This window comes from Plectropomus leopardus, chromosome 20 (assembly GCF_008729295.1).
Source record: "Plectropomus leopardus isolate mb chromosome 20, YSFRI_Pleo_2.0, whole genome shotgun sequence".
Classification (NCBI taxonomy): Eukaryota; Metazoa; Chordata; class Actinopteri; order Perciformes; family Serranidae; genus Plectropomus; species Plectropomus leopardus.
Genome location: NC_056482.1, coordinates 24,273,268 through 24,326,435, shown reverse-complemented (window position 1 = coordinate 24,326,435; position 53,168 = coordinate 24,273,268). Strand labels below are relative to the sequence as shown.

Below are 53,168 nucleotides of genomic sequence, written 5' to 3'. Positions count from 1 at the left end.
TTAGTCATTCCTGTGCCATTTCTCTAGTAAATGTACATTTTTGCTCGGATTTATTACAATGAATGTTTGTTCTAAACTGTTTTGAATCCTGGATGACCTTATGGTACGTCATGTCTATTTTTTGTGCCTTTGTTTAAAAATCTGTGCTTTCATGTGATTTATAGGCCTACAACTGTATTATAGCAATACTTTGAATTTGTATATGTGAAATAAATTAATGTTTTATGTTCTTAAGTATTCATTCTTTTTTGAGTATTATATTTATTTTAATTGGTATTTAAAGTCATGCAAATAAAATAAATCACAGATAAAATTGGAAAAAAATGTTTCTGCACTAACAGAGCCCCATGATTACTGTACTGTTCAGAAAACAAACAATTAAAAAATATGTATTTAAAAAAAATATTTTAAAAATGAGTGTCATAAATCATCTTTAAAAAGTGAAAATAATTAAGAAATTAAAAAATACAAATAAAAAAATTAAACAATACATTATACTGGGTCAGTGTTACAATATCAAAAGTAGCATAACATTTCTGAGCACATTCTCTATTAGAATAGTGAATTTTCTCCAAAGTCAGATGGTATAATATTTTTCCTTTACATTTTTGACATATTTTTGTAAAATATACAATGAATACAATGTATTTAAAATTAATGTAATGCATGCAATTACAAGGATACATTCCCATCCGTCATGTTTTATTTAGACACAAGGGGGCGCAGCAATGATACAATCATAGACTGTAAAAAGAGGATGCAGAAGATGGTAAGAGTAATTTTTGCCTTTCCTTTGCATTTCTGCACGTGAGGCCTGCGTCTGTCCACAACTGCTTACTGCTGAAGGGTGATCACATCGTTTCTTTTTGGTTATTGGGCTGACTGCTTCTTTATGGATAATATCCAAAGATATATAGTGCATCCAATTTAATCCATGAATATATCTGACTGGTTAAATTCAGTTTATTTTCTAATATGCAGTGATGTCCTGTTTCTGTCTTCACCCACTGATGGTTTTACAGAGCAGAGTGACAAACTAAAACTGTAGGTGTGGAGAATTTAGGCCAATCTGACTTGGAGGGAAACATCTACCAGAAGTGGAAATTAACATTCATTTATTCTCTGTATAGTGTGATTTTGAAGCAATTGAAAATTTACATTTTGTGAAACTTGCACTGTGTTGTACTAACGAATTTGTTCGGTAAATTAAGTTATACATTTGTTTCTTATCTCATCTATTGTATTTCATCAGATGCACCTCAATTTATACTTTAATTCTTCAGATGACAAAGGGGTGGTGTGACAATCAGAGGTGTAGCTGGGACGAGTTTCATTCAGACAACAACAAATTACAGTGTCTTACCAGCTTAAACTGGGCTTCTCTGTTTTGTGACATCAGACGTGCCAGAGGGTCGTAACCTGATCAGGTCAAACCAGTCAGACCAGCACCAAAATCACAGCCGGCTGTTGCTTTTTTAGCTTACTGTGTCCGTACATGTGAAGTATCTAACAATAAAACTAATGTGTGCACAGGTGGTACCATTTGGTTACTATCAGTGAGTATTTACATTGGTATGAAAAGTGATTTGTATGAAAAAAAAAGTCAAGTTCAGTAACAAAGAAAGAAAGAAAGAAAGAAAGAAAAAAGTGCATATTTATATCTTATTTTATATATTTTGTAATCAGTTTATTGATTTTTTTTTCATTTGTAAAATTGCTATTTGATCTTTTTTTCCATTTACTGCAATAAAGTGCTTTTTAAATATTTACATGACACCTGTGGTCCTTGATCTGTGAAACACAGTTCACATGTGCAAACATAAAATTAACACATTTTGTTAGAGCATTCATAGTACTTGTTGTGATATGGACACTAACAATTTATTACAAAATTAAACATGTTTTTTTTTAGATAAACACCACCACCACCACCAACAACAACAACAACAATAATAACAATAATAATAATAACATAGGAAAACCACAAGAGCATATTTAGTAGACTATAGACCATATTTATTTTAATTTTACTCATAAAAAACGTTTTATTTAACAAATGGGTTAATGGTCATCTTTTAAAGCAGTTTTTTAAAACATAGTTTAATTAAACAGTTGTTATTATTATCATCATCATCATCATCATCATTATTATTATTAGTTTTAGGCCACACCAAAAATAGCAATTCGTTCATTACTGGGGGATAATAATAGATGTCCCAACAACCTCAGATGAAAAACAGTTGACCTTTGTGGTTAATTTGGTGATAGAGAAGACCTACATACCTTTATTTACCTTTACTGCTCAGCTATAGATTTTTTATTTATTTTTTTTTTTTTGTTGTCTCTTATATGCTGATAGTAAACTGAGTCACTGTGTCACTTTCAGGTTACAGGATGAGTGACTCAGGATGATGTCACATCCTGCCGCACCCACTGGGAGTCACGTCACGTGTTGAAACTACAGTTGAGCTGCAGCCCTGCAGACAGCACACACCTGCAGCCTCTAAGACACGCCCACATACCTGCGAGAACCAGGAAATGACATGATCCAGGCCAGTCGAAACCGGAACACACACACACTTTTGTGTCCAGTTGAAACCCTCATCGTCTTCTGCATCTGTTATTTCCATCTTTTCTGTTGGGATTAATCTGCTTTGACCTCATAAAAACCGGAAGCAGACGGAGGTTCACCTGGTGAGTAGATGGCGGACTCTTCGCCCTGAAAGTCGACATGTTTTCACCGCGTCTGGTCGCGCGCACTGCCATATTAGGGCATTGTACTGGTGCATACTGGTGTCATATGGGTTTATTACGACGAGTTTAAGTAATAAACAGTTTTTTAAACTTGCACTTAAAGAAAGCAGGTTGTTATTTCAGTGTTATTTGATGCGGCAGATGTGTGTTTAGGCCTCTGTGTTGCTGTTTTGCGCGCGCGCGTGTGTGTGTGTGTGTCCTCTGTATTCATGCATGCATTGTGTAAATACACAAGAGGCACAAAGTGGGGCTGGGTTAGCTTTGTGCTGCTGTTTGAACGCTTTGTGTATTCAGTGTGTGTTGTTAACGGTTGGCAGGCAGCATATTTGGCGGAAAAAATACTTTACAGAGGTACTTTTAGTACCCCAAAAGAACTACAGGCGCGTTTTTACCCGCCAAAATTTCCAGTTTTTAAGATTTTATTTTTAGTCTTTTAGTCTTTCTCTGACAGCAGGAGTTACTGGTAGTTGTCAGTGGTGGATTATAGGACACTGGGCCCCTGGGCACGATATGCAAAAGACCCCACCACCTCTTAAAGGACACACAGACATGGTGGTTTTGCCTCTTTTTTGACGTTTTGCATCTTATTGAGGTCATTTTGTGTCTTCTTTTAGTTGTTTTGTGTCCTTTTGTAGTTCTTTTGCATCTCCTTACACTTCATTTGCATCTCATCAAGATCATTTTGTGTCTTTTAGTTGTTTTGTGTCTTTTTGTAGTTATTTTGCATCTCCTTGCAGTTTATTTGATCTCATTGAGGTCATTTGTGTCTTCTTTTAGTTGTTTTGTGTCTTTTTGTAGTTATTTTGTGTCTCCTTGCGGTTCCTTTCCATCTCTTGGTGTTCATTTTGAGTCTTTTGTGTTTTTTGTTACACTAATTTGAATGACATTTTGCAGAAGGGGCCTCTGACACTCATTACACCCTTATGCCTGTTTTGTAATCCATCTATGGTGGTAGTTATACTAAGCTAAAAATGCACACACACATTTGTTTTTATAAATTATTAACAATATTTGGGGAAGCAATTGGTAAAGAAGGATCCTTACTTAATTTAATGAAGTAGTGAAATAGGCCAGTGTCATGATAAAAGCATTTGTTTAGTTTAAAGGCTAATTTTGGCTCCTGAGTAAAAGTTAAAGAAATCATACAGTTAATTGTAGTTTAAGCTATTATTTATTGTCATTACATGACAAACATTTGCCAAACAGTGGAACATTTGAGGCAGATCCAAAACATTTAGAATCAATGAAGTTAAGTCTTTTCCTGGTTTTAAAAGCTGCATTACAGTAAAGCGATGCAAATTTCGGAGCTTCCCAGACTATTCTAGATGTTCTATTATTTGCCTTTACCCACTTAGTCATTAAATCCACATGACTGAAGATTGCTTATCAAAAATCTCATTGTGTAAATATTTTGTAAAACCATCTTAGGCAACCCTGCGATAATATTGCAGCATCGATTTGGGGGTATTCGGTCAAAAATATTGTGATATTTGATTTTCTCTTAATGGCCGAGGCCTAAACAGAATAAAATCTGGTGTAAACTGTAATTTAATAAATTTAGTGGGTTGTTGATTCGGTGGTTTGGCTCCTACGTTGGAATGGAAGTTTTACTGTCATTGGCAGTGAATGGGTTAGGGATGTATAGTGCTTTGTCCTGCCGTTTTCCTTGCTGACACTGACTCTGAATCAGCTTTGAATAAGTCCTTATGCATGATTGCAGAATGTAAACTGAAAACATGTCTTCAGTGGTAGTTAGAGCTCTGTAGTGGCTTTCAAAAGGGAGGAACAGACTTGCAATAAGTGTTCTCTCATTCCTTAATTTACATTGTGCATTTTAAAAAAAGAAAAGGCTTTGGCAAAGAGAACAGGCTTTTGTTTCATGCAAAACTGTAACACATTTTTTTTTTTTTTTTTGCTTCTCCGGGTCACTGCATGCACCCTGATGATCCAGATTATACCTGTGAAGAGCACGTGCACTGACGGACTCTCTTTCCTCTGCCCATCAGTCTCTTTCCCTCCCTCCCTATGCACTCTCATCACAGATTTGTGAGTGGCATGTGTCCCTCCATCTGGCTCGCACATGCATTGCATATGGAAGTTGCATAATGGCCTTGGGCTTTAGTAATGCAGCACTACAGCGCTACTCCAACATGTGGGGAAGTGTCAAGGGCCAGAGAAACAAACTGCTTATGTAAAAGTATTAAGACGGCCGCACAGCTCCAGCTACATTTGCACACTTCGTGGGAAAAGATGAAAAAAAAGAAGGAATTCTCATTAAATAGTGAAAACATGCAGTGACAAAGGAATTAGGCGGAAGGCTGAATACTCTCCCTCTTCTTTCATTATTTAAATCTGAAGCTTTTAAAAGTAGTAAAAGCCCCAACCTGCCGCTGCACATTAGTTATATTTCTTTGAGTAGACTGGACAGAGAAAAATACTGATTTCAACTATAAAGTTTTACAATTGAAAATATACCCCTTATCTAATACTCTAAATGTAATTTCCATATGTAAATATTTCTAGATACTATTTTTTATGCCTCCAAACCTGCAAGATTAGGTATTCTGGTTCGTCTTGTTCTTGTAAACGCAATATCTCAAGAATGCCCTGAAACACCCACTTGGCCTCAACGATGAGCTGATTTGATTTTTATGGTCAGAGCTCAAGGTCTCTGTGACCTAATTTTTCTCATTTTTGTAAACGTGTTATCTCAAGAATTTGGCACAAATGTTCACTTGGACTCAAGTATGAACTGATTAGATTTTGATAGTCAAAGGTCAAGGCCATGGTGACCTTGCATCTGTCTCATTCTCATAAACCCAATATATCACAAACCGTGAGGGCAAATCTTCACAAAACATGTTTTTGGTCGTAGCCTGACTGAACTTTGCTTTTGAAACTAGAAAAAGCCACTTTATTAAAAATCTAGTTGTATATCTGTTATGTATAGGTGTACATGCAAGGGTAAAAATGGAGATCACAGCAAAGTTTCAAAAGAACAAACAGGTTCATTTTGTAGTTATGAAACTGCAGCAGCAGAAGAGCAGAAAAAAAAGCCGACAAGACTTAACATGTTTTTCAAATCTTGGAGATGACTGCGAGTCACCATCGTGCAAATCCACTGAGATGGCACTGCTGCAGAAGTTGTGAATATTTGTGATTGTGCATGAAAGCATTCAGTGGAGGATTAAAAGGAAGATACTGTGAATAAATGTGCGGTGGAATGATGGTTTGATTTTCATTGGGCTTGTTGTTGTCGTGAGTGCAGATTGAAGCAGATGGCTGTGCTTATTTGGTAGCTGAAAACAATTCTGGCTGTGTTCTAATGAAGACTATTATCGCCTTATAAAGTTGTTATGGTGAATGAGTTGGCAAACAGCTGGACTAATTTTTTAGGTTCGGGGAAAGGTATCAAGTGTTTTCCAGTCAAAAGGCTCAAGTCCTAGTAAAGCAACGAGTCATTGGTGTTAAAGTGCAAGCTGAGGTGCAAGTTGTGTTTGATTTTTGTCAGGCCAAATCTGAAGGCATCAAATTTGTGAAGTTGTGTGAATTGAGTCTATTTCATTGCTTATAATTAGAAATTTAGCCTTTCTCAGTAGTACATTATGTGACAAGGTTTATGTGTTTATTATGCCTTTTATAAGTATCTGATATTATTTTTTATGATTTAATAACTTTCTATATTCATGCTTTATTTATGTATTTATTTATTTTAGTGAGATATTCTTGTTTTGGGCTGGAAAACCAAAAAAACAAGTGAGAGAAACAGCAGAGCCAGCTGCTGATTAAACACAATGATGACCCCTGTATATGCCAAACAAGCGTGGTTAATGAAAACAACATTTCTGAAACGTCACAGGTCTTATACAAGTTATGTATTTCTGACAGCTTGTGTCTTTTTGCACCTTTGTGTCCATGTTTATGATTTAGTATCCACCCACATATACATACACATTTTCCTGTGCCTAAAATCTGGGCTGGATGAGTGTTCTCTGCGAGATTACTGTAAGGTGTTGGATTATGATAAAGCCGCCTGTGAATGTCATGCTGCTGCGTGAATACTGCACAGTTTAATGATTTGGTTTCTGTGCTTTCAGCCCAGACGAGGCTCTTAATCTGGGCTCCTCTGACAAAGAAGACAAACACGGTGAACTTAAAAAACCTCTCTCCTCTCCTCCTTTCTCCTCTTCCTTTGTGCTGTTGTTGCCCAACCTTTTTAAAAATAGACGCTTGTTATTTTTGCGCCCCCACCCCCCACCCTGCGGTTCTCCTGGTGTTTTTGGAGTTCGGAGGGATTTCTGCTGCTCAGTGAAATCTGCAGCAGCTCTCATGGCACGACCATCCACAGCCGTAATCCAGACGTCCAAGCTGCTGGAATATAAATCCTGTCCGGAGTTTGCATTGGTTGGCAGCTCATCAAGAGGCCAGAGAGATTATTTATTTATTTCCAACCACTCAGGACATGGCGGCCTGCTGTCAGCTGGTGACTCGGGGATGACAAGATGTAGACATTTAATCTGAGCGGTGGAGTGGCGTGCACGCTGAGGGTTTGGGCTAGAAACCGTTATCAGGCTGCAAACCAAGATGTGACAGTGTGCAAGTGAGGTCAGATTTGATTTGGAGATGTCTTCTTGTCAGACCTCATGTTTTGAAGGCTGTTTCCTGAAAATTGTCATGTGTCCTGTTTCTGGGTAATAAGACCAAACAATGCACCTAAAATACAATGCAGCATTGCAACAGAGCTGAGCCAGGTTTAGCTTTTCCCAGGCCACAACCTCTGCACCCTGCTGCTTCAGTGGCCTCATCAAAGTGAACTTGTTTGCCACAGTTATTTATTTATTTATATGTATTTTTAACTAATTTAAGGTAACTTTCTTGTACTTTTTCACTTTTTTTGGTTAATTTTTGGGTCATTTCTTCTTTTGTTGTCGTCCACCTGACATTTTTCATTTTTTGCAAGTGCGTGTATTATCTCAAGGCTGTTCTACATTTTAAAGATGTAATTTAGGGGGTTTGGTCCACGTCGACTTGCTAAATCAGCAAACTTTCTGTTGCTGCTGTTACACAGGTTTGACCCAGGACTGCCGCTGGCCACCAGCTGTTCCATTGGCGCAGGAATTTGCTCTGGCTGAATCTGATTTGGGGACTAATGGGTGCGCTAGCGTTAATTCTTCTCTCATTTGCAGTCTGATAAACAGTAAAGTATTCAAATTCAGTGCCCCATATCGCTGTTCTCCAATCACTGTAGCTGTCATGTTTTGCAGGATCCACATGAGTGTGCCGGAAACACTGTTTTATATAAAAGATAAAGAATTTGGATAGAAATGGTTCAGTTTTGATAACTATATTAGACAAGCTTGGTCTGAGTAATACACGTGTACACATGAAAAACAAAATCCTCTTCTGTAGTTATAAGGAAGTATGTTTGTGGATATTTTGGTTAGGCATATTAAAATTTTATTGATGCCAATGCCATTATTGATTCTGCTTATTGATCTGATTCTTAATCGTTCCCTTATTGATTGTTTTCAGCAGCGTATACACAAGTTTGACGTTATTGTTTTGCAATGTGCAACTGTCAGTAAGACATGTTGGCATCAATCAAATGAATTTATTAGCTCAGAGGCGTACAATTATGATTCCCATTGGCAACCCATTCTCAGCTGGAACCGGATATAGATTCTCATCCCTACTGAACTTTTTTTTCCTTTAAATATGATTGTGCATTTGAATATTTGTATGTGGATAACGATTCGATCGATTGATAATTATTCTTAAACAGTGTAGACAAAAAATAATATGTATATAACATATGGTATATAAAAAAAGATAAGTCTGGAAATTTTTATATTTTTTTATTTCAACAAATCGCATGAAAAGACATTTTTCAATCTATTTCGACTTAATCCCCCATATTTAAATACTCACTAGAGCACCAAATGTGTATTAAAGCGCAGCTGAAAATAGTTCCTAACAAATGTGATGGCATCACAAAAGGGTTTGAAACACCAAAATTGATATTTAGTCTGACAACAAGAAAGAATAAATAGTGTTGACCTTTGATTTTTGCATTGAAAGACGAAATCCTTCATTCAGAATGCACCAAAACAGCTAGAGAAAGTACTGAGAGCAGACTTCAAAGGGAAGCGTGCATAAAATCAGCGCATTGCACCGAAAACGTGTTTTGTACTCACAAGTCTGTCCCTGTGCACGCTCAAATCTTGAAGTGCAGATTGATTACAGCTTAAATGTGTTTGGTAGTAGCTGTGTCATTAATAAACCTCCGTAAGGGGTGAGCTCTGGTTCAGGGGTGTGTGAGGATGTCAGGGTGAAGTGGATGGGTCTGTTCGGGTGTAAATGGCGAGAAGACTAAGCCTGGATGGGGGATTATAGGGGAAGGGGGCGGGGAGCATGCATGATCTGTCAGGGCTTAGTACCACAATTATCCCGGCGGCTGCAGCGGCTGCAGCAGCAGCAGCAGCAGCAGCAGCGGTGGTGGCAGAGGCTGCGTTTTCATTAGTGTAATGTCCAGAGAAGCTCCAGAATTATGTAAGAGTGACGTGCTGTCATCCTCTCTCGGCCGGCCCACCGCCTGGCAGGAGCGTGGCCGTTTGTTTTCCTTTTATCCTCCCTTGCTCAGAAAAGCCAAAAGGACATCTGTCGGAGTCAGTGGTTGGGGACAGGAGTTGTAGTAGCTCCGGCTCGGGGGACCTCGCCGATTTGGGTGCTGAAGCTGTGGCTGGTTTTCATGAGAGTTTGTAGTCTAGAAGATGCAGATAGAGATGCTGAATCAGCCTCTTGTTAGAGGATGAGCGATGGAAGCGTAGGAGCACTCAGAGCAGTTTGGTGTTTGTGATGCTGTTAGAGAAGAATTAGAAGATGAAGTTTAAGAAGTTTATCACCATCATGCAGGCGGCCATAGGGATCGTACCCCTCAACAAACGGGAGCTTCTGCCACCCGGAAGGAAACTGTGGAGACCCCCGGGGTGAGTTAGATCACTGTGTGCGTGTTTTATTACCTTTCACATGCATGGAGAGCCTGTGCATTACAGCACTGAAGTGCATCTTGTAACATCTGCTGCAGCTGGTTACTTCAAACAGATCTTTAAATCCTGATAATGCTTTAGAGATACGGGTGCCTTTAAGTGCTGAGTTCAGGGAAGCAACAGATGGATTTAGAAAACATGATTCATTCTAGTGGTTTTTGGTCATGCAGGTAGTTTTGGCTTTTGATGTGCAGGCTTTTAGTCGCTGACAGTTTTGTTTATGTTCCTTGCAGCTTTGAAAAATCACATCAGTGTGTCTTTCCAGAAACTCTGTCATTCTAGATACTCCACAGCAGTAGAGGAAGACATCTCAGATAGAGATGCTCTCCATCTTCTGGTTCCTCTGGTCTCTATCTCAGATAGAGACACTTTAATTTAAACTATTGTACCAGTCATAGTTTTAACTGCTTGAATAGGTTGCTGTATGAAAAATGGTCTTTTCTTCTGCACAGTGATTCGGTTGGCGGGTGGAGTTTGGTGGAGATACCAAACTGAACCTACAAGTCTGTGCTTAACGTGCACACGTCTGCAGGTTTTGTCATGCAGAGGCAATTCAATTTCTTCACTCTTAAAATTAATCTAAGTATTCTCTGACTGTATCCAGTCAGACCGTCTGAATGCAGCAGAAACCTCACGTCTGACTCGCTGCCATGACGTTGGGCAACGAAAAGTAGTTTGAGCCACATGTTCGGGCATGTTGGTGATCGGGTCAGAGACGCTGCTCTTGAAGTGAGACTGCAGATTATCGTATTAAAGTCGGTAGTATCAGTGTGAGCTGGGTCTACTCAGAGCTATACACGCGTGGCTTATTTCTGGGAAACGTGGCATTTTATTCTCTATTTATAGCTCTACTTTCTCTCATCTGGTCCTGTGGTCTTTGAAATATTTAGATTATAATTCCTCAGCAATTAAGGATTTAGTTGTCGTTCTGACTGGTGCAAAAAGGAGGTAGTTGTAATCTTAATAACTTCTCTGCATTTTTAGTCACACTAGAGATAAAGCTATGGATGAACATATTTTTCAGTTGGCCGCTTTGTTCTAGAGTGAAATATCTCCACCAGATTAACTCTTTGAAACCTGGATCAGTATCAGATTTCTTGTGCTGCGCTCAGATGCCTTTTACAAGCATTCAGACCTTTGAAATGTGAGCAAATTGGTGTGATTTCTTTCAGAAACATGGGAAAAAAATGCAATCAGCACATTGGCATGAAATGCCCTGCAAATTGCAAAAATATAGTAAAAGGTTACAAGTAAATATATATATTACTATATTTTATATATTTAAAAATTAGGTTATAAGTTGAAATATTTATTATTATTAATTATTATTTTTAGCAGGTCATTCCCTATTTCCTGCTTTAGTTCATTTACCTTTTTATTTTTATTTTATTTTATGTATTTTATTTTTTTTTTTTTTTTTTTAGCTTTTTTAGGTAATTTTCTTGTCACTTTTTGTGAATTTCTTGCAAATTGTGGGGTCATTTCTTGAAAAGTTGCTCATGGCCTTCTTAAAAGATAGAGGTCCGCACACCGGAGAGCTCCCCTTAGAGGATTGTATTCCTCAGACATATGATAAGTCTGGGGAACAGCGTTTTGGCTTGAAACGTCACTTATTTGGCAGAATTAAATAAGGGGAGCTCCCTGGTGTGCGGACCTCTATCATTTCACATTTTGATCCATCTTATATCCAGCACCCACTACAGGATGTGCGTGTCTTATAGATTTTCATGAAAGTTGGCACCCACATTCATGCCCCCCTCAGGACAAATGCTAACTTTGGGGACCCCCTAACTTTTCATCTACCACCATCAGCATGTTAACGTTTATCCAGTACTTGGTTTTATAATACCTGCAAATTGGCAAGTATGCTACCAACTAAGATGTTAAACACGGCAAACACACCTGTTAAACATCAGCATGTTGGCATTGTCATTATGAGCTTGTTGGCATTGTTGGCATTAGGATTTCGCTGAAAGCAGCGCCGTGCCTGAGTACATTCCTACAGAGCATTTAGTGAAACTCTTAGAAAAAAAGAAATATTTAACGTTTCAGTAGGAGTCTACATGTGGATTCATTTGGACTTGAAGATACCAGTTTGTAAATATTTTATCCTTAAGAATAACATAACTCATGTACTCATTACAGTACTGACCTTTTTTAATGCATGAATGTATTAGAATTTTTCATGTATTTTTTTGTCATTTCTTTTCCATGCATTTCTATACAGTATGAAAATCAATTGTCCGACTCATAAAACCTGCTACAAATGTGAAATTTATGGCAGTTTCACACATTAGAATCATCACTTGATAACGAAGTTTCATGGGCAAATAAATTTGAAAAGTCTATATTGCAAGTCATCCTGACTTCTGGTCCCGAGTTTGGCTCAAGCTATCTTGGGAACCAGATGAACCTCAGAGCTCATGTTTTATTTGCTCTGGAAGATGCTTTTAAACAGATATCCACCCAACCGCTTCAGGCAAATCACAACCGTTTATCCAATATAAGGCAGGTTTGATACAGTGAGTAGAGCCCTTGTACTTTAGCAAATTTATTTTTTTTTTTTAGGTATAACACACTTGCAGTAAAGAGTTGACTGTTAAAATTGTGAATTTCTCTGTGTGTGTGTGTATAGGGAACAGCCTGGCTCGGACCAGACCAGCACTGATCTGCTCAAGTCCAGTCGAAAGTTTCGCTGGTCCAGAGAAGCCCAGTATCTGTATCTTCGCCGCCTCTCTTCACGGAGCTACTCGGCTATTATGATGGTACGTTGTTTCTTTGCATGGTCTTCAGTATTGACGCTTTGTTGTCACTTGAGCTGCAAATAAACATTATTTTCACTGTTGATTACCCCTTTAAAAACTTGGTCGACATCGTTTTGTGCTGCTTTCAGATGTGTTTCGCAAGTATTTATACTTTTGAACAAATTGGTTTTCAGTTTCTTTCATAAACATGGAAAAAAAGGCAATGAGCAGCTTGTTTTGAAATGTTACACAAATTATAAGAAATAAGTAGATTTAGATATATTTTTTAAACAAACTAGGATAAAGAGTCTTGGGAAAAAGAAAAAAGCTACAGATTTTTTATGATTATCATGATCACATTTAAAATTATGTTACAGAACTATTATTATTTTTGAAGCATTTTTTAAAGTCATGTCCTTGTTTTTGTTTTTTTTTTTTTTACTTCTTTTTCTGTTTTCTTTGCTAATTTTCATGGAATTTTATTGTACCTTTTTACTTATTTCTGGCTAATTTTCATCAAGTTACCCATTGCCTTTTTGCCATGTTTTTGAAAGAAATCATGCCAATTTGCCCAAGTTTCAATGGGTTAATTGTCAAATGTCTTGCCAAAATCCAAAGATATTAAGTTTATTGTCATGTATGAGTAAAGAAACAAGAAAATATTCATAAATGAAGAATTTTGACTTTTATTTACTTAAAAAATTGAATCCAATTAACCATTTATTAGATTAGTTGGCAATCAATTTAATAACTAACAATTAATCAAATAATAAATCATTGCAGCTCTAATTTGTATGTGATATAAAATCTGGTTTGGTGTCTGATTATATGCTTTACAGCATGTTTCAGTGTTAAATCCAACAACTCTGCATTCGTACTTCAACATGCTAATCTATGAGGAAAATTGAATTTATGATGCTGTTGCCTTTTTACCTTTGAATTTAGTTACATGGATACACGAGGCAGCTTCATTCATGATATTTATTTGCACACATACAGCTTAATATTTAACTTAACTTAATGTTTTCATCATTTATTGATATACTTCTACTTGCATGTCTGTATGTTCTCTGTAGGTTGCATTTGCAACCCTCACATGATCCATCTATCTTAAGTGACTGTCATGCTTTGTGTTTCTCTGTTGATGAAAATTTCATAAATTTTAATCTTATAAAACTCTTTTATAATCCCATCTCTGGATAAGATAAAAAATGCATGCATGCATGCTTTTTTTTAGTTTATCCAAAAATAGTATGTTCGAGGCAAACAGGGCTGCTTCTCTATTGATGTGTTGTTGATGTGGAGATTTCGTGAGTCAGTGTTTCCCAGACCTCTTTCTTTATTTGAATACAACTGCGCTTTAGTGACCCCTCCTGCATCCAGGATGATGATTAACCGGAGAGACATGTCGCGTCCCAGAAGCTTCATTGTTTTAATGACTTGGTCACACAAATGATTCAGGCCAGTGAAGCTGCTTTGCAATGGAATGGCCTATTTTAAGGCCTATTTCACATATTTCAGAGCATGAAATATGTGGTGATTGGACTTGATTGACCTGAATTTTTCTTAAATATTAATGCCTTTATCTCATTTCTAAGGTTTTTCTGCTCTTAAGTTAAACATTGTAGATAAAGTGTTGTTCTTTTTGCCAGCAGAAAAGCTTCTGACATTTGTTACAGTAGTGGATATTGAGGGAAAACTGTTAAAATTGTATGCAGTATTAGGAATTTTGGAGATTTTCAGGGTCAGCTGGTGTCCTTATCTGTGATTTGATGATAAAATACCAGATTTGGGCAGGCTTGAAAGGAGAGACTGGATATTATGACACACACACACACACACACACACACACACACACACACAAAACAACAACAATAGGTTATTGAAGCTGAACATGAAGGTCAAGTTTTTCTAGACCTTTGCTTCAGCCGCTCATGTGTGAGAGCCATTTTTTCACTCTACAACCTCTGCATACATTCTGTACTTTTGGTCTGAGGCTGTGAAAGTAAATCTTAAGTATACAGTGATAATTCGGGTAAAAGTATGCTTCCAGTTTAGTTGCAGCCGTTTGTTTGTTCGTTTGCCGGCTTGCCCCTGTTTCAACATGACAGTGCCTCTGTGCACAAAGCCAGGTCCATAAAAGAAATGCTTTTCTCACTTTTGAACTTCTCAGAACTCAATTCCACATTTTCAGCCCTTAGTATAAAGAGAGACAAAGTAAGGACCCCCTCCAACATACTTTGTTTAAAATATAGCTTTGATATTAGGGTGTTTAGATACCTTTTGACCGTGTAGTTTGTTTTATACACTGCATTGCATTTCCCTTTGAAACCTAAGCAAATTGTTTTGATTTCTATCAGAAACACAAAAGGGCAATAAGCACCTTTAAAAGAAATGACCCCCAAATTAACAAGAAATTGGTAAAAAGAACAAGAAAATTGTAGCAGAAACAGCAAAAAACAAACAAAATAACAAGGAAATGACCTGAAAAGGGGATTTTAAAATCATTATAACTGTAACAATACTTTAATTATGTTATTATTCAATTAATTAATTGAATTAATATTAATCATAAATATATTTTTCGCTTGCTTTTAAAAAAAAATAATTTTCTAAATCTACTATCTTGCAATTTTCTGAACTTACAAAGCTGCCCATTGCCTTTTCCCCAATGTTTTTGATAGAAATGAAACCAAATTGCTCAGAGGCCATAGGTTTAAATGTGAAAGGCATCTAAACACATTCAAAAAAGTGATGTCAATCCAGGTTTTAAAGGGGGAAGCAAAATAAAACTCTTAAAATAATGTCCGCAGAGGTGGGTTATTAAGAGAAAATGATGAATAAGAAAATATATGTATTGCTCTGTTTAAACTATTAGTGGTATGTGTTGCTTAGGGGTAAAAAGTATAGGTTTAGTCTTTTTGGGTTGCTATTCTAAACATTTTTGACTGTTTTATATAAATTAAACTAGTATTGTTTTTGCCTTTTGGAGGGCAGTTGCTTGAAGTTTAGGGTACATTTTTGTAATACACTCAAAAAAAAAAAAATCAAATGAATGTCCCTCATCTGCTCAGATGCATTTTTTTCTAAAATTGCTTGTCTTTCTCTAAATAAAAATCTGCGTTGTGCTGATTTAAATCTGTTTTTGTCTGTCTGGGAGCCTCACAGCAGGCTCCCGAAAATCAATGGGAATTTTGGACGCACCCATGTCAGAGGTATTCCAGGATAATACCGCTTCTTCACACTATCTATTACACGATAACCTGTTCGTAATTACTGATACTTAAATTAACTGTTATTCAAGTTAAGAGAAGTTTTATCTTAAAACATTGTTTTAGTTTGTTGTCATCTATCACAATTTCATTTAAAATTTAAGACCCCCCTCTGCTCTTATGTGGTATAATCTGACCCAAGCTAGGAGACGTCGGCGCTAATTTTTGCCCTGAGTGACTACTTTTAATGTTTTAAGGAAGTTAAATTCGGCATTTAAAGTACATCAGACGAGACTTTTTAGACTTTTAACTCCTTAGTTTCCTCAAAACGTTGGTCTACATCCGATTGGAAACGCCTTAGAAGTTATAGTTTTGTTTTAACCTTAAATTCCAGTCGGGAGTTCAAAGTGCGTGATGCCAGTAAACGGAGGGGGGCTGCTCTCTCTGAGCAGATACGCAACTCAGTATTTCACCGTAAGTACTTCCAAAGATAAACTCAAAGTATTCATAAGGTTATTATACTTATGTTAAAGTCTTTTTAAAGTACGAATTTAGGGATAAGTAGTTATTAAGGAGTTGAATCCATGAATCCCAGTCGCCTGTTGCATCCTGCTGCACCTGCTGTGATGTTAAGCTAGCTGTCAGCTAACGTTAATAGGTTAGTTAGAAACTCGTATAAAGTTAATAAATCGTGTTTTTAACGTTGTTTTGACTATTTAAATGTTATTTATACGTTTACTTTTCCTGTAACTGGTCGCATTGTCCTGTTTACAGTGCGCTTAACGGTATTTTTCTGTCCTTTAGTGCTCAAAACAACTTCATGTTTTTGTTTTGAATTTTGCTCCTTTTTAAGAGGCAGTTTTCATCCGCGCTTTGAGCCGTTGTTTATTATAAATAAAAAATATTTACATTCATTTGCTCTTTGTTTTGTTGCTCTTATGGTTCACGGTGTGCCGGGGCTCTGTTTCCAGCAGAGGGCAGACTTGTTTAACTTTTCTGTTATCAGATTCAGCAGCAAGCAAATATTAAAACTTTGAGACTGCCTATTGAAGGATTGTCAGTCTATGGTTTTGACAAATTTGACTTAACTATAAAACAAAAAAAAAACATATTTTTATTTAACTTTAGTTAGTTTTCTAGTAGACAGTGTTGTTCCATGTTTTTTTCTTTTTATTTAGGTTGTATTTTCATTTCAGATAACTTTTTTTTCATATCCAGTTTTAGTTTATTTTTAGTTAAATATAAAAATTAATTCTGAGGTTGGCAGATTCAAAGATATTCAGGTGTAAAACAGAAATTGAGTCAGATTTTCTTTATTGTGCATACAGTGGTACTTTCAGTGTAAGTTTATAATTTGAACTTAAACCTCATTTTGAATTAAGCTTTTCAGTGTCGTATGCAGGACAGTAAAATACATTTTTAGGTACAATTTCATTAAAAAAAAGGTCAGTTTTTCCTTATGGCTCTTCCAGCTGCCTTGGCATTGGTACAAACCTTGAGCTGAAATGATTTTCAACCGTTTGGCGAATCAACAAGTCTGTTGAATTATTTTTGGATAAACAAAACAAAACAAAAAAACCCAACTCATTCTCTGGTCCCAGCATCTTCTTTTTGAGGTTTTTCTGCTTTCCTGTGTTAAAATATGATTGTAAACGTAACATTTTTAGGGTTTTGACGAAACAAGTCAATTGTAGACAGCACTTTGGGCATTTTTTTTGTACATGTTATAGACTAAATGATAAACCCACACACATAATCATTAGTGTACATTTTAATACAAATACTTCCTTTATTTGCAGTACTGCATTTGCAGTACTGAGTACTAAGACTTAAACATCCTTTAAGGCAAAAATCGTTTTTTTTTTTCAATTTATTTTATTTTATTTGTCATAAAAATTTGTGAGAATAAAAGGGAGTCAGTTATTGACCTCAAAATCCCCCAGTTTTATCTCCACCCATGAGAACCAACAACACCAAGGGGAGAGCGATGTTTAATTAGCATTACGTTTGAATCTGAAAGTCATCCAACATGACTTTATTTCAGCTCATTTTTTTTGAGTGTGGACTAAAACCCACCCATGCGTTCCTTGTTTTAGTATTTGGAAAGAGTCAATTCATTCTCTAAATAACTTGTTTTCAAAGTCACGGTCTGTGAGGATGACCCAGTATTTCAGTCTCCCTTTGTGGAAATGTGTTTGTGTCTTGTTATGTAACGGCAAACACTCAGGAGGCTACGACTTATCCAGCAGGCCTGCCTGCGAGCAGCCGTCACAATCATATCACACGGTACTAGAAGAGTCTGATTAAAACTGGTTTAGCTGAACCCAAAGCAAATATATTCGCTGCTTCTAAGGCATTTATCTGACTTTCATGAGTTAATATGTATCCTCAGTCTACACATAGTGGTGCTTTTTTGGCCTTTCTGGTGCAAATGGAGGTCAAGTGAACAAAAACAGAGGCAGATCTTCTAGATGCTTCTTTTCTTTATTAAACAACATATTTTCCCTTTTCCCTTTTTGAGCATAAAAACAGGGTGGCACAGTGGCATCGTGGTTAGCACTGTTGCCTCACAACAAGAGGGTCCCTGGTTCAAAACCCAGTTGGAACAGGGTTCAGTCTGTCCAACTGGATTTCTTCTATGCAGAGTTTGCATGTTCCCCCCATGTCTGCATGGGTTTTCTCCGGGGTCTCCAGCTTCCTCCTACAGTCCAAAGATTGGTTGGTGTGACTGTGAGCATGTATGGTTGTTTGTCTATATGTGTCAGCCCTGGCAACCTGTCCAGGGTGTACCCCACCTGACAGCTGGGATTGGCTCCAACCCTCCCAGCATAAAAACAAAGACATCTCTCCTGCGATGCAAACAAAGCTATTTATCTTTAAATTTCATCCAATCTTACCTGCACTCTTGAAATCTCCTTTTGAAGTAATTGTAGTTTTAAAAGTATTGACCCTTTAACAATTTCCAAACATGCTGTATGTACATCCCTATTTCAAGGAAAAGTAACTTGGTTCAAAAACAGTCTGGTATTTTTTTTACTGCGTTTAGTCATCTAAGTTTAAAGGGTAACTTGGCTGTTTACCAGCCAGGACCCTATTTTCCCATGTTTTTGTGTCTGAGCAGCTAATAGGAACAACAGTTTTCAAAGTTGGCACAGTGTTGAGTGAGACTGCTGCAGACGGCTGTGGTGAAACAGGCTGCAATGTAACCATTTTCGTCATGTTTGCTCAGTCAATTTACGCCCACTAAAAGCGCTTGTTTTTGCCACTGGCAGGTGCAGATTATTATTCTGAATTTCTGAAAACATAATGGCAAGGATCTTCACAGAGATAGACCTTTTTGTTGAAGAGTAAGATTATTTTTGTTAAACCTGAAACAGCCCCCAAATCGCCATTGCCAAAACCACCAATTTCACTTCAGTCACAAAAACATAGAAAAACAGGGTCCAGGCTGAAAAATACCAAACTTTCCCTGTAAGATGAATTTATAGATGGAAGGTTCAAATGGCAGAACCAAAAAAAGATCCCGTCTCTGTAATTTGCTCTGTAGTATGTTGATGGTGTTTGTTCTGTTTTCATTCACACGCTCCCATCGGCTCGCTGCTGCTGCTGCTGCTGCTGGTCATCTGGTTCTCTCTTGTAGGCCAGAAGATCAAAAAAGTGGGTTATGATGGGTGAGCTGCCAGCCCCAGTCGTGCCCCCGTTTCACTAAGCCTGGGCCTTAGATGTCAGCGCCACACAGATTTCACTTCCACTTTAGTAACCAAAAGTAAAATAACCCAAACATCTTAAATTCCCAACCATTGTACTGTCAGTAACTATGCCCACATTGAGCGCTCTTTTGTTTTTGCTGTTGTGTTTGTCGTCTCCAAACTTTAAGGAGTGTGAGATGTATATCTTGGAGTCTGAGCAGACATCAAACCCAAAAAGTACGGTGTGATTTCCTATTTTGTTTGTGGATGAACACTCGGGCGTTTAAATCACCGTGTGCCTGTGCAGGAGTTGGTGTGTCTGTATGTTTACACTGTCTGCAGACGGTGGGATTTGTGCTGAATGTAGGCCAGCAGAATCCCTCTTACGTCAAAGGCAGGCAGGCGGGCAGATGCAGGAAGAGAGCTGCTGGTGGTTGTGCAGCTGTGACCATGGAGGAGGCTGTGGCGCACATCAGTCTGCCAGAGCACCGCTGGCGGTGAACAAGGAGAGACGCACATAGGGAGAGACGCACAAAGGAAGAGACAGAGAGCGCAGATGATGAAAACCGTCCTCAGCCTGCACAGGAAATGGGCCCATGCGGTCAAGACCATACGTATCCTTCAGGGACTCGTGAGTGTGATTCTGCTACGGATTTGGTCAGATCTGTGGCCAGGGCAACTGGGTCGGCCGGGCAGCGGGACCTGACGGGTTCTGTAATGGATTGTTTTTAATCAGCTCGAGTGTTTGGATTCGTTGGAGTTGAGTTTGGTTCTGAGATGAGCGATCCAGAATTGCGGAAAAAGTGCATCAACTGTTGCAAAATGGTTATTCAGGATCCAAATTATTTGTGGTGTTTTCAGAGTTTAAAGGCTGGTGGAAATATTCAAACTCAAGCTCTGTGACTGTTACATTTTTGTAGAAAAACTGGGTTATGATGTGTGTTTTCAGATTTTGGGAATCAACTTGGTCTTAAATGGTGGAATATTTTTGAGAAAAGTTTGGTTGTACCTCAGGACGGCTGATGGATGGACTGATTGGATTATTGATCTGTCACTTAATAGGAAACCAATGATAATTAGTTTTTGTAAAGTTTAACAAATGTTAAACATGATTGGCTTTAGTTTCACAAATGCAAATATGTGATTCATCTCTGTTTTTTACTATATTTACACAGTTGCCTTCCGTTTTAGTTAGTTTTTTTTTGACTCTGTCAGACAACAAAACCAATTTCAAGACAAACGTTTTGGCTTTTTCTTTTCTTGTTAGTCATGACAACGAATCAAAAAATTACTCTTTTAACTGATAGGTAAAGTAATATTTTTTCGCAGCCCGTAAACCTTGCTGAGTTTCTTGTTTGTTGATCGACTTGAAGTTCAGCAGGTGTCTGCTGATTTAGGCAACGTGTTGGTCCTTTCATGGAACAGTCTGTCTTACATGGTGATTTATTTTTTAGTGCTTTTAGTGTTATAAAAAGCCCTACTGTTGTCAAGGGTTCTCATCAATATTTATTCAACATGAGCCAGAAGTTTCTTAGTCAAACTTGTTGTACACAGTCCAGCAGAGGCCTGTCATTGTTCTCCAGGGAGCTCCTGGTTGTGTAATGGCAGCGTTGGGCTAATGAAGTGGCTTTGTCGTTACATCACGTAATACATTATTAATCTGTTCAGTGAAATGAAACTCCCTGTGGTAATCTTCCCTTTCTCTCCACAGAACCCGGTCATGGAGGAGACCGTGTGGGAGCAGTACACCGTGACCCTACAGAGGGTGAGTCCATCTGCCCCACTACACACCAGAGCTCATCTCATTTACAGTATTTACATTTTAGCCATAAACACAGGCTGTTATCCCCAGTTCTTCACATGGAGTGCATTTACATTATTAGTTTGACACGTTGCACTCAGCTAATAGTGATGAGAGCAAAAACCTTTTTTTTAATTCTCACTTTCTTAGTTATAAAAAAAATTGCTTTCCTCCGAGCTGAGCTCCTTAACTTTCTGTATGGTGAAAAACTGACACAACAAGATCAACAATGTACATTTTTACATATGTGGTAAAACAGTGGTGAACATAGAGGAGCATTGTGATAAGGAGCGTCGCCACAGTGATATCACCCATTGGCTTGTGGATTCCCAATTTTAAGCCTCGAGTTTGGCATTCTTACCATTGCCATCTTGAATTTTTGGACCCAGAAGTGACCATATTTGAAGGAGAGGGTGGAATTAATCCTAACACTAGCTGCTAACTTGGTTAGCACAATGCATTTAGAAGCTCTGGTTAACTGTGATAATGCAGATTTGTTGCCTGTGAAAGCAGGCTTAAAACCATTGAAATAAAAAGTCCTTACTGGAAAAACTGAACATCCCACTTCTTATTAGGGGGTCTTTCAGTGCAACCAATTGCTGATGAAAACTTGTTAGAGATGACTGGAGTTACATAGTTACATAGATTTTGAAAAAATCGCCAACTTTTATGTGGATGTTCAGACACTGTTGATGGTAAATGTAGTCTTAAGAAGAGAAAAATTATAAATTAGATAAAAATGAGAATACATTTCTCACTGCATGCTATATTAACCGAGAAAGAGGACTTCTTTTGCTCATGCAATTGTGCTCACGGTGCCTACATGTACTAGAATGCATTGTGTACAGGAGCTCCTGATCCCAGTCAGTGTTTGCTCTTGGTAATGGCTAATACAGCAAAGCTCCGACCTCTCTCTGCATTTTGTCAGGCGTGTAACAGGTACCATGAGGTGCATCGCTCTTTAACAGTAATTTGCATAGTGGTCAAACATTGAAATTACAACTCCAGAGTCTGTCACACAATAACATTGGCCCCAAAAAGACTTTTTCCCATTGACATACATTGGGAACGAGATGTTTGCAAATCATTGGATAAATGTTTTTAACTGCCATTACCTCTGCGACATGACTTGTTTTCACAGTCAGGATTTCGTTCATTCGGTCCATTAACATTTGGAAATTCTAGAGGAGCTCTAAAATTAAATCATTTTATTAACATTCATGTTAGTGGAGCCCTAAACTGGAAGTAGCCAGTCTCTAGTGTGCATGCTCTATAGGCCAAATGATGCGTAGGCAGCTCTGATCATCTGGGTATTTTATACAGTGGAAATAGAGCTTTTTTGGCTTCATATGCGCATGATGGCCCGCCTCCAACGCTGTATCCGGGTGTCTTATATACATCCATAGCTTATACTCTGGCTTGAATAAATATGGTTTAATGACCAAGACAGTCAGAACACTGTAAATGTATCCTCCTTCATAACATCCTCTGTACTCATATTTTGGGATGTCATATTTGGTTATTGCAAAAGTAGCTACTTTGTGTTTAAAGTGAATAGAACAAGGAAGTATGTTTTTTACCAGCGTCTGGAGCACAGAGACTGGAGGCGGAGACTTGAAATCAAGCTGAAATAGCCTGTAGCTCTTACTTACCTCCAGCTATGTCACTGTCACGTTAAATGCTGGAAGAACACCAGATTTTGCAGGTGTGAACTCAGCTCACTGTGTCAATTCAGCACGCACCAATGAATTAATTGATTCAATCAATTACATTTACCATCAACACTGATTGGATGTCCGCATAAAAGGTGGCAAATTCTACTTTACAAGAGACGAATACAAAAGAAATGCATTTGAGAAATGCAAACATGTTTTTTGCCAAGTTGTCAAATGTTAAATGTTATCTGAACTTCAACAGCTGTAGAGCTTTGTCTAAATAAAACAAAGTCTAAATTGGAAAATCATGATTTCGGTCCGAACTGTGTGGTGAGTTACATTTGTGCCACATTTCGCCACCAGCCAAGTGATCCAGGTTCTCCACTGTTGTTAATGTTAAACAGGTGACTTTGTGAGCAGAGCGAACCAGTTAAGCTTAGGTAATCGTCACGATGAGCTCATTGTCTCCTGCTGCGGTTCACTGGAGCCAGAAAAGCAGATTTAGTGCAAAAAGGTCCTCTGCTGCGGGCATGTGACCCCCGACTCTCAACCCCACCGCAGCCAGCTGTCACACTCTGCTCTGCACTTTTTATTCTCTTCTACTACTTAACAGAAGAGTCTTTTTAAATATGTTGCCTCTGCTGCTGCTGCTGCTGCTGCTGCTGCTGCTGCCTGAGTCTGAGTGTTACTGAGAGGTGAAATGAGGTGCTGAACGAAGCAATGCGCACATAGCTCTACAATAAAACAAGCTTTTACCCAGTTAAAAAAATAAATCATGCTTTTTGAGGGAGAGGCTGCGGCAAGTACTTTTATATGTTGAACGAATGCTGACTTTCAAAGTAGTACTTGAATACTCATTCCTAGGAGTGACTGGGCAAAACACTTATTCGGTAGCTACATGCTGGCATTTACTATTTACAATATGTTTCACATTAAGTCCCATCATGGCCACATTTCAGCAGCAGTTAAAACACCATTTGGTCATTATTTTTTTAAGGGATGCACGGTATTAGATGTTTTTGCTGAGATCGATATGCTGATATATGATAACTTATTTGGCCGATATCTGACAGCGATATCTATGTATTTACTTTTTTCTAACACCTTATTTTTAACAATCATCAAGTCTCTTGTAGTGAAATTAACACCATATTATGCAGAGTCTTATCATGATGGCTCACCAGCAGATGTAAACATAAATTACAATGCTTTTCAGCCTATGTAGTATTTATTCATTTTGAAAATGAATAAATCAGCATGTTGGCTAATTATGATATTCCATTTTAAAACCAATATCGGCCAAAGACGTACTGATATTATTCTGCATCCCTAATTTTTCTGGACATTTTGTTTTTTGGTATAATAACCTTATAGATTAAATTGCGCTCAACTTAATTGTTTTCTTAGAGTGGTTGTCACTTAAAGATTTGTTGACTAGTCTAATTTTAAATTTCTGTTTAAATGTCAGGGAAATTAGTCGTTAGGAACATACCTGGTACATTTTAGTATGAACAGCCTGTTTCACATTAAGCTCCATTATCTCCACTGGTGGAAACCATGATGTAACACAGTGACAAGCTTCCTTGGCTTTGCTTTTATTTAAAAACCCTTTTAGCCCATTGCAGTGATTTTCCTACTTTAACTTTAGTTGAAAAAGTACATGCCTGTTTGTTTATTGGGTAGAAAATACCCTCTGGCCTCTTCAGCTCTTAAAACCTTTTCAAAAATCAGATTATGTCAACATGCTTTGTTGTCAAGCTAAAAACAAAGCTCACATAATAGAAAGTTATTTTGTAGACATCTGGCAGCAACAGTCTATTTTTTAAAAAAATTCCCTGAATATTTGAGTCCTCTCTTAATATGTTGATTATATTACAGCAAAGGAGGCTATTCATGTCTTCTTCTCCTCTTTTCCTTTATTTTCGCCTCTCTGTTGACTTCTCTGCTCGCACTTTCTCCCTCCCTCTGCCTCCGCAGCCATCTGCTAGAGACAGAGGGAAGTGGCGAATTGTATGAGGTTTTTTTTTTAAGTACAGATGGAGGGGAGGGGATAAAGAGACAGGGTCACCAAATCTCTGACCTAATCTCATCTGGGCAAACTGGAGCAGTGGCAGGTAGAAGCATTTAAATCCAAAACACGTTTCCAAAGAAACCTTTAAAAAACATGTTAGTAGATTTAAAAAAAAATCACACCATGGAAACAGTGTGCGGTGGATGTGCACTGGCACACGTGCTCATACTCACTTGACACTTGATAGAATAATGAATCCGAGGATTAGCTTCGTTGTTAATCGCACACGATATGCCAGGCTACAGATGATGGACATGTAGGCGCTGAACTGCTCCGCAGTCATACATGACTCCCGTATGCACAACTGTAATCACAATCAGAGTCAAAATCCCTTTAATCGCCGTGTACAATACGCATTCAGCCATGATAATACACTGTGAGCTGACACACACCACAGGGATTACAGGACTTCTCTCTCTCTCTCTCAAACACACACACACACACACACAGTGACAGAATATCTCAACGTATTACATGTTTCTTTTCTGTCTTCAGGATACGAAGATGGGCTTTGGCATTGCAGTGTCTGGGGGACGAGACAACCCGAACGAGGAAAGTGGAGAGACGTCCATCGTAGTATCTGACGTCCTGCAGGGAGGACCTGCTGATGGCTTGTTGTTGTGCGTATTGTTGTTTTTTATAATATAGATTTAAGTTTAGTGTCAACAGAAAGAGCTTGAAAAGATCTTGAATTTAAAATAACACTGTCCTATATTTTGACCAAAGTTTTGTCATCAAGCCGATATAATTTAACTGCTTGTAATTCAGAAGTAGTTCATCTGTTTCTTTATTTTTACTTCGCTCGTAGGCCTATGTCAGTACGGCTGCATTGAGCATGACTAAATGAGCTGACTTTTCATTGTGATTTGTTTTCCTCTCTCTAGTGGTACGCCAATATAACAGCTTCACTGAAAACTTAAAGTGAAACTCAAGTTACAGCTAGCTTTGCTTCCTCACACTTTTTTCAGATGGTTCTGACATTCAAATATTTTTTACTGAGAATTTTGCACAATTATAGCAAAAAAAGTGTGATAAATAACCTTTCACTGAAAAGACTGGAAATAATCACATAAGTTATGTGTCATGAAAAGTTACATTTCAGATATTTGTATAAACCCTGTAACTTACACTTTTTAAGTTCAGCATGTTAAGCTCATATGAATGTGTGTTTGTGTTTAGTGAAAATGACCGAGTGATACAGGTGAACGCCATCCCCATGGAGGGGGCCCTCCACTCCTTCGCTGTCAACACCCTCAGGAAGTGTGGCAAAGTTGCAAAAATTGTAAGTACAGCTTTGGGTTTGTTATTTAAAACTTTTTCTTGTTTGTTAAATAATAACAAGCGTTCATTTAAGTTGCACACCGTGTCATGTGTTGTGGTTTTGCAGCTGGCTTGTTATTTAATCACATTTACTGATCCCTCACCTCTCTCTCTTTCCTCTCCCTTTCTCTTCTGTTAGCTCCCAAAAAAGGCTCAAACTAATTCAGAATTATAATTTATTTAAAAAATTAGGATTATTTATTTGTTTGTTAATGTGACCTCTGACCTTTTTGTGCTTACTGGGAAATTGTTTGTCTCTGTTTATTAACAGACAGTCAAGAGGCCCAGGAAGGTTCCTGTCAACCCCCTAAACCGTCCCCCATCACCTGATGACAGAGTCTTCAACAATGACTACAACGAAGATTACAACTATGACCAGGACCGCCGCAGTGTGTACAGCGCCCGAAGTGGAGGCGGGCGAGACCCAAGTCTAGAGAGGGAGCGCGGTGGGGGCGGCTACATGGATTCTGGCTACCATACACGTGAGCGTGACTACGACAGGGACTATGATCGTCGGGAGCGTGGCAGGAGCATAGACAGAGACCTGAGCCCGGACCGGCAGTACAGGAGAGACGGCAGCAGAGGTCGCACTTTGGACAGAGAACGCAGCCCGGAGCGCCACCACAGGAGTGACTACGCGCTCGACCGCGACTACAGTCCGGACAGAAGGTACCGCAGCGAGCGTGCGTTAGACAGAGACCACAGTCCAGATCGGCGCTACCGCAGCGAGCGAGCCCTCGACCGGGATTACAGCCCAGACAGACGCTACCGCAGCGAGCGAACGTTGGACCGCACAAACAGCCCAGACCTGCGCTACAGGCGTGACAGCCCGGCACGAGGTCATGGACGGGACCACAGCTTCGAACGAGGACGTGAACGCATCCCCAGTGACCCAAGAAAATACGAGGAGCCATTGAAGAGGAGTGGGAGCAGAGACCGTCTGGAGCGCTCGCCGTCACCTGCAGCCATGCCCATCCCTCTGCCCCGCCCCAACCGGGACCTGGAGCCACTGGAGAAACCCCTGAATGTGCTGCTGCTGAAGAACCGGCCCAACGAAGGTGAGAAACTAACAAACATTCTTACTAGTTTCTATTGTTAAGCTTTTAGGATCCATTCTGACAAACAAAATAAGTACCTGGTACATTTTCTTAAGCATAAAACAAGGCTGGGTGTCTTTTTTTGTAGGCATTACAGCCTGTTTTCGTGTTGATAGCCTAAAAAAATTTTCATTTTTTGTCATCTTTATCAGAGTACGGCCTTCGTCTGGGCAGTCAGCTTTTCATCAAAGAGATGACCAGCACAGGACTCGCCAGCAGAGACGGGAACCTGCAGGAAGGAGACATTATATTAAAGGTACGTTCAGGGTTTATCCTTTAAGTGCAGAATGTGAATAAGCTTTATGTCAGAATATAAATGGAAATAATGATTATTTTTATCATTGATTATTGTCTGACTCTTCCTTTATTAACTCATTTGTGGTTGCAACTGACTTGGGACAGCCTTTTTTTTTGTAATGGTGCAAAATGCCCCATTAAAAACAAACTAAAAATATAGGGATTTTCACAAAGATTTACCGTTGTTAAAGTGTGATTTTGCATGTGATGTAGAAATTTCAAAGTTGTACTTTAAGATACTCGCCCAAAGCTGTCTGCATCAAATTTCATTAATTTCATTTTCATTAATCAATGCTTAAAGTAATCCTTACATTTCCAGTTATAAAAATAAAACATGTTTTGCATGTCATCAACTAAAGTGTGCATCGCACATGCACGGGCTGGTGCCTTAAATTTTACCAAACCTTAAATGTGTAGCTAATCTTGAATCTGCCTAACACAGCTAGCTATGGATTACATATCCAAACGTTTTGGAGGAAAATAGAGAATTAAATGTTGTGTTTACAGATTAGTTTGCTTCACACTGTTTTTTTTTGGTCGAAATTGTCTTGTTTGATTGTAAAGGTTGCTGCTTTAGACCAATAAAAACAAACGCTGTGGCATTTTCCTTTTAATATTAAACACTATCAGCACAAATGAGTTCATATTTAGATTCTAACTTCTATTTTTTTGAGTTTGGTCATTTAGGATGCTGTGTTTGAAAAAAAAATAATCAAAAGACAAAGATTTCTTGTTTGCTTTTTTATATATATATCTATTTATAAGTGTCAAACCTCTTATCACTCTCTAACTCTCCATAACAGTACTTTTTGTATACATAACTGCATCTTTCTAGTAACTGCAGTGATAAGTGTCTGATTGTGTCCTGATCCCTTTTGCTCTGTCAGATTAACGGTACGGTGACAGAAAACCTGTCGCTCAGCGACGCAGGGAAGCTGATCGAGAAGTCCCGCGGGAAGCTGCAGCTGGTGGTGCAGAGAGACAAACGGCAGGTGCTGATCCGAGTCCCCCCGATGGTCGACAGCGACTCGGAGCTTGATGGTGAGAGACTCTCGAAACTGAAAAGCAGCAGGTCCTACCCAGAGTAAAGGCAAACCTGGCCAGTGTCCGCCATCATCATAAATAAATCGCATGAACTTCTTATGAATCAACTGTAGAGACGTTGTTGCTGTTGTTGTATTTGTCCATTAAACATGTCTCATCATAAAATAAAAGTTTTACTAACACATCAGTTTATATTTAATGTGTACAAATAGCACCATGAGCTAACCAGTGATTCACCCAACTATCATCATTATTTCCTCACTATCGCGATTACTCACCCTTTTATACCTGGTTTTAATGTCACATGACCGGGTGGTGTGCTGTGATTGGCTGAAACCAATCTAGATAAGTGGTGTGAGTGGATTGTTCACTGACCAAATGTTTGCAGGGAGGAGGGGGAGGGATAGCCGGAAGAATTGTGACCCACTTTGTCTGGTTTTAGGACTGTGTGTGTAAATATGTGTGTAAGAGAGAGTGTGTGTTTCTGCATGTGTGAAAGTGCTCACTCGCCTCCGGCAGGGTGATCTAATCCGCCATCATAATCCTGCTACTGGATATGACAGAATTTCATTATGTTAAAGTTGGCACAGCAGCAGCCATCCAGCATCCCTCCATGTAGAGACCGCTGAGAACAATAGGTATTGATTGTGTGCGTGTGTGAGGAGTTTCAGCTCTGCCAGGTTCAAATCACCTGAAGTGCATCTCTTTAATTCTGCTTCGTAATGGATTGCTTCATCTATCACGCCATGCTAAAATACACGGGACTGCAATATGGTCTTTTCTCTAAACGTCAAGATCCTTGGAGCTGGTAATGCATACAATGATTGGGCTTACTCCACTTCTTCATGTTGTTACCTTCATTTGTGCAACACCTTTGTGTGTGTTTGTGCCTTCTCCTGCTTCCATTATCCGTGGGCCATATGAATCATGCAAAATTTGTGTTATGTAATTTCTAAAACACAAGTGCATCAAGGAGAAATTAAACTTTTCCTCTTGCAGACCTTGTTCATTGAACATGAAGACCAAATGAAACCCAAAGACCTCGCAGACACATAAGTTGGTTCAGAAAGGTTGTGATAGTTTTAAACTTGTTTGTTGTGTGTTGCAGATATCTCCGAGATCGAGTCGTACCGCTCCTACTCTCCACAGGATGACAGACGCGGGCATCACTCTGACCTCTCCTCCCACTCCTCCAATGAGCGGCTAAGAGAGAAGCCCAGGTAAGGTGTCATTAAGGGAATATTTAAGATTTTTTGAAGTGGGATGGTATGACTTGATTGACAGACAACGATTTCCAGTGGGGAACTAAAGCAGTTTTATCACTCACTCTTTATTCATTCTGAAAAAAAAACCCAGTAATTTAACATCACTGAAGATGGGAGAGTCTGATCCACTGCTGCATCAGTCAGTTAATTTATGATATGATATTGTGTGTCCTATCCTGTGTTCAGCGAGCTAAAATTTCCCCACAGGGAGTTTTAATGTACGTGTTTTGTTAAACACAGCAGAAAAAGAATCAGATCAGGATAATGCAGGATTAACAGATCCATCACATTACATCAAATCACGAAGAATTGCAGAGGCGATAATTATGATTTTTTTCTAGCCCTGGGTTTAAGTATGACGAGGAATTTCTTTGCATTGACTAAATGCAATAATATTTGAATGTACCCAACAGAGTGACATATCAGAGATTGGACACATTATCTTATTTGTGGTATTACCAGAGAGGATCCACCCAACAGGCTGGCCAAAATGGGCGCCATGCCGACGCCATTCAGAATTCCTGACAGGGCTGTAGAGGACACGCCCCCTTTGCCGGCAGAGAGGGAGGAGATGCGGCCAGAAACGCCACCAGGTACAAACATCTGAATATTTTGCACAAAGCTTTGGTTCTAAATCAGTTTAGTAGATGTAAAGGTGAATGCTGCAATTAAAAAAAAAAAAAGAAAAGTTGATTTTTGTGTTTCTGCAGCACCAGCAGCCACAGTAGCCCCGAGGGTTCACGTTCCTCCTAAGGTGCCTATAAAGCCAAGTATAGAGGACCAAGACATATATGGGTCAGTATACCAATACACACATTAATATTCAGGATGACAGTGTACAGATAATTGATGACTTATCTGTTTTATCAGTGCTCAGACCCATAGGAAATGTAATTGCACATTGAATTACTAATTTTCTCCTTTCTGTATGTATGCATATAATGAGATGTCGCTCTTATTGTCCAGGGCAAACACAGTGATGGTGCGTTTCCAGAAAGGTGACAGCGTGGGTTTGAGGCTGGCAGGGGGAAATGATGTTGGCATCTTCATCGCTGGCGTTCAGGAGGACAGCGCAGCTGAGCAGGAGGGTCTCCGCACAGGAGATCAGATAATGAAGGTGACATTGATTAGGATACCCATTAGACTCTAACCAGGTTCTGTGTACTCTACTGTAAACACAGTATAAAGACAATAGACAAAGGCAACATTTAAGTGATTAAAAAATAATAATTACGGCAGTGCACTGCTACGGTTCACAGCACGCAGCTGCTGCAGAATGAATATAGGAGAAACACTGAAATGGTTATTTGGTGTTCACATTCTCTCATGGTTTTTCTTGTCTGTGTCGTCTGTTTCAGGTGAACAACATGGATTTCAGAGGCATGGTGCGTGAGGATGCTGTCCTCTACCTCCTGGAGATTCCCAAAGGAGAAGATGTAACCATTCTTGCACAAAGCAAACCTGAAGGTATTGTCCTATACCATGTAGACATTGGCTGCTAAGGTTACTAATAAGAAATATAACTCCATTAACAACAAAATGGTTAAAAATAAAAATAAAAACAGTAGGAAATATAGGAAACCGTGTGCTGCGTGAAAATATTTCAACCATGTACTTAACTTAAAAAGAATTAAATAAATGTTTTTTGCAGTGGTAGTCCAAATAAAGGAAGGTAGTCAATATATAGATTATTTACTTAACTGGCCAAAACTATAATTTCAAGTGGGGTTTCATCTGTGTAGCAATAAAAATATAGATTTTTGGATACATTTACAGATATATTATGTGTAGACAGAGAGTAGTGGTGGGCCCATAATTAAGCCATGTGGTACACCAAATCCACTTTACAATACTGTGAGGTTAGGTCATTTATTTAATTATATTTTTTTGTTTAGTTTTGTATCCTTTATTGCTATTTATAATATGCCTTGTGACACTCACTGAATATGTAGGCCCAAAATGAATTTTGTTTTACCTTCCTGTTTCAGTGTACAAGGACATTTTAGAATCTGGCAGAGGCGACTCTTTTTTCATCAGGACCCACTTTGAGTACGAGAAGGAGGCTCCACAGAGCCTTCCTTTCATCAGAGGAGAGATCTTCAAAGTGACGGACACACTTTATGATGGCAAACTGGGCAACTGGCTGGCAATCCGCTCTGATAAAGACAACCAGCTCCTGGAGAAAGGAATCATCCCCAACAAGAGCAGGTGTGTGTGGGCAGGGGTCGTGGTTATGCTGGTTATTTATGTAGGGTTAAGTGTTTGTTAAATGAATTTGCATGATATGTGTGCATCTGATATCTTTGTGTTAGCACAAAGTCTTGTTGGCCTGCAAAATCTGTATCTTATAAACAGCTCTACGGTCCAAGTTTATAATCCTCTGCTTCACCAAGAGTCACTATAAACATATACTATAGGGAATTGTTTTTAGACGTTATGCTGACCGAAGTGCCTTTTTATTTTGTCTCACAGAGCAGAGCAAATGTCCAATGTTCAGAATGCTGCTCGGGCAGCATCGGGCAATGACAGAGGAGACTTCTGGAGGCTGAGAGGTCAGAGAGCGGCGAAGAAGAAAGACTTACGCAAGAGCCGAGAGGACCTGAGCGCAGCTCCAGTCACCACAAGATTCCCTGCATATGAGAGAGTGGTCCTACGTGAAGGTACCTTAAAACATTATCCACAATTTTAGTGGTAAAATTTTTTTGGCCATTGTGTGTTTTTCTTTCTGCTTGTGAATTAATTTATATCCTATTTCATGCTTTGTTCAGCTGGTTTCAGGAGACCTGTGGTGATTTTTGGGCCCATTTCTGATGCAGTGAATGAAAAATTGGGCAACGACATGCCAAATGATTTTGTTGTCGCCAGTAAGTGCTCATCAGTCAAAGTTGTTTTAAACTGTACTGTTGTACAACGTATATCATGAACATAGTTAAAATTGAGCATCTTAGGATGGCTACTTGTGAATTTTCAGAGACGGAGCCCAAAGACGCAGGAAGTGAGAAATCCTCTGGAGTAGTGAGACTAAACACCATCAGACAAATCATTGAACAGGTACAGTATATATATTTATATATATATATTTATGGTAAAAACAAATGCAGGTTTATAAACTACAGTTAGATCATCTAACATTCAACCACGTCCTCGTGCCCTCAGGACCGCCATGCCCTGCTGGATGTTACTCCCAAAGCTGTGGACACTCTGAACTACACCCAGTGGTATCCCATAGTCATCTTCCTGAACCCAGACAGCAAGCAAGGTGTCAAGACCATGAGGAACCGCCTTTTACCCGGATCCAACCGCAGTGCTCGCAAACTGTATGAGCAGGCCGTCAAGCTGAGGAAGACCTGCTCACATCTCTTCACTGGTTTGTTATACTGTGACGTACTCAGCAGCAATTATAATAAATGTATAAAAGTTACAATGTGCTGTACACGGCTACCATCTGCTGTCAGTTTAGGATCTCATGAGCCAGCTGGAACATTTACAAGAAGTCCTACAGGCATTGAACACAAAATGACTGTATCTGCAAAAGCTTGTTATTTTTTAACACGTGCGGTGACTCATTTGGATTCACACATGTTGACTTTGTGATTAATGGGCTAACTGTTGTTTTTTTGTTCATTTGCATGCACGTTCAGCGACAATCGACCTGAACTCGGCCAATGACGCGTGGTATGGCAGCGTAAAAGATTCAATCCGGGAGCAGCAGAACAGAGCTGTGTGGGTGTGTGAGGGCAAGGTGAGTCTTATTACCTGTGTGAATGACACACTGCTGCAGGCACTTTTCAAAAGTTTACATGGGGGTATATATATATAACTTTAATGGGCTCCAGAAATACGCAGTTATAATACAAACTTTTTTATGATAACTGTGCGAGTTGTGCGGTATAATTAATCCAGTATTGAGTCTGTGTTGTCATTTCTTCTTCTCAGTTGGACGGTTCAGAGGAGGACCTGGATCTCCATGATGACCGCATGTCCTACCTGTCAGCAATGAGCGCAGACTACCTGAGCATGGACAGCCGCCTCACCAGCGACTATGAAGACACAGCAGATGAGGGCGGGGCTTACACTGACAACGAGCTGGACGAGCAGTTGGATGAGCCCCAGCCAGTGTCGGCCATCAGTCGATCGTCAGAGCCCGTAATGCCAGACGAGGTAGGAATGCTGATTCATGCTGATGCTGCATGAAATACTGTGCAGTGTATGACCTGACAAATTCTCACCATCGATGACGCATTTGTAAAATCTGTGTGTTTCCATAAACTGACCCTCACAGCCCTACTGTGTGTGTGTGTGTGTGTGTGTGTGTGTGTGTGTGTGTGTGTGTGTAGAAATCTCATCCTGAACCTCGGGCTCGTATGAGGAGGTCAGGGAGCAAAGAGGTGCTGAACAGAGAGCCCAGCCCCCCCCCCCCCCCCCTGCTTTTGTCCCTGAACCCCCAAAGGTGAGATTCTCCCTCTTCCTCTCCCTCTCCCAAAAAAGCTCTACATCAAACTATCCGTACTGCCCAGTATTGAGTGAAAATTAAGCCTTCAAGGGTAACTTTGGTATTTGGACAATTTGAACAACAATTTTTAATGATTCTTACTGCAGTGTATCCACTTAGGGCATCAGTGCACTGTCAGTCAACACCCATTAAAAGTGCTTTTTTGTCACTGAAAGGCTGACTTTGACCCAATTTTTCCATGTTTGTGTGCTGAAGTGACTAATAGGAGCAGTGACAGCGTCGCAACTGGCAGTGTTTAAACGGGCGTCAATTTACATCGACTAAAGGTGCTTATTTTGTCACTAACAGGCTCTACATTTTTTCTTAGTTTCCGACCATATTACTGAAAAGAAACAACAGATATAGACCTTTTTGTTAAAGAGTAACATCATTTCATTTAAACCAGAAACGGCCTTGTTTTTTATCATCGTGAAACAAACGTAATTCAAAAGTTGACAAAAACAAAATAAAACTCAAAAACTTTCTTAGTTCATCTTTCCACTGTTGTGACAATAACCTTCTCTGATTTGGACGAAATAAATACTTAATTTAACTAGTTGGCTCTATATACACAAAAATGACTTTATTTGAAAGGATTGTGGTGGGTTTGCCGATTTTGATTTTGTGGCTGTTTCTAGATTAACAAAATGGTTGATTAGATTAATTTACTCTTTAACCAAAAGGTCTCTCTCTGCATTGATCCTTTACATAATGTTGCCAGACACTTAAACATACGATCTGAGCCTGTCAGTGGCAAAAACAAGTGCTTTCATTGGATGTGTGATATAAGGTCCAGGCTAAAAAAAATACCATAGTTACCTTTTAAGTAAGCTTTGCAGGTTCCACCATTGTTTGAAACTTTTTTTTTGATTTTGCCTTTGACAAGTTGCCGAATCAGAGCTGAAAAATCAGTCTTTCCAAGATGGTGCAGTCTGAAAAAGGAAATCACACTGATAAAAACTCAAACAAAATTTAATTTACATCAGTAAGGATAGTTTTACCTTGTGTCACACTTAAGCTTTTCTATCTGAAGGTGTTTTAATTTGAAGGAGCACGATGCTGTTGCAGACCATCCTCACCAAAACATTGTCTGGCAGCTAAAGGTTTCAAATGGTCCAAAATATCACAAACAGACCTTTGCTGTGACAGGTGCGGGCTCAGACTCGGACTGACTCATCGCGGAGCTATGACTCACACTCCAGCAGCACCATCAGCAGCGATGCAGCGGGCGTAAACAAGCCGCCTCCCCCTCCTGTGGCCCTGAAGCCCACCGTCCCCCGTCTGAGCCAGCCGCCAGAGGAGCTGAGCCCAGAGGAGGACCCGGCCAAAAAATCCTTCCTGGGCAAGGTTGGTGTCATCATATCGCACTTTTAAACCAACACAGTACTTGTGCAACAGATTCATATTCTGATCTGTTAAATCTCAAATGTGTCCTTTAAGAAATACTTTTCTTGACTCTTTTATGTTTAAGACGGAGGCTGTGACTCACATTATTATTTATATTTCATTTTCTTCCTCTTTCACTTTCACTGCCTCTAATTTGAAATAGAGAATGGGTGACCAGGTAACTGAATGTGTCTGCATTCGTCGATGTTTATAACCCTCCTTTTAATATCCATGATCACTCATCCATCATAATGAGCCACCTTCACTGCAAATCATCACACTCTGGTGTTCCATTTAACAGTCACTTTTATATAAACCATGCCATGTGGATGTGCAGTTTTTACTATTTACCATCTGAAATGGAACCATTAACACTTATTTTTCTCTCAGATTAAAGCTTTTGAGAAGATGGACCACCTGGCTCGAGCTCAGAGGATCCTGGAGCTACAAGAGGCAGAAAATGCTCGAGTCAGTACTGTTTTTATTCGTATCACTGTCTGAACCTGCATATGATGTGAGACTGAGAATCATCTCAGGGCCCGTGTGTTTGTAGCTGAAAAAAAAGTATTTTAAATAAATATGTAGTTTTTTTCTTATTGTATGTACAAAGGGCATCTTTGTACCTCCACCTCATAAAACAGTTTTTAAGGGATATTTTACTGATTAACAATCAGGTCTGTGTCGCAGTGGCGTGGGGCGTGTATGCAGATGAAAGGCGCCCCCCATGGCGTGAGCTAAAGCCCAGCTATATGATGCGAAAAACGTCATTTTGTGATGCATTTTGCGTCATCCGGCAGATTTTTTTTTTATGTCACCTTGTAGCCAAAGTGGAAAATTACACTGCAAACAGGGTATTAAAACTATCTGAAGCCTGAGGGTTATTGCTCACAGGGATTATTTTTTACGTTTAACCTGTTATTTGAAACTTAGGCCATGTTTCATATAAACATCCATTATTATAATATTGCATATGTGACAGAAAAAAGGAAAAGCATAATAGGTCCCCTTTAAATGCATTTTTACATAGATCAAACGAACTTTGTCCTCTGTCTCTTTCACTGAAATTGCTAAAAGAGATTAGCTCTTTACAGCTACCAATAATTCTTTTATTGTACGGTTGACTTGAAAAAATGTGTATTTTTCCTTTACATATACAGAGTTGAATAAAGCTGCAAAAACACTTCTAGCCTCTTGGGGTCCATGTTAGGATGTCTTGTGGTGTTTGTTTTATTTTGTATCCGTTGTGACATATCTGGGTCTATTCTCTTCTCTCTGCACAGTTGGAAATCGCCCAGAAGCATCCAGACATCTACGCCGTCCCCATAAAACTGCCAAAACCCAACCTCAACCGTCCTCAGCCAATAGGGTGAGAGCATCACTCATCACAGTAAAAATGACATCTAAGTATTAAGATGTTGTAGGTGATTAAGTTTTAGTGTTACGAAAGGAAAAAGCTGAATTTCTGTCTTTGTGTCTGCGATCAGTTCAAGCTCCAATCCTGAGCAGCAGACTCCCTTCAGGCCGCCGTACTCGGAGTCCAGAGGCTACGAGGACGATGAGGCGGAGTACCGCAGACAGCTGGCCGATCAGACCAAGAAAGGATACTACAACCCGCAGAAATACAATGACACTGAGCTGTAAGTTGAAAAACTAGTAAGTAGCATCATCACTGCACACGGTGTGATCACTCTCTCGTCACCACTACAAGCTGACAGCGTTCGTTGCCTTGGTAACAGCTCATGCAGCTTTGCCTCGATGTAAACTCTCAGAACTTTTTGTTTGTATTCAGATTCCTGGAAAAATATCTTTATAATACTGTTGTCTCGCTACTGTACAAATATCCTTCCTATCCTTCCAGGACACACACACACACACATATTCTTATAAAGAGTGTATTTTGACAAGTTTACTGTCTGAAAAATGAAAAATGGCTGATTTTATGACTTTTCAGACATGGTATTTCAGTGTATGTATTTTTATTTTCCACCTTAATGCTAACATCTAGCTCCAGTTTTTGTCTCTCGTGAATTACCATTGCATTTGAGTTTACCTTAGATCTGTATAATAACGGCACTCCCAATGAACGGTCCAGCTCCAAATATAGAACATTTATTTGTGGCGGCTGATGTTTTGATGCTGGAGGGGCCAAACAAATAAATTTATATGTTGGAAACCATGCTTTACTTTTAATGCCAGTCAGTGTTGTTTGGCAACATTTTTGGTTTTTCAAATTTTGCCAGGTATATATTATTCAGAAGAACTTACCTCTGTTACTGGACTGTAATGGAAAAGCAGAGAGCAAAAACTGGAGCTAGCACTAAGCTGCAACCAAACCATAGCTTTGGTACTGTAGACTGTGTACAGTATCTAGATTTTACATCCTATTTTGTGCATTTTTGTGTGTGTGTGTGCCACCAATGCTCTAAACTTTCACACTGTCAACTGGCTTGTTTTCGGGAATGCTCATAGAAGAACAATGTAAGAATCAAACTGTGTCAGTGCAGGTGTCAGCAGCTGAGCTGATGTCAAACAGGTGTTAGTCTTCCTCTTTTCTGCCAAGTCAAGATTTATTGTACCTCTCTACATTCCTGATTGGACATTTATATATATATACACTGTAATACGTGTGCAATCTGGGAAGCGGCACACTTTTAAGTGCCTTGTAACTCTGATGTTAGCTTGGTAAAAATATTATCCACACAGGGTTCTTAAATTGACAAAACAATCTCATGCTTACTAGCTAAGAAAAGACGTCATGTGGATGTCATAATTACATGATAACATGTCCGTCGTGAATGCATTGCACTTTGATAAATTAGGGAGACTGTGTGGGTGCATGTAAAGCATTTCTGAATTTAAGTCAGCAGGAAGAGGCGGACCAGATAAATGATGTCAAAGATTTCACTGTCAGAATTTATCATGATAAGATGATAATGTGAATAATTAAAGGTAAAATGTGAAGGATTTAGTGGCATCTAAGTGTTGAGGTTGCAGAACTGCTGAGCACTCAGAAGAACCATACTGACCAATGCAAAAACGCAAATGACCCTTTCTTGAATCAGTGTTTGATTTGTCCCTTCTGGGCTACTGTAGAACAGCACGGCGGTCTTTCTTACATAGGAAAGAACCCGCTCTGTATGTAGTTATAAATGACTCAATCAGAGGTACATACGTGATTTTTATTTTCAGGTGATTATAAACTCAAAAACATTGTTACGAATATTACATGCCATTTCTGCCAATAGATGCCCTAAATCCGACACACTCGACCTTTAAGGTCCCAGTTGGGTTTATGGGGTGCAGTAAAGCATAAAGCTGATGTATGTTTGTCTTTAACTGCTTAAAAACACAGACAATCACATTGTTCTTGCATATATGTTTTTATATTGAGTATTCACTGAACTTAGTCAAGTCTTTGTACACGGGAGCATCTGGAATGTAGTAATGACAATCAGTTTCTTTTAAATGTCTGTTAGTTTGTGATTTTTCTTATTTTTTAGTTTGTGATCTCCATAGTGTTACAGAACAGACTCTCAGTAAATTTAAATAAATAAATCTCTCTTTTTTTTAAAAAAAAACCAAAACATTTTTGTTTTAACATTGTCTTCTTGGAAGTGTCAAGTTTTTAGTCTTTTGTTCTTGGAACACTTTGGAGAAATGAAGGTGTGGTCCTTGAGGTGCCAAAAAATACATTTGGAAAAACTTAGCACCATTGAGCTAATGTACCAGCTCAGCCACGTAGGATGCAATACATCTTCTGCTGACACAAGCTCAAGCATCTCATCCACGAACAGACACGCTTCAGTCTGTGCAGTGACACGATGGTCTCAGCGTGGTCTGTGAATTATCTTGGGCCATGATATCTGTAAAGAGATGTTGCTGCTGAGTTTTTCAGCTCATGCTTCGACATACTATAATATGTCGTTTTTAGGTGTTTTCTGGGCATTTCAAAATTTGACATTTTTCAACAAACTATACATGGTAATTTTGAGCCATTTTTTTGACATGCTAAATTATGATGTTTTTGGCATTGTGGTAAAGCATCATGTCCACCCTGTTCTGCTAATTAGTACCTGATCAGGAACTGTGCGAGAACCCTCTTTAAATGTAAGAAATTATTTTTCTGCCAAAAAATCGCATTTTTGGAGGTATAGACATGCTCAAAAATTCATTAAACTTGGTATGCACGTACGACCTGGCGAAATGGCCGAAAACCACATAGTATAGTATGGCAAAAAATGTCAAATTTTGACATGACCAAAAAAATGGCTAAAGACAGCTTATTATGTCTTGTAGACACATGTCATACAATAGCGTGTGAAAAAAGGGCCAAAAGAGGCCAAAAACTTCACAATTTAGCAGGTTAAAAAATGGCCAAAACCACATTGTTTAGTATGGTGAAAGACGTTCAAATTTGACATGTCCAAAAAATGGCTGAAAAACGATATATTATAGCTTAAAGAGTTGTGTCATAGCAAACTATTTTGAAAAAAAAAAAGGCAAAAAATGTCATAATTGAGCATGTCCAAAAAATGGCTGAAAAAGACATGTTGTTGGCCTTTTTTATAGCTCGTATAGATGCGCCATAGCATAACATGTTGAAAAAAGGGCGAAAAATTAATTTAAAAAAAATAACATGCCAAAAAATGACCGAAAAGGCAAGGCTATAGTATGGAAAAATGTTAAAATATGACATGTTCCGAAAACAGCTGAAAACACCTCAAAACAGCATAAAATAGCATGCCGATAAATGCCATAGCATAGACTTTTGCAAAAATAGCCAAAAAGTTAACATTTTAGCACGTTGAAAAAATGACCGAAAAGGCAAGGCTATAGTATGGAAAAATGTCAAAATATGACATGTCCCAAAAACAGCTGAAAACACCTCAAAACAGCAGAAAGTAGCGTGCCGATAAATGCCATAGCATAGACTTTTGCAAAAATGGCCAAAAATTTAACATTTTAGCACGTTGAAAAAATGACCGAAAAGGCAAGGCTATAGTATGGAAAAATGTCAAAATATGACATATCCCAAAAACAGCTGGAAACACCTCAAAACAGCATAAAATAGCGTGCCGATGAATGCCATAGCACAGGCTTTTGCAAAAACAGTCAAAAAGTTAACATTTTAGCACGTTGAAAAAATGACCGAAAAGGCAAGGCTATAGTATGGAAAAATGTCAAAATATGACATGTCCCAAAAACAGCTGAAAACACCTCAAAACAGCAGAAAGTAGCGTGCCGATAAATGCCATAGCATAGACTTTTGCAAAAACGGCCAAAAATTTAACATTTTAGCACGTTGAAAAAATGACCGAAAAGGCAAGGCTATAGTATGGAAAAATGTCAAAATATGACATGTCCCAAAAACAGCTGGAAACACCTCAAAACAGCATAAAATAGCGTGCCGATGAATGCCATAGCACAGGCTTTTGCAAAAACAGTCCAAAAGTTAACATTTTAGCACGTTGAAAAAAAATGACCGAAAAGGCAAGGCTATAGTATGGAAAAATGTCAAAATATGACATGTCCCAAAAAACAGCTGAAAACACCTCAAAACAGCATAAAATACCGTGTTAATGAAAGCCATAGCATAGGCTTTTGCAAAAACAGCCAAAAAGTTAACATTTTAGCACGTTGAAAAAATGACCGAAAAGGCAAGGCTATAGTATGGAAAAATGTCAAAATATGACATGTTCCAAAAACAGCTGAAAAACACCTCAAAACAGCATAAAATAGCGTGCAGATGAATGCCATAGCACAGGCTTTTGCAAAAACAGTCAACAAGTTAACATTTTAGCACGTTGAAAAAATGACCGAAAAGGCAAGGCTATAGTATGGAAAAATGTCAAAATATGACATGTCCCAAAAAACAGCTGAAAACACCTCAAAACAGCATAAAATAGCGTGCAGATGAATGCCATAGCATAGGCTTTTGCAAAAACAGTCAAAAAGTTAACATTTTAGCACGTTGAAAAAAATGACCGAAAAGGCAAGGCTATAGTATGGAAAAATGTCAAAATATGACATGTCCCAAAAACAGCTGAAAACACCTCAAAACAGCATAAAAAGCGTGCCGATAAATGCCATAGCATAGACTTTTGCAAAAATGGCCAAAAATTTAACATTTTAGCACGTTGAAAAAATGACCGAAAAGGCAAGGCTATAGTATGGAAAAATGTCAAAATATGACATGTCCCAAAAACAGCTGAAAACACCTCAAAACAGCATAAAATAGCGTGCCGATAAATGCCATAGCATAGACTTTTGCAAAAACAGTCAAAAAGTTAGCATTTTAGCATGTTGAAAAAATGACCGAAAAGGCAAGGCTATAGTATGGAAAAATGTCAAAATATGACATGTCCCAAAAAACAGCTGAAAACACCTCAAAACAGCATAAAAATAGCGTGCCGATGCCATAGCCATAGCATAGAAATTTGCAAAAAAAACGGCCAAAAAGTTAAAATTTTAGCATGTTGAAAAAATGACCGAAAAGGCAAGGCTATAGTATGGAAAAATGTCAAAATATGACATGTCCCAAAAACAGCTGAAAACACCTCAAAACAGCATAAAATAGCGTGCAGATGAACGCCATAGCACAGGCTTTTGCAAAAACAGTCAAAAAGTTAACATTTTAGCACGTTGAAAAAATGACCGAAAAGGCAAGGCTATAGTATGGAAAAATGTCAAAATATGACATGTCCCAAAAACAGCTGAAAACACCTCAAAACAGCATAAAATAGCGTGCCGATAAATGCCATAGCATAGACTTTTGCAAAAACAGCCAAAAAGTTAACATTTTAGCACGTTGAAAAAATGACCGAAAAGGCAAGGCTATAGTATGGAAAAATGTCAAAATATGACATGTCCCAAAAAACAGCAGCTGAAAACACCTCAAAACAGCAGAAAATATGAGCGTGCCGAATGCCATAGCATAGACTTTTGCAAAAACAGTCAAAAAAAAATTTTAGCACGTTGAAAAAATGACCGAAAAGGCAAGGCTATAGTATGGAAAAAATGTCAAAATATGACATGTGCCAAAAAACAGCTGGAAACACCTCAAAACAGCATAAAAGCGTGCCGATGAATGCCATAGCACAGGCTTTTGCAAAAACAGTCAAAAAGTTAGCATTTTAGCACGTTGAAAAAATGACCGAAAAGGCAAGGCTATAGTATGGAAAAATGTCAAAATATGACATGTCCCAAAAACAGCTGAAAACACCTCAAAAAAGCATAAAATAGCGTGCCGATAAATGCCATAGCATAGAAACTTTTGCAAAAACGGCCAAAAACACAAAATTTTAGCATGTTGAAAAAAATGACCGAAAAGGCAAGGCTATAGTATGGAAAAATGTCAAAATATGACATGTCCCAAAAACAGCTGAAAACACCTCAAACAGCATAAAATAGCGTGCCGATAAATGCCATAGCATAGATAGACTTGCAAAAAAACAGCCAAAAAACCAAATTTTAGCACGTTGAAAAAATGACCGAAAAGGCAAGGCTATAGTATGGAAAAATGTCAAAATATGACATGTCCCAAAAACAGCTGAAAACACCTCAAAACAGCATAAAAAATAGCGTGCCGAGACACGCCATAGCAATAGAAACTTTTGCAAAAAAACAAAAAAACAAAAAAATAGCATTTTAGCAAAAAAAATGACCGAAAAGGCAAGGCTATAGTATGGAAAAATGTCAAAATATGACATGTCCCAAAAACAGCTGAAAACACCTCAAAACAGCATAAAATAGCGTGCCGATAAATGCCATAGCATAGAAAGGCTTTTGCAAAAACGGCCAAAAACACCAAATTTTTTTAGCATGTTGAAAAAAATGACCGAAAAGGCAAGGCTATAGTATGGAAAAATGTCAAAATATGACATGTCCCAAAAAACAGCTGAAAACACCTCAAACAGCATAAAATAGCGTGCCAATGAATGCCATAGCATAGAAACTTTGCAAAAACAGTCAAAAACACCATTAGCATTTTAGCATGTTGAAAAAATGACCGAAAAAGGCAAGGCTATAGTATGGAAAAATGTGTCAAAATATGACATGTCCCAAAAAACAGCTGAAAACACCTCAAAACAGCATAAAATAGCGTGCCGATAAATGCCATAGCATAGAAACTTTGCAAAAAAAAACGGCCAAAAAAACAGTTAAAAATTTTAGCATGTTGAAAAAATGACCGAAAAGGCAAGGCTATAGTATGGAAAAATGTCAAAATATGACATGTCCCAAAAAACAGCTGAAAACACCTCAAAACAGCATAAAAATAGCGTGCAGATGAATGCCATAGCATAGAAATTTTTGCAAAAAAACAGTCAAAAAGTTAAATTTTTAGCATGTTGAAAAAAATGACCGAAAAGGCAAGGCTATAGTATGGAAAAATGTCAAAATATGACATGTCCCAAAAACAGCTGAAAAACACCTCAAAACAGCATAAAAAAGCGTGCCGAAGAAATGCCATATAGCATAGACTTTTGCAAAAACAGTCAAAAAACACAACATTTTAGCACGTTGAAAAAATGACCGAAAAGGCAAGGCTATAGTATGGAAAAATGTCAAAATATGACATGTCCAAAAACAGCTGAAAAAACACCTCAAAACAGCATAAAAATAGCGTGCCAAAATGCCATAGCATAGAAAACTTGCAAAAAAACAGTCAAAAACACAAAATTAGCACGTTGAAAAAAAAATGACCGAAAAGGCAAGGCTATAGTATGGAAAAATGTCAAAATATGACATGTCCCAAAAACAGCTGAAAACACCTCAAAACAGCATAAAATAGTGCTAAGAAACACCATAGCATAGAAAGCTTTTGCAAAAACAGTCAAAAAAAATTAACAAAATTAGCACGTGTTGAAAAAATGACCGAAAAGGCAAGGCTATAGTATGGAAAAATGTCAAAATATGACGTCCCAAAAACAGCTGAAAACACCTCAAAACAGCATAAAATAGCGTGCTGCAATAAACGCCATAGCATAGACTTTTGCAAAAAAAAGCCAAAAACACAACAATTTAGCACGTTGAAAAAAAAAATGACCGAAAAGGCAAGGCTATAGTATGGAAAAAATGTCAAAATATGACATGTCCCAAAAACAGCTGAAAACACCTCAAAACAGCATAAAAATAGCGTGCCGAAACATGCCATAGCATAGAAACTTTTGCAAAAAACGGCCAAAAACAACATTTTAGCATGTTGAAAAAATGACCGAAAAGGCAAGGCTATAGTATGGAAAAATGTCAAAATATGACATGTCCCAAAAACAGCTGAAAACACCTCAAAACAGCATAAAATAGCGTGCCGTAAATGACACGCCATAGCATAGAAACTTTTGCAAAAACGGCCAAAAAACACCAAAAAATAGCATGTTGAAAAAAATGACCGAAAAGGCAAGGCTATAGTATGGAAAAATGTCAAAAATGACATGTCCCAAAAAAAAGCTGAAAACACCTCAAAACAGCATAAAATAGCGTGCCGATAAATGCCATAGCATAGAAACTTTTGCAAAAACAGGCCAAAAAACCATTTTAGCATGTTGAAAAAATGACCGAAAAGGCAAGGCTATAGTATGGAAAAATGTCAAAATATGACATGTCCCAAAAACAGCAGCTGAAAACACCTCAAAAACAGCATAAAATAGCGTGCCAATGACACACCATAGCATAGAAAAACTTTGCAAAAACAGTCAAAAAACACCATTTTAATGCATGTTGAAAAAAAAAATGACCGAAAAGGCAAGGCTATAGTATGGAAAAATGTCAAAATATGACATGTCCCAAAAACAGCTGAAAAACACCTCAAAACAGCAAAAAAAGCGTGCCGAAGACACGCCATAGCATAGAAACTTTTGCAAAAAACCAAAAAACCTGCATGTTGAAAAAAATGACCGAAAAGGCAAGGCTATAGTATGGAAAAATGTCAAATATGACATGTCCCAAAAACAGCTGAAAACACCTCAAAACAGCATAAAATAGCGTGCCGAGACATGCCATAGCATAGAAACTTTGCAAAAAACAGTCAAAAACACCATAAAAAGCATGTTGAAAAAATGACCGAAAAGGCAAGGCTATAGTATGGAAAAATGTCAAAATATGACATGTCCCAAAAACAGCTGAAAACACCTCAAAACAGCATAAAATAGCGTGCCGAAACACACCCATAGCATAGAAAAACTTGCAAAAACAAAAAAACAAAACATTTTAGCATGTTGAAAAAATGACCGAAAAGGCAAGGCTATAGTATGGAAAAATGTCAAAATATGACATGTCCCAAAAACAGCTGAAAACACCTCAAAACAGCATAAAATAGCGTGCCGATAAACCATAGCATAGAAAATTGCAAAAAACGGCCAAAAACCATGAAAAGCATGTTGAAAAAATGACCGAAAAGGCAAGGCTATAGTATGGAAAAATGTCAAAATATGACATGTCCCAAAAACAGCTGAAAACACCTCTCAAAACAGCATAAAAATAGCGTGCCGAGACACGCCATAGCATAGAATTTTGCAAAAAAAAACAGCCAAAAACACCATTTTAAATTTGCATGTTGAAAAAAAAATGACCGAAAAGGCAAGGCTATAGTATGGAAAAATGTCAAAATATGACATGTCCCAAAAACAGCTGAAAACACCTCAAAACAGCATAAAATAGCGTGCAATGACACGCCATAGCATAGCATTTTGCAAAAAAAAAGTCCAAAAACACATAAAAGCACGTTGAAAAAAATGACCGACCGAAAAGGCAAGGCTATAGTATGGAAAAAATGTCAAAATATGACATGTCCCAAAAACAGCTGAAAAACACCTCAAAACAGCATAAAATAGCGTGCCGAAAGACACGCCATAGCATAGAAACTTTGCAAAAATGGCAAAAACACCATTTTATTTGCACATGTTGAAAAAATGACCGAAAAGGCAAAAGGCTATAGTATGGAAAAATGTCAAAATATGACATGTCCCAAAAACAGCTGAAAACACCTCAAAACAGCATAAAATAGCGTGCCGAGAAACGCCATAGCATAGACTTTTGCAAAAAAAACGGCCAAAAACACCAAAAATTTTAGCATGTTGAAAAAAATGACCGAAAAGGCAAGGCTATAGTATGGAAAAAATGTCAAAATATGACATGTCCCAAAAACAGCTGAAAACACCAAAAAACAGCATAAAATAGCGTGCCGAAACAATGCCATAGCATAGAAACTTTGCAAAAACAGCCAAAAACACCATAAAAAGCATGTTGAAAAAAAAATGACCGAAAAGGCAAGGCTATAGTATGGAAAAAATGTCAAAATATGACATGTCCCAAAAACAGCTGAAAACACCTCAAAACAGCATAAAATAGCGTGCCAAGACACGCCATAGCATAGAAACTTTGCAAAAACAGCCAAAAACACCATAAATTAGCATGTTGAAAAAAAATGACCGAAAAGGCAAGGCTATAGTATGGAAAAATGTCAAAATATGACATGTCCCAAAAACAGCTGAAAACACCTCAAAACAGCATAAAATAGCGTGCCGAAACACGCCATAGCATAGAAAACTTTGCAAAAAAAAACCAAAAAAAAAATAAATATTGCATGTTGAAAAAATGACCGAAAAGGCAAGGCTATAGTATGGAAAAATGTCAAAATATGACATGTCCCAAAAAAAAGCTGAAAACACCTCAAAAAACAGCATAAAATAGCGTGCCAAGACATGCCATAGCAAAGAAAGAATTTGCAAAAACAACAAAAACACATAATTTAGCATGTTGAAAAAATGACCGAAAAAGGCAAGGCTATAGTATGGAAAAAAATGTCAAAATATGACATGTCCCAAAAACAGCTGAAAAACACCTCTCAAAACAGCATAAAATAGCGTGCCGAGACACGCCATAGCATAGAATTTTTCAAAAAAAACGGCCAAAAACACCAAAAAAAGCATGTTGAAAAAATGACCGAAAAAAGCAAGGCTATAGTATGGAAAAATGTCAAAATATGACATGTCCCAAAAACAGCTGAAAACACCTCAAAACAGCATAAAATAGCGTGCAGACACACCATAGCATAGAATTTTGCAAAAAAGGCAAAAAAACCATAAAATTGCATGTGAAAAAAAAATGACCGAAAAGGCAAGGCTATAGTATGGAAAAAAATGTCAAAATATGACATGTCCCAAAAAACAGCTGAAAACACCTCAAAAACAGCATAAAAAATAGCGTGCCGAAAACACGCCATAGCATAGCATAGAAAAGTTTGCAAAAACAGGCAAAAACACCAAAATTTTTAGCATGTTGAAAAAATGACCGAAAAAAAGGCAAGGCTATAGTATGGAAAAAAAATGTCAAAATATGACATGTCCCAAAAACAGCTGAAAACACCTCAAAACAGCATAAAATAGCGTGCCAGACACACCATAGCATAGAAACTTTTGCAAAACAGCAAAAACACCATTTTAGCATGTTGAAAAAATGACCGAAAAAGGCAAGGCTATAGTATGGAAAAATGTCAAAATATGACATGTCCCAAAAACAGCTGAAAAACACCTCAAAACAGCATAAAATAGCGTGCTAAGACACGCCATAGCATAGAAAACTTGCAAAAAAACAGCCAAAAACACCAAAAAAAATTTAGCATGTTGAAAAAAAATGACCGAAAAGGCAAGGCTATAGTATGGAAAAAAATGTCAAAAATATGACATGTCCCAAAAACAGCTGAAAACACCTCAAAAACAGCATAAAATAGCGTGCCGAGACACGCCATAGCATAGAAAATTTGCAAAAAAAACCAAAAAACCATATTAGCATGTTGAAAAAATGACCGAAAAGGCAAGGCTATAGTATGGAAAAAATGTCAAAATATGACATGTCCCAAAAACAGCTGAAAACACCTCAAAACAGCATAAAATAGCGTGCCGAAGACACGCCATAGCATAGAAAAAAATTTTTGCAAAAAACAGGCCAAAAACACCATAAATAGCATGTTGAAAAAATGACCGAAAAGGCAAGGCTATAGTATGGAAAAATGTCAAAATATGACATGTCCCAAAAACAGCTGAAAACACCTCAAAAAAGCATAAAATAGCGTGCCGAGACAATGCCATAGCATAGAATTTTGCAAAAACGGCCAAAAAAACACCAAAAATTTAGCATGTTGAAAAAAAAAAATGACCGAAAAGGCAAGGCTATAGTATGGAAAAATGTCAAAATATGACATGTCCCAAAAACAGCTGAAAACACCTCAAAACAGCATAAAATAGCGTGCCGAACGACACATGCCATAGCATAGAAAGTTTTGCAAAAAAAACAGCCAAAAAAAACACATAATAATGCATGTTGAAAAAATGACCGAAAAGGCAAGGCTATAGTATGGAAAAATGTCAAAATATGACATGTCCCAAAAACAGCTGAAAACACCTCAAAACAGCATAAAATAGCGTGCCAAGACACGCCATAGCATAGAAAAGTTTTGCAAAAACAGTCAAAAAACACATAAAATAAGCATGTTGAAAAAAAAAATGACCGAAAAGGCAAGGCTATAGTATGGAAAAATGTCAAAATATGACATGTCCCAAAAACAGCTGAAAACACCTCAAAACAGCATAAAATAGCGTGCCCGAAAGACACGCCATAGCATAGAAAAGATTGCAAAAAAACGGCCAAAAACACCAAAATAATGCATGTTGAAAAAAAAATGACCGAAAAAAGCAAGGCTATAGTATGGAAAAAATGTCAAAATGACATGTCCCAAAAACAGCTGAAAAACACCTCAAAACAGCAGCATAAAATAGCGTGCCAAGACACGCCATAGCATAGAATTTTGCAAAAAAAAGTCAAAAAACACACAAAAATGCAGCATGTTGAAAAAATGACCGAAAAGGCAAGGCTATAGTATGGCTAAAAAAAAATGTCAAAATATGACATGTCCCAAAAACAGCTGAAAACACCTCAAAACAGCATAAAAAGCGCGTGCCAAGAACGCCATAGCATAGAATTTTGCAAAAATGCAAAAAACACAAATGATAGCATGTTGAAAAAAAAATGACCGAAAAGGCAAGGCTATAGTATGGAAAAAAATGTCAAAATATGACATGTCCCAAAAACAGCTGAAAACACCTCAAAACAGCATAAAAAATAGCGTGCTGCCAAGACACGCCATAGCAAAGCAAAGTTTTGCAAAAACAGCCAAAAACACCAAAAAAATGCAGCATGTTGAAAAAAAAAAATGACCGAAAAGGCAAGGCTATAGTATGGAAAAATGTCAAAATATGACATGTCCCAAAAACAGCTGAAAACACCTCAAAACAGCATAAAATAGCGTGCCAAGACACGCCATAGCATAGAAAGTTGCAAAAAAATGGCCAAAAAAAACAAAATATGCATGTTGAAAAAATGACCGAAAAAGGCAAGGCTATAGTATGGAAAAAATGTCAAAATATGACATGTCCCAAAAAACAGCTGAAAACACCTCAAAACAGCATAAAATAGCGTGCCAAGACACGCCATAGCATAGAAAATTTGCAAAAAAAAAAAAACCAAAACAAAAAATAGCATGTTGTTGAAAAAAAAAACCGAAAAGGCAAGGCTATAGTATGGAAAAATGTCAAAATATGACATGTCCCAAAAACAGCTGAAAACACCTCAAAACAGCATAAAAAGCGTGCTAAGACACGCCATAGCATAGAAAACTTTGCAAAAAACGGCCAAAAACACCACCAAAAATGCATGTTGAAAAAATGACCGAAAAAGGCAAGGCTATAGTATGGAAAAATGTCAAAATATGACATGTCCCAAAAACAGCTGAAAACACCTCAAAACAGCATAAAATAGCGTGCTGAGACACGCCATAGCATAGCATAAAAACTTTGCAAAAAAAACAGCCAAAAAACAAAAATGAAAATAGCATGTTGAAAAAAAATGACCGAAAAAAAAGGCAAGGCTATAGTATGGAAAAAAAATGTCAAAATATGACATGTCCCAAAAAAACAGCTGAAAACACCTCAAAACAGCATAAAATAGCGTGCCAAGACACACGCCATAGCAAAGAAACTTTGCAAAAAAAACAGCCAAAAACACCATATTAAATGTTGTTGAAAAAAAATGACCGAAAAGGCAAGGCTATAGTATGGAAAAATGTCAAAATATGACATGTCCCAAAAACAGCTGAAAAACACCTCAAAACAGCATAAAATAGCGTGCTGAAAGACACGCCATAGCATAGAAAAAAGTTGCAAAAACATTCCAAAAAACACCAAAATTAGCATGTTGAAAAAATGACCGAAAAGGCAAGGCTATAGTATGGAAAAATGTCAAAATATGACATGTCCCAAAAACAGCTGAAAACACCTCAAAACAGCATAAAATAGCGTGCCAAGACACGCCATAGCATAGAAACTTTTGCAAAAACAGTCAAAAAACACCATAAAAAAAAGCATGTTGAAAAAAAATGACCGAAAAGGCAAGGCTATAGTATGGAAAAATGTCAAAATATGACATCCCAAAAACAGCTGAAAACACCTCAAAACAGCATAAAATAGCGTGCCAAAGACACGCCATAGCATAGAAACTTTTGCAAAAAAACAGCCAAAAACACCAAAAAAAAGCATGTTGAAAAAATGACCGAAAAAGGCAAGGCTATAGTATGGAAAAATGTCAAAATATGACATGTCCCAAAACAGCTGAAAACACTCAAAACAGCATAAAATAGCGTGCCAGACACGCCATAGCATAGAAAAAAAAAAACAAACAAAAAACACCATAAAATGCATGCACGTTGAAAAAAATGACCGAAAAGGCAAGGCTATAGTATGGAAAAATGTCAAAATATGACATGTCCCAAAAAACAGCTGAAAAACACCTCAAAACAGCATAAAAAGCGCGTGCCAAGACACGCCATAGCAGCATAGAAACTTTTGCAAAAATTCCAAAAAAAAACATAAAAATAGCATGTTGAAAAAATGACCGAAAAGGCAAGGCTATAGTATGAAAAATGTCAAAATATGACATGTCCCAAAAACAGCTGAAAACACCTCAAAACAGCATAAAATAGCGTGCTAAGACACGCCATAGCATAGAAAGTTTGCAAAAAAAACGGCCAAAAACACCAAAAATATTGCATGTTGAAAAAATGACCGAAAAAAAGGCAAGGCTATAGTATGGAAAAATGTCAAAATATGACATGTCCCAAAAAAAAGCTGAAAACACCTCAAAAAACAGCATAAAAATAGCGTGCTAAGACACGCCATAGCATAGAAGAAAGTTTGCAAAAAAAACACCCAAAAACACCATAAAAATGCATGTTGAAAAAAAAATGACCGAAAAGGCAAGGCTATAGTATGGGAAAAATGTCAAAATATGACATGTCCCAAAAACAGCTGAAAAACACCTCAAAACAGCATAAAAAGCGTGCGTGACACACGCATAGCATAGCAAAGAAACTTTGCAAAAAACAGTCAAAAAACAAAAAATAAAAAAATGCATGTTGAAAAAATGACCGAAAAAGAAGGCTATAGTATGGAAAAATGTCAAAATATGACATGTCCCAAAAACAGCTGAAAAACACCTCAAAACAGCATAAAATAGCGTGCCGAGACACGCCATAGCATAGAAAGTTTTGCAAAAACACCAAAAAAACACAAAAATTTATGCATGTTGAAAAAAAAAATGACCGAAAAAAAGGCAAGGCTATAGTATGGAAAAATGTCAAAATATGACATGTCCCAAAAAAAACAGCTGAAAACACCTCAAAACAGCATAAAAAAGCGTGCGTGCAAGACACCATGCATAGCAAAAAACTTTGCAAAAAACAACAAAAAAACAAAAAAAAACCATGAATAATGTTGAAAAAATGACCGAAAAAAAGGCAAGGCTATAGTATGGAAAAATGTCAAAATATGACATGTCCCAAAAACAGCTGAAAACACCTCAAAACAGCATAAAATAGCGTGCCGAGACACGCCATAGCATAGAAAAGTTGCAAAAAACTGCCAAAAACAAAACCATTTAAATAATGCATGTTGAAAAAAATGACCGAAAAGGCAAGGCTATAGTATGGAAAAATGTCAAAATGACATGTCCCAAAAACAGCTGAAAACACCTCAAAACAGCATAAAATAGCGTGCCGAAAGACACGCCATAGCATAGAAAGTTGCAAAAACAGCAAAAACACAAAAACATAAAAAAGCATGTTGAAAAAAATGACCGAAAAAATGCAAGGCTATAGTATGGAAAAAATCAAAATATGACATGTCCCAAAAACAGCTGAAAACACCTCAAAAACAGCATAAAATAGCGTGCCGAAACACACCATAGCAT

The 53,168-nt window shown here is 38.0% G+C and overlaps 1 protein-coding gene across 1 annotated transcript; it reads left to right on the top strand.

Annotated features, from left to right (window-relative positions):
* Positions 1-2,596: 2,596 nt before the first annotated feature.
* Positions 2,597-38,128, top strand: LOC121959680 (tight junction protein ZO-2-like). Its single transcript, XM_042509131.1, is given in 26 exon segments — positions 2,597-2,694; positions 12,436-12,565; positions 21,157-21,210; positions 25,468-25,592; positions 26,152-26,254; positions 26,564-27,350; positions 27,542-27,645; positions 28,574-28,727; positions 29,839-29,950; positions 30,458-30,588; positions 30,706-30,790; positions 30,962-31,112; positions 31,354-31,462; positions 31,984-32,203; positions 32,468-32,655; positions 32,764-32,859; positions 32,967-33,046; positions 33,152-33,362; positions 33,637-33,737; positions 33,932-34,156; positions 34,333-34,410; positions 34,413-34,445; positions 35,637-35,834; positions 36,264-36,341; positions 37,154-37,239; positions 37,358-38,128. Coding segments are annotated over 25 exon segments (3,672 nt in total). The 5' UTR covers positions 2,597-2,694; positions 12,436-12,559; the 3' UTR covers positions 37,515-38,128.
* Positions 38,129-53,168: the final 15,040 nt, after the last annotated feature.